Source organism: Galleria mellonella, unplaced genomic scaffold (genome assembly GCF_026898425.1).
Source record: "Galleria mellonella isolate WM207_F2 unplaced genomic scaffold, CSIRO_AGI_GalMel_v1 utg424, whole genome shotgun sequence".
In the NCBI taxonomy this organism is placed as follows: Eukaryota; Metazoa; Arthropoda; class Insecta; order Lepidoptera; family Pyralidae; genus Galleria; species Galleria mellonella.
In genome coordinates, this window is record NW_026442097.1 from 3,121,688 (window position 1) to 3,177,228 (window position 55,541).

The 55,541-nt window shown below is 35.4% G+C and overlaps 1 protein-coding gene across 3 annotated transcripts; it reads left to right on the plus strand.

The window, feature by feature from the left end:
* The first annotated feature begins 19,033 nt into the window (after window positions 1-19,033).
* Window positions 19,034-38,706, plus strand: LOC113515941 (uncharacterized). 3 transcript variants are annotated; one of them, XM_052898375.1, is made up of 17 exons: window positions 19,034-19,374; window positions 20,253-20,475; window positions 21,307-21,452; window positions 22,383-22,521; window positions 23,592-23,743; window positions 25,822-25,960; window positions 26,771-26,952; window positions 27,555-27,690; window positions 28,538-28,702; window positions 29,610-29,704; window positions 30,650-31,216; window positions 32,755-32,871; window positions 33,833-33,899; window positions 34,087-34,187; window positions 35,196-35,369; window positions 35,971-36,118; window positions 36,636-38,706. In XM_052898375.1, the coding sequence occupies exons 1-17, from the start codon at window positions 19,071-19,073 to the stop codon at window positions 37,825-37,827; spliced, it is 4,047 nt and encodes a 1,348-aa protein (XP_052754335.1). In that variant the 5' UTR covers window positions 19,034-19,070; the 3' UTR covers window positions 37,828-38,706. The 3 variants fall into 3 exon arrangements, with proteins under 3 accessions (XP_052754335.1, XP_052754336.1, XP_052754337.1); XM_052898376.1 differs by having other exon boundaries at window positions 28,538-28,696; XM_052898377.1 differs by lacking the exon at window positions 35,196-35,369.
* Window positions 38,707-55,541: the final 16,835 nt, after the last annotated feature.

Sequence of the window (55,541 nt, forward strand, 5' to 3'; positions counted from 1 at the left end):
TTACCTCTGCCATATTTTTATGTATTACTAGCAGCCCGTCCCGGCTCCGCACGGGTGGACATTTGTACATTTTCAAAAGTGATTATTGTGACATAACGATAATAGTTGGACGTATAGTATCGCGAAGTTTTTTGTACATAGTTATTGACCATTAAGGCTGCACACGCGACGGAAGCTTAAAAATGTAGTAACTTCTCCCGTTTTCCCAACATTTCCTTTCACTGCTCTGCTCCTATTGATCGTAGCGTGATGAAAAGTATACTATAACCTGCCCAGGAGTATGAAGAATAATTGTACCAAGTTTCGTTAAAATCCGTCGGTATTATCGGCGGTAGATGTTATTCGCTGAGCAAAAGGCACTTGTAAACGCGATTCCACGTTCTAAATTCAACATAATATGCGCGAAACATCTCGTCATTTAAGGTGTTTTATTACTATTAAAGTTGCTGTTTTTTGGAAGCGAAATATATATTTTGTAACACCCGCTATCTCTCGTAACTTGCACCATACAACTAGATAGCGATCTGATATCAAGAATCTTAGGAATCGTTTGTGAATAAAACTTATTGTTGGTTATATCATACAACTCTGTGTATGGCCTTCACTATTGTTCATTATTTAAGACTAGCGGCCCGTCCCGGCGTCGCACGGGTGGACATTTTTACATTTTAAAAAGTGGCCATTAAGGCTGCACACGCAACGGAAGCTTAAAAATGGAGTAACTTCTTCCGTTTTCCTAACATTTCCCTTCACTGCTCTGCTCCTATTGATCGTAGCGTGATGAAAAGTATACTATAACCTGGCCAGGAGTATGAAGAATAATTGTACCAAGTTTCGTTAAAATCCGTCGAGTAGTTTTTGTTTCTATAACGAACATACAGACAGACAGATAAAAATTTTACTGATTGCATTTTTGGCATTAGTATCGATCACTAATCACCCCCTGATAGTTATTTTGTAAATATATTTCATGTACAGAATTGACCTCTCTACAGATTTATTATAAGTATAGATAGTGTTGGAGGGCTCACAATTAAACTTGTATGTATATAATATGCGAACAACTGTTTCCATATTCAACCCACTTAATAGGAGGAGTTTCTCGATTCAACTCATTTTACCAGAAGAAGACTTTGTGTACAAAGCCTCTGCTTTAAAAGTGTACCTCTGCTCTACTGCTGTCTCTGTCGTGAAGCAGTTATGCTTGCATGGTTATGTTTTGGCTGAGACGGTAGGATCATCGTCATCGTCATCTCAGCCATTATTATCTGTCCACTACTGAAAATAGACCTGAGTCTACACGAATGGCAACGCATGGGGGGTATCATGGGCGAAACAGGTGGGCCGTCATTGTTGTCATTGTTTCCCATTCTAAGTTGTATAAAAAAAAAAACAAAAAAAGTTACCGCGCTTGACAGGCGGGTTGGCAACCGCAGTTTGGCTTTTGGTGATATTTTAAGACGCTGCTGCGCATCCCTCCACTATATGGTAAGCTCCTTTTGTTGCCACTTACGACACTCATGGGAAAGGAAGGGGTGTCCTATTCTATGCTGGGACCTAAGCCTCCCCTATAAACTGCCGCAAGGAATGGTCCTGAGTCACCTGAAACCTGCATTTTTTTATACAACTTAGAATGGCAAACAATCTGACGGCCCACCTGATGTAAAGTGGTAACCGTCGCCTATAGACATGAGCAGTACCATGGACATAACAGAGTATACAGTTTCGCCCATGACACCCCCCATGCGTTGCCATTCCTGAGGACTCAGGTGTTATTCCTCTGTACCCAGTAAATTCACGCACGTAAATGCATGGATGGTAGTATATGGCAGTGAAATTACACTACATGGAGGCGTAATATCTTAGTCCTGAGGAATGGCAGCCAATGAGGGTTACCATTGGAATAGTGTTATTTGTATTGTTCATTTGTTGTTCATGATTATAGGCGACGGTTACCACTTACCATCAACAGTTTTTTTTAGATACTGTAAATAGTAAAATTCAGTAAAAAAAATATTAGGCTTTTGTTTTATAATTTTGAGTTGATTTTGATGATTATTTTTTTGATATAGCCGACTACAAAAATAAGGAAGTTCTCATTTCGCTTGTTATCTTTTTTTATGTTTGTTATTTTATAACTCCGTTAGTTGTAAATCGATTTGGAAAATACTTTATCTAAAAGCATATACTCTCAGATTGGTCCCATAGAACTTATTATATCAAAGTCAAAAAGCAGCGGGTCTACCATGAAATGAAATTCCGAAATTTCGGACGTTTTCGTGTTTTTGTTTATACCAAAATCGGACCAATAAATGGAGTTTAACATTTCGCTCGTCATACATCCTATCGTAAAAGTAAAAAATTTTTAATATTTCCAAACGGCATGTATTATGTAATTTTAACATCAAATTTCTGTTTCGTTTGGCTCCGAAATTTCGGAAAACTTTTCATGGTATGCCCTCTGTTTTTTTTTTTGTGGTACACGATCTTTAATTATTTTAAGCCTTGTGTTTTTTTTTTTATCTAATTAGTATCCCTGTATCTATAGGGTTTTTGTGTCCTAAATGGTCTAAAATTGTCCTGCCCTTATAGTTGACTAGTTATTTCCTGGAGATGATTACCCCAACACGGATGCGGCAAGGTTGAATCGGTTACAGCGCAAAGCCATTGAGTTTTGTGTTTTACGCTAAAAAATGTTTAAGACTTTTTGCATGATTATGTACCTAGACAGTAAGGTTCTGTATTTATTTATTTGAAAACAGATTGACTATTTCTTTATTTTATATATATATATATATACGGTATGTATGAGAATAGGTCAACTTCCAGCAGCGGTATTTCCGAACCGATACGACATTGTAACCTTCAAGAAAAGAGCATATTCCTTTTTAAAAGGCCGTCAGTACACCTGCAATGCCTCTGGTGTTGCGGGTGATCATGGGCGGCGGTAGTCACTTACCATCAGGTGAGCCGCATGCTCGTTTGCATCCTGTGTTATAAAAAATGTCATATAATATTTCTTACTGCTAGGTGATTAGGGTGTCCTGTATGGCAGAAAAACGTTTGTTGGGTCAATTAGTATGTATGTATATATATATATATATATATATATAAAGAATGTTCTAAGGAATTATATGTCCTGATACCATAATCACCCTTTCACTATCATACCTCGCGCCCTTAGATTATGTAGATAGAGTGTCTCTATAGAAATATTTTTCAATTACCGTTTTCAAATCTCACCCTTATTTGCGGAACCCTAAAACACAATTTTGATTTTAATCACATCACGCCTCAGCATTTCGGTACCGGAAAATAGCAATTCCAAACGCGGAAGAGCTTTGTAACCTATAAATAATTGGGAAATATGGCTTCTTAGATAAATTATGCAAATCATTGCTAAAGGAACATCGTTATTTATGTTTTTGCTCCGCAAAAAATCATCAACTTCAATCGGGGCAAAAGTATGGAATATAAATTGAATACCGACTTCAACTGTGACAAAAGCAGTTATTTTGATTTTAAAATTAAGCTAATGGACCGATTTTGATGAAACCAATAATTTTGATAGAACCAATCTATAAGAGAAAAAAGAATCTACCAAATCGGTATAGAACTGACGGAGTAATGAGAATATTTAAAATAGAACAAAAACTATATTAATACAATCAGCATTTATATCACCACCATATCAGCCTTTAAGTGCTCCTCCTTGGAAGGTCTTACCAGTAGTTGCCACGCTTGGCAAGCATTGGCAACCGTATTAGACTTTGAAGATGTCTTAAAAAAGATCCTGCTGCTCGTTCCTCGCCTTAGTCGCCTCTTCCCACCCATGGGAAAGTAAAAGGTGGCCTATTCTATGCCGGGACCACACTGCATTTATAGATAGATAGATAGATACTCTTTATTGTTTCCTCCAAAAGATTATAATAGTAAACTTATTATAAATATAAATAATTACAAGATATACATACAATTACTTGGAGGGAAAGGGATTGTTAGTAATGAGTTTAAACAGCCTCATTGCTAGCAATACTCTCTATCAGGTCTGCTTCCACGCGGATCCCCCTAGAAACCATAGTGGTTAATTCTTGTTCAATTGGTCACTATGGGCCAACTGACCTGCCATCATCCTCACCTTTCACTGGTGCCCCGACAGCATATATCGATAGCGCAGGCGGGGTAACCATTCCATCTTCACCCATAAACATACAATTACTTCATGAAGTCGATTGAAAAACATGTTTCAACATTTTATTACGTTTCAAGTGCATATTTTTTGTTTGCCCAATATTAAATTGATAGGTAAAAAATAGCAATAAATGATGTTTAACACTGAGTCATCATGACATCACGAACATGGTTCAGTTATAAATCTCTTTGATCGGTCAAAACAATAGAGCACTACCTTGGTTCGGACACAACAATGTTCGGAAGATATCCTTACGTTCTATAATTACAATTCTAAATTTATTTATTCTTCATGTACATTTTGTTCCTTAAAAAAACCGTGGATTCAGTAATATCAAAATATACTGATTAACAAAAAACCGCGACTTTAAAAGTGACAAAATATACCGATGAACAAAATAATTGCAACTTCAATAGTGACAACACACGCCGACAAACAAAAAAACCGCTACTTCATTAATGACAACAAATACCGATAAACAAAAAACCGCTACTTCATTAATGACAACATATACTGATAAACAAAAAACCGCTACTTCATTAATGACAAAATATACCGATGAACAAAAAACCGCTACTTCATTAATGACAAAATATACCGATGAACAAAAAACCGTTACTTCATTAATGAAAAAATATATCGATTAACAAAAAACCGCTACTTGATTAGTGACAAAACACACCGATAATAAAAAAATAGCGACTACAGTAGTGACAAAACACACCGATGAACAAAAAAAGCGCACTTTCAATAGTGACAAAATATACCGAGGAACAGAAAAACCGCGACTTAAATAGTGACAAAACTCTAACTCCTTCCCGCCCTTATCCCAACTATTTTTTTTTATACAACTTAGAATGGCAAACAAGCTGACGGCCCACCTGATGCAAAGCGGTAACCGTCGCCTATAGACATGAGCAGTACCATGTACATAACAGAGTATACTGTTTCGCCCATGATACCCCCCATGCGTTGCCATTCCTGAGGACTCAGGTGTTATTCCTCTGTTTTTATTCACATTACATAAGGTTTGGCTTTTTGGTTTTACGCCTGGTCGCCTGTCTGACGTCCACCTCCCTTGGGGATGTATTTGTTGATGGTATCCGCTACCTACAGTACAGAATAAAAGATTGAGAAATTAGAAGAGGGACATTGGGAGTGAGTAAAGGAAAAAGGAAGAAGTTGGTTAAAAAATGAAGGACTTATGGAGAAAAGAGAAAGGGGGAAACTGCAGTTGTGGAGAGAAGACTTGTTAGAAACTGCAGTGGCTCAGGACGCCGGGATTACGAGGGACGCGTGTACCCTTACTCTAGGATCGGATAGATCACTAGGAGAATACCCCTGGCACAACATTCCCGTGTGGTCTCGGCATAGGATAGGCCATCCCTTCTTTTCCCATGAGTGTCGTAAGAGGTAACTAAAGAAGAGCGAGAGATGGGCAGCAGCATTCCTCTTAAAACGTCTCCAAAGCCTAACTGCGATAGCTAATTCACCTGCCAAGCATGGCAACTACTGGCCAAACCCCCTATGGGGAGGCTTATGTTCAGTAATAGACAGTTAAAGGCTGATACGATCATGGTGATGCTAAAATGACAAAACGTATGATAGATGTTTCGTAGACACATTAGATTGAAAATATTTGGATTTAAAATATACAGGCTTAATTTTTTATTTATGCAGATTTTTTGTGCTAAAAACTCTCGAAGGTGTACTCAAAACATGTCAAAGTTTCATCACAATCTGATCAATGGTTTAGGAATGCGTAGGGGACATACATACAAACATTCTTTATTTGTTTTTTATTCTGCACGAGTACATAGATCCACTTGCCTAATGAATACGAATTCTCAAAGCGCTACAATGGTAGGATATATTGGGTTTTTGCTTCGAATAATATCTTTTTGGTGAGACAATAGGCTCGGAGGCGAAGTTATCTTTCGGAATCTAAACAATGTTAGATTTGTATGGATACGAATTGAATAGAAAAAAATATTTAATTTCCTTTTTTTTTAAATACTTTGAATGGCAAACAAGCTGGCGGCTCACATGATGGAAAGTGGCAACCGTCGCCTACAAATATGAATAGTGGGCATCACAGAGTATGCTGTGACACAGTATACTCTATACTAGGTGTCAACCTATGACAATTTTCACGCGTTTTTTTATGCTACTTTGAATGGCAAACAAACTAACGGTTCACCTGATGGAAAGTGGTAACCGTTTATATACCTATAGACATGAGAAGTACCATGGACATAATAAAGTATACAGGTTCGCCCATGATATATGCCCCCATAACCCGTAACGCATGGATATGTACGCATATAGTTATATGCATAGGATGCATTTTTTTTAAATAATGTCATGACATTGAGTTCAATTGACTTTGGGTCTTTTAAAAATAATAATAATAAATAATAAAAATAAATAAATACATAATAACGAAATTAAAATTAAAGCAATTGTTAATTGATAAATAAAAAACCCTATAGTTTATTAACACGATGTAAGGCTTCTTCTGTTTTTAAGAACGTGCTCTTAGTAAATATACTATCATGTCCATACAATTATTTCCATGGTTTTCCATTCACATATAAGCTTATGTCAGACAATGCTACTGTTCAGTCGTACTATGTTACGCGCGGTGACCCCACTGACCCACATACAAACACACACATACAATAATTAAATAAATTTAAACATATAAATATATAGCAGTATATGAAATTGTCTCACTCCGAGATGCTTTAATCGATACGAAAAAAAAATCGAAATAATGAATGTCAAAATTTGATTTTAGAATTTTATATTTTTAAATCAATCTATGCTCAATATTATTTTTAATTTTTAAATATTCAAATTTAGAATGTCATACCAAAAAGTTTGTAATATAGAAATATAGTGGTAACATACATAATGATTATTGTGAGCAGTGATGTTGACTGATTCAGTGAATGATGTTAATGATAAAGTGCAGTGAAAATGAGAGTGTACACAACATTGTTAGTTTGTCTGTTTGTGCATATTGTTATTGGATCGAGAGTGATACTTGTGGAGAATGCGCCCAGTATGTATTATTATGAGTTATACCATTAAGAAGGATTTTTTTATACAACTTAGAATGGCAAACAAGCTGACGGCCCATCTGATGGAAAATGGTAACCGTCGCCTTTAGACATGAGCAGTACCATGGACATAACAGAGTATACTGTTTCGCCCATGATACTCCCCATGCGTTGACATTCCTGAGAACTCAGATGTTATTCCTCTGTACCCTGTAAATTCACGCCATATCCCACCCTTCAAACCGAAACACAGCCATGCAAACACAACTGCTTCACGGTTGAAACACGAATGGGACAGAGGTGAGTGCCTTGAATTTACTGCAAGAATATTTATTTAATTTATAACAATATATGGCTTAATCGAGGAAATAAATTTAAATAAAACTCTGATTTCATCACCTGGAATTATAATTAATTAATTAATGAATAAACTAATATTTTCGTTAATTAATATATTTAATTGATGCGTTAACAGTATTGTATAATGCGTTAACTGTCCACTGCTGAACATAGCCTCCCCCATAAAAGTTGCCACACTTGGCAAGCGGGTTGGCAATCTATGACACACTACCGCCCATCCCTCAATTAAGTTCCTTTAGTCGCCTTTTACGATACCTATGGGAAAGCAAGGGAACCTGGAATTAGAATTAATTAATTAATGAATAAATTAATATTTTCATTAAGAAATATATATATTCAATTAATGCATTAATGGATAATAATAGTATAAGTTTTTCATTGTTTCATTATTTCATTTAATTAATTAAGACCTATGTTCATCTATGACAATCCTTCGGTAGGAATGATGATGATGATGACATTTTATTTCTATTACTAGTAATCCGGCCCGGCTTTGCACGGGTAGATAGAACTTTCGAGAATAATATATAGCCTATGTTACTCGGTGATAACGTAGCTTTGTATCGGTGAAAGAATTATTAAAGTGGGTTATTTAATTTTTAAGTTTATTAATTAGGACAAACAAACAAACAATTTAATATTTCTTGTTTATAATATTAGTATTTCTATACTTTTGTATGCCTCTAAATAATGTTAAGACATTTTAAATTTAGATTCTTTATTATTTATTGATGTATATAAAAAAATAATTTCTTAAAGTAAATAAATTAAATTGTAATTTATCTCGTCAATTAAATTTTAATAATTTAATTAAGTTTATTTGTTGTGATTTTGTGTATAAAACATTAGATCTTATAAATTAAAAGTACCTTTCAATATCTACTTAGGTCAAGCGTGCAAATATTTAAAACAAATGTCACAATTAAAATTTAAATTTTTAGTAGCTTTATTTAATAATAAACATTACAACATTACATAATAATAAAATAATAATAATAAATTAAATAATAATATATTAAAGAATATAATTTAAGTTATTCAGTCAGTTTAAGTAGTCGAAGTAAGTAATACAAGAATTGAATGTCAAATGGTCAACAATAAAAATTAAATATACTTATAAAAAAATAAAAAATCAATAAATAAGATAACATAATTAATCTAATATATAAAATTCTCGTGTCGCGGTGTTTGTTACCAAACTCCTCCGAAACGGCTTCACCGATTTTCATGAAATTTTGTGTACATATTCGGTAGGTCTGAGAATCGGCCAACATCTATTTTTTATACCCCTCAATGATAAGGGTGACCCACGCTTAAAAATTTTTTTTTATTTTTTTGACAATTTTTTTTTCATTTTTATTTAAATATGATTTAACATTGAAAAATACATACATCTTCAAATTTTCACCCTTTTACGATCAACCTCTGTTTTTTAAGCGCGATTTTTATATTTCGCAATAAGTGGTAAAACAACGTTTACGGGGTCAGCTAGTAATATGTACAAATCTCCGTCATTTTAATCTAATATAAAATGCTTAATAGAGTAAAAACATGATTTAATATTATTAATTATTATTTAACTAGTAAATTAAAATAAATTTATCGATTCCATTAAATAAGCTGATATAATTGTTAGTTTCCTTTCAAAATAAGTATTTATATTTTAATTTTAACATCACATAAATACAACTTGATAATTATTCATATCATAAATTGATACTTAATCGTCGATTATTCGATTTAATATTCGATTATAAAAAAATCATCACATTCATAATAATACAGTATGTAGCAAATAAAAAATTTAATAAAAAAAACTAAACATATGTACAGACAATGTTAAAATCTTTATTAGTTTTTTTTATACCACAACGGTGGCACAAGCATATAGACTGTCTGATGGTAAACGGTCACTGTAGCCTATGGACGCCTGCAACACTAGGGGTGTCACGTGTGCGTTGCCCACCTTGAAGAAACCTTGATTATTTTATTTTATGTAACTTAGAATGGCAAACAAGCTGACGGCCCACCTGATGGAAAGTGGTAATCGTCGCCTATAGACATGAGCAGTACCATGGACATAACAGAGTATACTGTTTCGCCCATGATACCCCCATGCGTTGTCATTCCTGAGGACTCAGGTGATATTCCTCTGTACCCAGTAAATTCACGCCATATTCCACCCTTCAAATCGAAACACAGCCATGCAAACGTTTATAGGCTACTATAATGGCATATACGATATAGCATACAACAAGACATGACAAACAAGCATACGGCCCGCCTGATGGTAAGTCATCAGATGGGCCGTATGCTTGTTTGCCACCTCAGTGGTGTAAAAAAGGCCATTAAATATTTATCTGTCCATTATCTTTAACGGATCTCACTAAATTACCTGTTACGTCAAGGTTATTTTTTGTTTGTCCGTTTGTTGAATTGATTCATGTGTTACTAAGTCACTTCTAAAAGGAGGACGTTCTGAATTCGTCTTCTATTCTTTTTCTGCGGCTATGTTACGTACGTATGTTAATTCTGTGCCGAACCGATTCTAATGATTCTTTTTATAATCGATAGTGTTCACTCGCGTGTTGAATTCATATTAATTTTGTGACGACTGGAGTTGTGAAGCAGAGAATTTTTTTTATAAACTAAAATATTAGAGTTTTTTTTTATACAACTTAAATCGCACGATCACTGGCCAAGCTGTACCAGTTCTTAGAACAGGTCTAGATTTTCGTTTTATTCCTCGTAAATGTGATAGTTTACAATATGAGAAAATATAATATAATGCAAAATACAACTTTAAACACACATTTTTACACTTTAAAAATACGACGTTTTATTTTTAACCGATATTTTTTTTAATTTTGTAACAATTAAAAAGATATCGTCATATGACTTTTTTCATCGAATACAGCAATGAATCATTCAGATTGAATCATTCTTAATATTATATTATATCTCAAAGGATATTTTAATAATAATATTTTTTATTAGAATCACTAAGATCCAGTTTTTTTAAATAAAAAAAACAATTGCAAAAAATTAAATCGGTTTTATGTTAGTAGATCTAAATCATCAACATCTATGGTAGACTTTGTACAATAAATAGATAAATAAATAACCAAAGATTTTGTCCCAATATATATATATATATATATATATATATATATATATATATATATATATATATATATATATATATTTTAAACTGGGTCGAACACAAAACAGTTGCCTTTTTTAGGTTAAAATATATATGTTTAGTTACTAAAACAATCGGCCATAATGGCAACCCACTTCTGGACTTCTCATGGGCGAAACAGTATACTTTGTTATGTCCATTGTACTACTCATGCCTTTATCACGGGGTTACCGTTTCATCAGGAATTGGGATTGATACTTGTTTTCCATTCTAAGTTGTATAAAAAAATAATTTTGCCCAATCTCTAAATCGAGACTATACCATATATAAATACTTAATATATAGGTATTATCATATAAGCCTTACCTATCAACGCCTGCAACACTAGGGGTGTTACGGGCGCGTTGCCGACTCTGAAGGAACCTTAAACCCTTTTTGAATATTATATCTTAAATTGCGGTGTGGTCCCAGCATAGAATGGACCATCCTTCCTTTCCTCGTGGGTGTTGTGTTGATTAAAAAAAGGGCAAGAGCTGGGCAAGCTGTACCAGTTCTTAGAACAGGTCTAGATTTTCGTTTTATTCCTCGTAAATGTGATAGTTTACAATATGAGAAATATAATATATATATATATATATATATATATATATATATATATATATATATATATATATATATATATATATATATATATATATATATATATATATATAACATATCGTCATAGTGATTTCTTTTCCGATGGTTACAAAATGAATCATTCGGGAATAAATCATAATAATTATATTTATAATATATCCGAGATATAATAAAAATCTCGACCTGGCTCACGAGGTGACCGAAATGTTTTTGTGACGTAACAAATCATTCCAATCGTTATGTCGGTGAACGGTCTTATCCCAACCAGTCTGGAACAACATCTCGATTGCTTTGGGATTCCCATTCGTGTTTCGCACCCGGAAAGTTGTGAAAACGGTGTGTTTAGATTCTGAACCGCATTGTGCGTGAATTTACTCTCCCTGGAGGCCCTGAACCCGAATGGCCGACTGTGCTTCTGGGGGGTTGTTATGTCCATCTCCTCTCCTATAAGGGAAGATGTGAATTTTGTAAAAATATTTATAATAATGTTTTCCCGCCAACCCCGCAAAATGTTTCCGCCACTATTCTCTAAATCGGCGCGCCCTCCGTATATTTCGTGAATATAGGTGATCAATAAGCGACTCAAGGCCTGCAACACTAGGGGTGTTACGGGCGCCACCGAAGGAAGGTTCCCTTTGTGATATTATATCAACTGTGGTAAGATATCATCACCATCGCCATCGTCATCATCATCACACATAATCCTTTACGTAGTAACGGAAATGCTGTAACAATATATATATATATATATATATATATATATATATATATATATATATATATATATATATAGTTTACAGTTTTTCCGATGGTTCGAAAACATAAATACCTACATTTAGTTAATAAAGTATAATAATTATATTAACAATTATAATAAAAAATAAGAAATTTATTATAATTAAGGATTAATTTACCAATAAAGAGTTAAATAAATCATTAAAATCGTTATATTGCAATGTCTTTCCGAGTCTGGAACAACATCTCAGACGGTTTTCCATGGGTGTCGTAAAAGGCGAAAGACTCAGACAAACGGGTTTTTTTAATTAATAATAATGGAATGGTTACCCCGCCTGCGCTAACGGTATACACTGTGCACCAGTGAGGGATGATCTCCTTGAGAATGAAAAGGATGTCATTTAGCCCATAAAAATCAATACATCATGTTTTCAGCACGAAGGTTTCCGCCGGGAGACCACGTGGCGCGCCCTCGAGTTTCGTGAGGAAGGTGATCATTGCTAGCCATGGAGGACTAATAGTCCGCATTACTGCAATCCCTTTCCTACAGATCGAGAGATATCATCACCATTACCATCTTAAATCATCATCACACAAATCCTAATTGCGGTTGCCATCTTGCTTACTTTTTAAAGGCACATTTGAATATTAGGAAAAATATAATCTATACAGTTTTTAATAAATCTGAAAAGAGGTTAATTCTGTACATGAAATATATTTCCAAAATAACTATCAGGGGGTTACAGGGGGTAATGCCAAAAATGCAATCATTAAAATTTTTGTCTGTCTGTCTGTATGTTCGTTATACAAACAAAAACTACTCGAAGGATTTTAACGAAACTTGGTACAATTATTGTTTATACTCCTGGGAGTTATAGTATACTTTTCATCACGCTACGATCAATAGGAGCAGAGCAGTAAAAACATGTTGAGAAAACGGGAGACGTTACTCCATTTTTAAGCTTCCGTCGCGTGTGCAATTAATGGCCACTTTTTAAAATGTAAAAATGTCCACCCGTGCGAAGCCGGGCGGACCGCTAGTATAATAATAATATATATATATTTTTTATTTAATTATTTTTTATTTAATTATTTTTTTAATTTTCCATTTCCGTTAATATAAAAACAATCATCATCTTCATATTAGTTGTTAACTGCCCACTGTTGAACGTAGGTCTTCTCCATAAGGGGAGTTTTGCCAGTAGTTGCCACGCTTGGCGGGCGGATTGGCAACCGCAGTTAGGTTTTTGGGGATGTTTCAAGAGGAATGCTGTTGCTCATCCCTCGACAATTAGGAAGGAGTGGCCGAGGGATTCTTGGCCGGCCTAGGATTTAAGGAAGGCCGATTTTATGCCGAGACCACACTGCAATATCGACTTTTATTTATTTATTCATTTATTTAACTCTTTATTGCATAAAAAAAAACATAAAAATAAACAACTTTTGTAGTACTTATGTAGTACTCATAATAACTTTGTGTTGGAAACAAAACAATAACGTAAATGAAGTGCCTCCGTGAGACGGCACCACCTTTATTATATTATTATATATATATATATCTACCGAATTCCATTTTTGTTACTATTGCATAGTATAGTGATAAATTGTGAATTAAAAATACAATCGCCAACAAAAGCGTTAACTATTGTTTTCTATATTTATTATATTGTTCTATTTTGTCAAACACAAAGTCAAGTCAAATCATATTTTCTTTCACTGTAGTTACTCTTTTCCATTCCTTTGTAATTTTTGGACTAGATTTGTCATATTTCCTTGTGTGTACTATGTATGTATTTATATGTGTATGTATGTGTGTATATGTATGTGTGTGTATATATGTGTATATGAATATATGTATATGTGTATGTATGTGTATATATGTATATATATTGTTATAGTAAGTAGTTTAATAAATTATATGTATTTGATATTTTTGTGCATTATAGGTTTTTGTATTTTATGCACGAAATTTATTAATTCACTCTTGCGCCACCTGCCAATTTCTATCTGTTCTACTTTAACCAAAGGTTGTCTGTAAGTGATTGCCCTAGCGATAAGACCGCCTTTTGCACCTTTATATGTATATTTCAATCTGTATTTATGTTACTGTATTTCAATTGAATTATTCACTTGTCATTGTATATTTTTATTCATGGTGCAATAAAGAGTTAAATAAATAAAAATAAATAAATACTACTATACTACTGCTCATGTCTATAGGCGACTGGAAGTTATCTCTTTTATCAGATATGGGCCTTTCTAACATTGTTATTAAGTTATTCTACTGTTCTTTTATTAAAAAATATATATATATATATATATATATATATATATATATATATATATATATATATATTTACTGTTTTTTTTTTGTAATGAAATTTTTTAGCTGTTGATTTTTCTTTAATAAAAATAAAAAAATAAATTAGGATATTGTTAATCAACCGATTTTGAAAAAGGACGTTCTCAATACGGCTGTATTTTGTTTTTGTTTTAATGTTTGTTACTTCATAACTCTGTCATTAGCTGCTAATATTTTAACCTCGAATATTTTGTTCTCTTAATCGCCTCTTACCCGTGGAAAAAGAAGTGGTGGCCCATTCTATGCCAAGAATAGACAGTAAAATTTATTATACTTATTATTTTTATAAATAGCGCATTAAAATGTAAAATAAATAAAACAACAACCAGAGAGAGACTTTGTACAAAAGTCATTTGCTTGAGCACTTCTATCCCATTCGTGTTTCTATCGTGAAGCAGTTATGTTTGCATGGCTGTGTTTCGGTTTGAAGGGTGGGATATGGCAGTGAATTTACACTGTACAGAGGAATAACATCTGAGTACTCAGAAATGGCAATGCATCTGCAGTATCACGGGCGAAATAGTAAACTCTGTTATGTCCATAGTACTGTTCATGTCTTTAGGCGACGGTTACCACTTTCCATCAGGTGGGCCATCAGCTTGTTTGCCATTCTAAGTTGCTTATATAAAAAAAAAAACAAATCTACTTGTGTAATCATCTGTACTAAGAAGCACGGTACTACGAATGTGTTTTGATTTATAGAATTAACTCTCCCACGAAGTTTTCGCACTATTGTAACCGTTTCCCTGATACGAGACTGTGGCCTTAATTCGCCTAAAATGTTCATAACTGACCATGTTAGAACATTGTTTTTTTAATTAAGTACACTTGTTCGCGTAATTCACAGCGGACATCGAAAACGAGAAGTACTCGATTTGATTGCAGTTTTTATGTTTGTCACCTAATAACTACGTCAGTTGTAAAGCGATTTGGAACATTCTTTTTTTTTATCTGAAAGGATGTATTTATAGATTGGTTTCATAGATATTTTATCAAAATTGGTTCGATAGTTTAGTTTTTAAATCCAAATAAATAGGTTTGTCATAATTAATGTTGTATTTTTTTGTGAAACAAATTCTAAATTATAACATCTTGTAAAACACCTTTATCTTATAGTTTGAGAAGACCAAAAAGGAGGTATCACAAAAACTATGCCTACGCAGATCTTACCTTGACATGTCATATCTTCATATTCATATTGTGTTATAAAAAAAAAATTCTAGCTGACTGTACATTCGTATATATACATTGTCAAAATCCTTCCTTTCTGAGGGAGATCTATGTTCAACAGTAGACAGTCTGATATGACGATAGGCTACAGTAACCGCTTACCACCAGTTGAGACTTACGCTTGTTTACCACCTTTGTGTTATAAAAAAAATAAAATAAAAAAAAAATTGTAGCTGACTGTACATTCGTATATATACATTACTGTACAATAAATGATGAAGTACATGTAACTAGCAATCTTATAGTAACAAGTAGTTTCTGTGACTTGATGTTAAACCCTTCTCTGTATGCACTGTGAACATCTAGGTTAGCTTAAACTATGATAATTTTAAAACCATAGATAGACTCATTATAGAGGACTATAGTCTATTTGAACAATACTTAATGAAAATGTAACTAAATTTCATTAAAATTGTCACAAAATACCATATCAGCCTTTAACTGTCCACTGCTGAACCTTCCCTTCTAAGCCTTCCCTAAAAAGGAAGTCTTGCCAGTAGTTGCCACGCTCGGCAGGCGGATTGGCAACCGCAGTTAGAATTTGAAGATGTTTTAAGAGGGACGCTGCTACCCATCCCTCGGCTTCCCTTAGTCGATTCTTACCACACCTACGAGAAAAGAAGGGATGGGAAAGGAAGGGATCTACGAACATTCACAACAATAAGTTCGGCAAGATTAAAGTTACGAGTTTTTTTTTTATACAACTTAGAATGGCAAACAAGCTGACGGCCCACCTGATGGAAAGTAGTAACCGTCGCCTATACACATGAGCAGTATCATGGACATAACAGAGTATACTGTTTCGCCCATGATACCCCCCATGCGTTGCCATTCCTGAGGACTCAAATGTTATACCTCTGTACCCTGTAAATTCATTGCCATATCCCACCATTCAAACCGAAACACAGCCATGCAAACACAACTGTTTCACGGTTGAAACAAGAATGGGACAGAGGTACCCAAGCAATCCACTTTAGTACAAAGTCTCCCTCTGGTGAATAAGTATAAAACTGTCAAATATACAAACAAAAATTACATACGAGGCTTAGTTCAAGCAAATCAATATAGCACAAACAAAATAGGCTGTGCACACACTACAACCTCGAGTGGTGGCAATCGACGCGAACCATCAGCATTGTGTAGCCTACGATCACCTTGCGTACGCGCCGATAGCACAGGGACGGACTACGCGGAAGGTTTTACAATTAAATAATTACATAGTCACAATATAATTAATTTGTGTTGATGTGCATTGGATTTTCTATTGTCTCTCTGTTCACTAGAAGCGGTGAAGGTTATGTTTTTATTGGGGGAAATTGCGAAATGACGATGTTAATGGGAAATACTAAGCGCCTATAGATATGAACATTACCACTGAACGGGTTTTCTTTTCAACTGGCTTCAAAAAGAAGGAGGTACTCAAAGCGATTGTGTTTTTCTATGTTTGTTACCTTCTAACTCCGTCAGTTATGAACCGATTAGGTTAATTCTTTTTTTTTATTTGAAAAGATATATTTATTTATTTATTTATTTTATTCTTTATTGAACACATTACAAAAAAAATGTCTGGTACAAAAGGCGGGCTTAATACTATATAGCATTCTCTCACAGTCAACGTTTGGCGAAACTGAAATTTTATTATGCGGTGAAAAAAATTACAACACATACAATGGAGAACTACGGCACATTATGGTTATATAAATATACATACATGAATACATTAAACAAATATTCCATAAATATACAAATATGTAATAAAAACATACATACAAATATAAATATACATATATAAATATACCTACATACTTATAGATTATATACGATAACACAAACAACGATAGAGATCAAAAGTGATGATGATGAAGATGATGAATGCTTTCACAGCTTTTTCAAAAGATTTTCGTAGACTTTTCTCTTAAAAATAAATTTGTTAGACATTTGTCTTATGTCCATGGGTAGCGCATTCCAGAGTCGTACTTACAGATTGATCTCAAATAAATTTTATTAAAATTAATTCAACAGTTTAGTTTTTAATCAAAGCAACTGGTTTTTGTCTTGATTGAAGTTGGCTTTTTTAACCGACTTCAAAAAAAGAGGTTCCTATTTATATTATATATTTTTTTAAAATTTTGTTTGTTACTTTATGACTCCGTCAATTATGAATCGATTTAGATATTTCTTATCTATCTTAAAGGATATCCTTATTTATTGGTCCAATAAAAATTTTATAAAAATCGGTTTAGTAGTTTAGTTTCTAGATTAAAATAACTGATTTTGATAAATTTAAAGTCGATTTTCATTATCTTTATTTTTGGTGATAGAACAGAAGTATGTTCTACAATATTGAAGAAAATATCAATAACTACAAAAAACTTCGCGACACAATATGTCCAACTATTATCGTTATGTCACAATAATCACTTTTTAAAATGTTGTAAAAATGTCCACCCGTGCGAAGCCGGGACGGGCCGCTAGTCAACATATAAAGAAGGAGGTCCTAAATTGGTTTTTTTTTTTTATTATATCATAACTTCATTATAGTCGGATTTAAAAAAATATATTTTTATCAGATTGGTCCTATAGAAATTTCATCAAAATCGGTTCAGTACTTTAATTTTTAAATCAAATTTACTGGTTTTTAATTGAGGTCGATTTTTTCCTGTAAATTCAATTTTATTTTATATTAAATAACAACCGTAGTACTGAGTCCATCTCTGTACAAGTACAAACTGTACAATTTGCATAAAAAGATGATGGGAATCATGCGCTATGCAATAATGGTCGACCCAAATATCAACATATGAGATAATTGGTACAAATCCAAAGGTCGTTGTGGCTGACACGTGATTGAGGAACTATTGTAATTGTTGTTTTTTTTTTTTAACCGACTACGAACGGCTATGATTTTGAAACTGTTGAAATGGGAGATTCTTATTGATGATTGTAATAAATTGAAAGATATTGTTTTTCTTTATCGTAGACTTTTTTTTTATACAACTTAGAATGGCAAACGAGCTGACGGCCCACCTGATGGAAAGTGGTAACCGTCGCCTATAGACATGAGCAGTACCATGGACATAACATAACTGTCCCTTAAAAAACGCCGAGGCCTGGGCACTATATATATATATATATATATATATATATATATATATATATATATATATATATATATATATATATATATATATATATATATATATATATATATATATATATATATATATAATATATATATATATATATATATAGGTATGAACTATTCTAAATTGTATAAAAAAATTAACTTATTAACTTTGTTCCAGATTGGACCCGTCCTTCCGCGGGAAAGGCCTCTGTGAGTTAATGACGAAGCCAATCGAAGCTTTCGACATACAAAGGGACTTCGTGGACGACAAAGATTACGACTTTTACGAAGTGGACCGCAACAGCTTGGAGCCACACTGCCTCGACACACTCCGAGGGCCAGGCCTGTTACATTCGGGGTTTCTATCCTCAAAACCCAGTCGGATGCCAGATTTCCAATGGGATAGGAGGGACTGGTACGAGAACAGGTATAATTATGACAGGTATAATGAAGACAGAAGAGGTTTAAGGCATAATGGACGGAGGGGATATGACGACAGATTTTTCGTTCCCTATCAAATTGGTATGTTTAATTTTCTTATAATATTTATTTGTAATATATTTTTTTTTATTATAAATTTATGAAAGTAGAACGGTTTTCCCGCTATTGTTATTTTTTTTTTAATATTAGCCCTTAATTTTCCACTGCTGAATATAGGCTTCTCCCATAAGAAGGGTTTCTTAATGGGTGATAATGGAATGGGAACCCCGCCAACATATACCGATAGGCACCAGCGAGGGATGATAGGTGACAAATAAAGCAGGTCAGTTAGCCCATCGTGGCGAATTCTACTAGAATTAAGCACGATGGTTTCCAGGGGGAACCGCGTGGAGGTCGGCCTGACAGGGTGTATTGCTAGCAATAAGTCAGCCTCATTACCAACAATCGCTTTCCCCCCATAAGAAGGGTTTTGCCAGTAGTTACATTAGCAGGCGAGTTAGCAACCATAGTTAGATTTTTAGTGAATTTTTAAAAGGAATGCTGCTTCCCATCCCTTGACCAATAAGTTCCCTTGGTCGCCTCTTACGACACCCACGGGAAAGGAAGGGGTGGCCTATTCTATGCTGAATGGGCGGTAAAATCAAAAAATGACTATTCAAAAATGCTTTGTAATTAAATTGAATAAAAAATATACTTACATTTTACATTTTTGTTTTTAATAAATGATAATGGAAATGTTACCCCGCCTGAGCTATCGGTATACACTGGCGGGGCACCAGTGAGGGATGATAGGTGAGGATGAAAGCAGGTCTAGGTATTAGTCACAATAGTTTCCAGGGGGAACCGCGTGGAAGTCGACCTGACAGGTCTTACTAGTAATGGTTCCATTAGTCCCCATTACTAACAATCCTTTCCCCCTCCCCATTTTACATATTATGTCTTATGTGACTTGTTTCCAGGTATGGGCAGGAGCAATGATGATCAAGAAAACTGGGGGCAATATGGTGGTTATTATGGGGGTTACGATACTTACTACAAAGATAGGAATGACTATTACAAGTCTATAAACCACTGGCGACTGGCAGACGACATAGGTCGATCGTCCTATGGTGTCAAACCATATCACAACACGAATTTCGATTACCACAATTTGGGGAAGAATCGTTTATGGGAGAGTCACAGGTATGGCATATTTTTAAGTCACCATTTTTTACACTTTCATTTACAGTTTGTTTGCTTAGAATTTTTTACGTACGTAGAAGTAAATAAACAAGATATTTTAGAAAAGCTACTTCTGTCGTGACAAAATTATATATGGGATTATCATGGGAATATACTCTATCGATTGCAAAGACAATTATTAAAATCTCTTCAAAATTGGTAAATTAAAAAAAAAAGTAGTGTTCAGTCTCACTCGTGTTTTTACAGTGAAGTATGTTTGTGATAGCTGAGTTTCGGTACGAAGGGTGGGATATGGCACTGAAATTACAGGACACGGGGGCATAACACCATAATCCTTAGGAATGGCAATGTACAGTGTCTTGGGTATCATATGGTGTTAGAATAGTAACATAGAATGGTAACACCGCCTGCGCTATCGGGATACGCTGGCGGGGCACCAGTGAGGAATGACAGGTGAAGATGACAAGGCCGATCAGTTAGCCCATTGTGACGAATTCCACTAGAATTAACCACGACGGTTTCCAGGGGCAACCGCGTGGAGGTCGATCTGATATTGTCACACCCTGTATTGCTATCACTGGGTCAAATAGGGGTCTATTTGACCCAGTGATAGCAATACAGGGTATAGGGTATAGCCCCCCCCTTATAGGGTATTTTATGATATCAATGGTGCAGTTTATGTGTATAGGCGACTGTTACGTCAAGTAGTCTTTCAGCTTGGTTGCCATTGTAACTTAAAAAAGTAATTGTTACTTAAAAAAATAGACAAATCGAGAAACTCCTCCCTTCAAAAGTTACTTGAAAATAAATATTCCGTTCAATTATTTACAGATATGGTTATGGATCTTGGAAGAGAGGCCGCTGGAATAGTTCTGGAGTCAGTAGCTGGAATAATCTGGACTATGGGGAGTCCAATTACCTTGACAAGCCAAAACATCATTATTATGATGACAGGAACGAAGATCCGAGCGGTAAAGGTAATTTTTAAATCATTAACATCATCAGAGAAAAACCTTGTGCAAACGTCATACCTACAGATTATCGTACCATATTTTACTGGTGTTACTAGTATCTTCGCCAAACCATTATGTTTGCTTGGTAATATTTTTTTATGCGATCTAAAAAGATGGTAACCCCGTCTGCGCTATCGATACACGCTGGTAAACCATTTCAATAGGGACTTCAGCCTAAATGGTTACGTACAGTGCGGTTTCAAAGGGATTTTCTCCTGCGAACGCTCAGGCTGTAGAATAAGCTCCCTACCGAAGTTTTCTCTAGAGACTACTAGAGAGTATTGGTATGGGGGGTATCATGGGCGAAACAGTACACTCTGTTATGTCCATGGTACTGCTCATTTCTATAGGCGACGGTTACCACTTTCCATCAGGTGGGCCGTCAGCTTGTTTGCCATTCTAAGTTGTATAAAAAAAAAATGGGATACTTTAAAAAGGTTAAATAAGGTTTCTTCAGGGTCGGCAACGCGCTCGTGACACTCCTAGTGTTGCAGGCGTCCATAGGCTACAGTGATCGTTTACCATCAAACGAGCTGTTTGCCATGTTTGTTTGCCATCTTAACAGTATAAAAAAGACTTTGTACTTTTTACCATTTCAATTTAAGGTTTTTTTTTACAACACAAGGTGCAAACGAGCATGCGGCTTACCTGGTGGTAAGTGACTACCGTCACCCATGATCACCCACAGCACCAACAGCATTGTATATGTGCTGCCGGCCTTTTAAAAAGGAATATGCTCTTTTCTTAAAGATTATGGTTATGTTAGGTTCGTGTTTCCTGAATTCTGATAGTGCTCTTCATATCTACCGATGTTGGTTATCAGTTTCTTTCTAATGAATCTAGCCTTTTTGAATTAAGGTTCGTATCGTTCTTAGATTTCGAACATTTTTCTAGATTGTTCCTCCCGTCGAAGACCAGGCATGTCCTTAGGATCGGGTGCTATAAGACGGTCGCTTATAGCCCACAACGTGGTCGAGTGTGAGGCTGCCTGCTTTGGTGAGAGGGAGTTTAAATGCGTCTCCTACAGTTATAGGTAAGTCGAAGTAAAAGACCGATTAAAAGATCTTCAAAAGGGGGCTAAAGTGGTTTCTTCAGGGTCGGCAACGCGCCCGTAATACCTCTGGTATTGCAGGCGTTCATAGGCTACGGTAACCGCTTACCATCAAGTGGGCCGTATGCTTGTTTGCCACTTCAGTGGTATAAAAAAAACTTGTAATGCCTTATTTATATGTATAAGATATATTAGGTAATTTAAATTTCGAATTCGTTTTTTCATTCATGTATATTTTATAAATTCAATGTGCCTGTTACTTCATACACGTGGATTTCAAAAGTGAAAAACCTAATTAATAAGTGGTGTATCAAGATAAAATGTGCCTAATAGGAAAAATCAATTGTGATATTCTCAAAATGGCCGTCGCCACAACATGGTGGATGGTGTATATTTTGTAAAACATGTTAATAAAACTTTCAAATGAAGGTACTTGAAGAGTAGGTAATAACAGTACATTACTGCAGCGGCCAGCAACTGAGGCACTGATGGACGAACGTGCAAATGTAGGCCGAGACGTAGCCGAGGCACGCATACAACAATGCGCGGAAATCAAAAACATAATTTTACTTTTTAAGTTCAATGACAAATAACGAACAATAATAACTTTTCACGTGCCATAATGTTCCTTTGTTTTTTTTTTCAATAAACAGCTTTCTATTTGCAAGCCAGTTCGAAATTTAAATAAAACCTTTTATTAGTAATCTCCTTGATACCAATGTTTCGAAGTAAAAGGTCATTCCATTTTTTAATTACAGGACAGATATGAGTTTACATAGTAATTTATCTGGCCGCAAAACACGACAGATATGGATTTATCTGGCCAGTACGGCAATTTTGGTTTATCTCGAAGAAGATTATCAAAGTAATGCTCATATTTCCAAGCATGTTTGAGAAAAATACATTTATTTTATCAATACCTACTCATTCTCTTTCTCATATTCATACATATTCGAAGATGTTATTAGATATTTTTGAAATTTGGATTACTTTTATAATATAAAAGTTTATTTTAAAAATGTTTCTAACAAACTTGTTATTTTTTAATCCAGATATTCGAGTTCTCGAGGCACCGACAATTGTTTCCTAAGTGAGAGACCGTACAGAGGGCTGGAGTTGTCAGCAGATAGCGGTTCAGATGTGTACGCTATGCCACAGGATCAGGGGTGCTCCACCATCAGTCATAAACCTTGGGTCGAAAGCGGTAAGGATCAATCTTTTAGACTAACCTAATGCCTATAATGAGGTGGGGGAAGGGATTGTTAGTAATGGGGACTGAGAATCCCATTGCTAGCAATATACCCAACCAGGTAGAACTCCTCGCGGTTCCCCCTGGAAACTATCATGATTAATTCCAGATGAATTCATCATGATGGGCTAACTGGCCTGTTTTCATTCTCATCGATCACACTTCACTGGTGCCCCGCCAGCGTATTCCGTTAGAGCAGGCGGGGTTACTATTCCATTTTCATCCACTAAAAAAAAAATACCTATAATAGGAATAATCTAAATCAATGTTTGTCTAAATCGTCATTATCATCAAATCAGCTGTTTACTGTCCACTGCCTCCCCCAGAAAAAAAATTATATATATTATTATTTACACTAATATTATAAAGAGGAAAGATTTGTATTTTGTGTGTATGTATGTTTGTAATGAATGAACTCAAAAACTAATTTGCCGATTTCAAAAATTCTTTCACCATTAGAAAGTTACATTCACCCTGAGTAATCTAGGCTATATTTATTGCTAGAAAAGGTTAGGGATCCTTACTAAAATTTTAGTAACGTAACTCAAGGTGTAAAAAATGCTAGAAAATATCGTTCGTCACGTGCGCTGCGGAAGCTATTGATGATAGAAAAAAAGTATGTTTTGAAATATTGAAGAAAATATCAATAACTACATAAACTCCACGATACTATATGTCCAACTATTATCGTTATGTCACAATAATCACTTTTTAAAATGTTGTAAAAATATCCACCCGTGCGAAGCCGGGACAGACTGCTAGTATAGTATAACTGTCACGTACATTTTAGTATTTTCAAAATCAACAAATGAACAAGATGACAGTATACAAAAAATATACAAAATTAGACGGTACAATAAAAGGGAAGCGCCTACTTGAATAGGCTAGGCATACAGTTGCAAATTTGACATTAACAAAAACAAATCTCAGAAGGCCCATTTACAATAAGCTATTTAAACAACAAGCACGCAGTCAAAGATTTTTTAACAACTTAAAATTGAAAGCAAACAGATGGCATTCCTGATAGAATATCACAACGCCATTTATAGTGTAATAGACATCACAAAATGCACTGTGATATCTATAGCTTTGCTTATGACTCGCTATTTCGGAGGACTACGATGTATTGCCTCCGTGTCTTGCAATTTCAGCGGTCATTCTTGAAGATATAGTAGTTTGTGTGTGTAGTTGTGTGTGCGTGCGTGCGTGCGTGTGTGCGTGCGTGCGTGCGTGCGTGCGTGCGTGCTTGCGTGCGTGCGTGCGTGCGTGTGTATGTGTGTGTGTGCGTGCGTGTGTGTGTGTGTGTGTGTTTGTGTGCGCGTGTGCGTGTGCATTCATTACTTAACAGTTGTGGTCTTGCTGGTGATATACTTTACATAAATATATCTTTATAAGAAGAAACTTTATTAGTTTTATGAATAATCTTAATGTTAAAGGAAAAAAAAGAACAGAAAAACTAATATATCTACATTAATATTATAAAGAGGAAAGATTTTTTTGAAGAGATGTAAAGGTATTTTTGTGTGTATGTTTGTAAGGAATAAACTCAAAAACTACTTTGCCAATTTCAAAAATTCTTTTACCATTACAAAGCTACATTCACTCTGAGTAACATATTTATTGCTTAAAAAAGATTAGGGATCCTTACTAAAACTTTAGTAACGTAACTCAAGGTATAAAACAATGCTATAAAATATATTTCGTCGCATGCACTGCGGAAACTATGGGTGATAAAACAACAGTATGTTCTACAATATTGAAGAAAATAGCAATAACTACAAAAACCTTCGCGATAATATATGTACAACTATTATCGTTATGTCACAATAACCACTTTTTAAAATGTTGTAAAAATGTCCACCCGTGCGAAGCCGGGACGGGCCGCTAGTATTGTATAATGAAAACAAAAATACCCAAATATTAGTGCCCCCAATTTCTCTGGTATAAACGAAAAATTGTGCACTTTCTAGGATCTATTCATTGATTATTCTCTTCAATCTTTAATATTCATATCTAAATCTATTCCATTCTAGAATGTTTCTGGCATGTGCGTTCCGGCGCTGCGGTCAGTGGTGCCGCTGTTAGAGGAGCGATCACAGTGGCCGGACTCGGTGCGTGCGAGGCAGAATGTATTCGCGCTCACGGATTCTTCTGTAGAGGATTTAGTTTCAGGTGATTTATTTATTAGTTTCATGAATATACGTTCAATTTTAACAGTAAATTTTAACCAAATTGGATAACGTGTATTTTTATTACAATACTCTACTAGTTTTGGAACCATTCGGGACCTAGAATGATGAGAGTCTACGAGGCGACGGCAAATCTGACTGCGTTCAACACATTGATAGGCCAATAGCAGTTATACTTACATTAATATGAAATCATTATGGAAAAAATCCTATAAACTGCAAAAAAAAAAATTATGAAAATGGGACAAAATTGGTAATCTAACATAACTACAAATAAACATACAGTTGAATTGAAAAGCTCCCCTTTTTAGTCCCCATCCCCAAGTGAATTTTAAAAGTACTATAGTTGTTTCCAAAATGTTTTAATTTTTTTTATGATACTTGGTACATGATGCATAAACAAATGTGTATTTATCATGGTAAACAAGCTGACGGTCCACTTATGGAAAGTTATAACCATTTTTTTTATGCAACTTAGAATGGCAAACAAGCTGACGGCCCACCTGATGGAAAGTGGTAATTGTCGCTTATAAACATGAGCAGTACCATGGTCATAACAGAGTATACTATTTTGCCTATGATACCCCCATGCGTTGCCATTCCTGAAGACTCAAGTGTTATTCCTCTGTACCCAGTAAATTCACGCCATATCCCACCCCTTCAAACCGAAACACAGTTATGCAAACACAGCTGCTTCAAGTTTGAAACACGAATGGGACAGTTGCTTCGGATAGGACGAAAGTCCTCATGCAGATAGCTTCAGTACAATGTCTGTCTTTAATAAAATTTCTAGATTCGACGCACCAACGATAGGCGATGACTTGGAGAACTGCATTCTGACGTCTTCTCCACCAACCTCGTTGGAGACCAACAGAGGACTCCGGCCCACGGCTGGACATGAGTTGTACTCGAGAGGAAACTATGGGAGGGGCTGTGAACCAGCTCTGTATGATGATACACAGCACAGAGAGACGGGTAAGCATTTATTAGGTTGAATCAATATGATTGATAATTTCAGTTCTGCTTGTGATATTGGTTTGCGCTGCTATATATATAATAAAATATTACATAAATACATACACTATAAATATATATAATACCTACCTACTTATCGACGACTTATGTAGATCGACCTGATAGATTATATTGCAAGCAATGGCTGCAAACACTCTCTTTACCAACAATCTCTTGTCTCAAGTATTGGATATGAAAGCAGAGGGAGGAAACCATTACAAAATTATATAGTTTCGAAAAGGCAGAATATCATGAGATTTTAGTATGAAACATGCACCTTTATTATCCTGAAGTTTCATTATTTATTACCATACAAGATGTCATGTATAGTATGTAACTATGTATAAAGACATCTGTAGCATAGAGATTTGCACATTGCTTTGCGTAATATAGTCCCGGATTCAAATCTCGGTCGGGCCAATATAGAAAACTTCTCTGTAGTTCTGAATTGTGCTTACAGATTGCCTTATTCCTCACAACACAGGATATCCTAGCATGAGGATGTCTCATCCTATTATGTAAAAAAGAGTGTTATCTCTTTAACTTTATTTTGCTTTTTACAGAATGCTACCTCCAATATGACAGTGCGGCGCGATTGAAAAGCTCAGCAGTTCGAGGTTCAGCAAGGGTTCGGACCGAAGAGGCGTGTGGAGTCGCGTGTACTGATGCTCCCTTCAGATGTCTCTCCTTCTCTTTTAAGTATGTATTTCAAAAAAATATAATGTACACATAGAAGTTATTATCTTGATTGGTCTTTTACCATGAGAAGTCCAAAAGACCTTGTTGTTCCTGGGAATAGTTTTAGTGTATCACATTAAAAATATATCTATAAAGAATACACTGGAATGAAAAATTCATCCTCACGCGGTAGAACCTAAATGGTCGCGTACAGTGCAGTTTCAAAGAAGTTTTCTCCCGCAAACGCTCTGGCTGTGGAATAAGCTCTTTGTCGAGGCTTTCTCTAGAGACTACAGTATGAAGTTCTTCAAAATGGATTTATTAAGGTTTCTTCAGGGTCGGAAACGCGTACGCGATGTCTATAGGCTACAGTGACCGTTTACCATCAGAATTTTTAGTTGTATAAAAAAGAACCATGACGGGTATCGTGGGCGGAGCAATATACTCTGTTATGTCCATGGTAGTGCTCATGTCTGTAGGCATACAATATGTTACCACTTTCCATATTTTTTTTATACAACTTAGAATGGTAAACAAGCTGACAGCCCACCTGATGGAAAGTGTTAACCGTCGCCTATAGACATGAGCAATACCATGGACATAACAGAGTATACTGTTTCGTCCATGATACCCCTCATGCGTTGCCATTCTTGAGGACTCAGGTGTTATTCCTCTGTACCCAGTAAATTCTCGCCATATCCCACCCTTCAAACCGAAACACAGCCATGCAAACACAACTGCTTCACGGTTGAAACACGAATGGGACAGAGGTACCCAAGCAATCGACTTTTGTACAAAGTCTCAGGTGGACCGTCAGGTTGTTTCCCATTCTAAGTTTCAAAAAAACAAACCATATTTCTCCTTTCAGTAACAAGGCCCCGCCAGACATAGACAACTGTCTTCTATCGGAGATCAGGCTCTTCGACTTGCAGCGAGGAGTCGACTATGAACATTCGGTCGACGACTGGCTCTTCGCCTTTGATCTTTTCAACGGCCAGTGCTGGAGGAAAGTGCATGGGAAGAGCGAGTATGAGTTAGTTGATGTTGTATGAGTTTTAAAATCATTATTATATTACATACATACATACATACATATCTGTCACGCCTGTCTCCCATTAGGGTAGGCAGAAACAATGGAACTACTATTATATTATTTTTTTACTATAAAAGAATTAATGTAAGTATGTGTTATAAGTAAGTATTAATTATAAAGGTAATTAGTAATTTATAGGATCTTCCTTTCTTTTTTCCTACAAAAATATCTCATATTATTAAAAATAAATATGTAAAAAAAAATTGTATGTGTACACTACACAGTGTATGTAATACATACATTATCATTATTATTATATTTTTTTTAAGCAAACAAATTAAAATTCTACTAACGAATACTGAAACTAATTTTTAGTTGACTTCAAAAACAACGAAGTTTTCAATTCGATTGTATTTTGTTTTACGTTTGTTACCTCATAACTCAGTCAGTTGTAAACCGATTTGGAACATTTTTTTATATGAGAGGGATACTTACGTACTAATCCCATAGACATTTTATCAAAATCGGTTCAGTAAAATAGTTTTTAAATCAAAATAACTGATTTTGCCAAAATGAAAGACGGTTTATTTTTCGAAACTTAATTTAATTATGTATAAGAAATAGATTTTGTTAATTAACATATTGTAAAAAAAAACAAGTGTACCTATTCAACTATGAACACACATACTAACACACACACACACACACACACACACACACACACACACACACACACACACACACACACACACACACACACACACACACACACACACACACACACACACACACACACAAAAGTTTTTTTTTTAAAAAAGGATATTTTTTGGCGTTCGTTAAACAAAATAGTATAAAGTGATACATTTATAACTTGTCTCATATAAATCTTACTATAAATTACTTCCAGTGATCCGTCACATGAACTGCCGCGTCCTTTGTCCCCAACCTTCGAAGACCATCCCACAGGCCCTGGCAGGCCAGGATATTTGCCCTCGGGTGGAGGTAAGTGTTCTTACATTTATTACAAGGTACAACAGAGTAGGTACGTACGGGGGAAAAATGAGTACATACAGGGATGTGTGACAGTTGCACCAGTAATGGAGAAGTTGCAAAGTAATAGAATGTCTTGGTATGTATACCGTAGACGGATCTCTTACAGTTAACCTTTGAGAAGCTGAAAGAAAACTATAGAAATTTCAAAGACAAAGGATATAGATCTAAAAATAAAATAATACCTAGTCAAAACAATAAATATACTATTCCATAACTATATTACAATAATAAATAATTGTATATAAAATTTAAATAATAATAATAATAAATAGTTTAAATAAACAAATTGAAATCTGCAATGAGTTGATGCAAGCATTTTTATTAGTACTGCGTTTAAATTTTTCTTTAGTATCCCTCCCCTTTCTTTCTTTTTATTTAGTTTCATTATTTTTCTATAATTATATCAGGTGCAATTGTAATTATTCCTCTTCATGCTAAGGTTGCCTGGAAGAATTTTGCTATTTAGGAATAAGGCCGACCATCGTTACCTCTTCGCCTTACTTCTTGTAATTAAGATTTTTTTGGGTACCTACATATTGTTAACTTCTGTAATCTGTAATATGCTTTATAGGAAATAATAAACTGATTTTTATTCGCCCATGCATTTATTTATTCATTCATTCTTGTGTTATTTTCTACCGATATATTTTACACCAAGAAGGTACCAAAAAAAAAAATACCGGGAAGCATAAAGCTCATCTGATGGTTAATGGTTACTGTAGCATAAGGATACCTGAAATATTACTGCCGTTGTCGTGGAAGGCGCGTTGCCTACTGAAGTAACCTTTATACACCCTTTTTGATCCTTAATCCCGTACTGTAGTCTCTAGGAAGAAGCTCCACCAGTCATTTTGAAGCATATTTAAAAAACGGTACAAAAATATTTACTTGCAGATTTGCCGTACGCACCTACTGGTCCACCAAGTGGGCCTGGATACAAACCCGGATATGTTGAACCTGAACCACCATCGAAACCAGGGTATCTTGAGCCATCCGGTCCAAATTACAAACCTGGATATCCGGAGCCTAGCGGGCCAGGTTTTAAGCCTCCATATCCTGAACCAAGTGGACCAAGTTATCTACCTGAACCAAGACCCGGTTATCCAGTACCTAGTGGACCAGGTTATAAACCCGGTTATCTACCGGAACACAATCATAAACCTGATTACAGGCCTTCTGGACCTGATTATCCAGAACCAGGCTACAAGCCTGGTTTTCGACCGGAGCCGAGCGGACCAAGTTATCTACCGGAACCCGGATATAAGCCAGGATTCAGACCGGAGCCTTCTGGGCCCGGTTTTAAACCTGGATACCCGCCAGATTCTGGTTTCAGACCGGGATATCCGCCTTCTGAGCCGGATTACAAGCCCGGCTATTTACCACATGAGCCCAGACCAGAGTATGGGCCGCCAAAGCGACCTCACAAACCAGTTTATCCGAATGATAGAGAAGACGGACTTAGTAAGTGTCTATTTATTTAACTATAATTTTGAAATTAAAGTACATCTATTATCATTAAGAGAGTCCAACATTTAAGTTCAAGATAAGAAAACGTCGAAATAAAATTTTGCATGAAACCACTTAGCTAGCATGGATCAGCTAGCATTTAGGATCTCTCCCTAAGAAGTTGATACTAGTGCTATCGATATATTAGAGAGAGATCTTAACTCAGTCAATAGTGTATTATGAATTAATTGATCTAATAGAAAGAACTTAAAACAAAATTTTGAAAAGAGCAAAATATGTTTTAACAGTAAAGAAGATATGATGCGTAGATCAAAACTAAAGTATTGCATCTTTTGTCAGTCTTTGTAAATCTGTTACAACTGATCTATCATGAGTAACTAGTTTTAAAAAAAATTATCTAGACGATGTCTGTATATAGAAATATATTTAAGAAACCATGGTAATAGTGATCTATAAGAACAAGAGAAGATCAAACTATAATTTTTAAAATTTTTGTATATATATTTGTCTGTTTGTATGTATTGTATTTAAAACTTCTGTACTACATAGATTAATGTTCTTTTCACAGTTATATGTTACAGAATATATGTATGTTAAATAATGCTGTTTGTTTTACAGGGAAACAAGATTAGTTCGAATTGTAAATAAATAATTTGACGACAATGACTAATGTTTGGACAGTTAACGGCTGATATGATGATTAACCTATGATGTCCCACTACATTTTTCATTTTCAATGTACTTGTTAAATAACGCATGTCAGGGAAACAAGATTAGTTCGAATTGTAAATAAATAATTTGACGACAATGACTAATTTCACATTTTTCACTCATGTAGTTAAATAGCATCTAAGTCTACACTCCATGTAGTTAAACTATACTTAAAATTTACACTTCATGTAGTTAAACTAGACTTAAAATTTACACTTCATGTAGTTAAACTATTTTTTAAATCTACACCTCAGGTAGTTCATACATTTCGTAGATCCAGTTGTAGATTTGATTTTCTATTAACTAACTAACATTTCACTAAGCAAAACGAACTTAAAATTGTTTAGTTGAAAATAATAAAATCTAGTTCTCATTAATCCTGTCCGTTAACTGATGTAACACGACAATGTTAAAAAAAGAAACGCGTTTTGTTTTGTGATATTTTTAACATTTTTATATCATTAAGTACCATCACCATCATTACATTACAGTAACTTCATTAATTAACAGTTTTTTATTGTCTTTTATATTTGTTTTATAAGATATTTGATAATATTGTTCAGTTTTAATTTTTGATTTTTAAAATTAATTAAATTCTTTTAAAGAATGTTTAAATTTTTTAAAGACAATATATTAATTAATATATTAATGACATCCAAATACATATCAATATGTTTTATAATTAAATTGATTTGAAAACAGTGTAGAATAAAATGTGACAAATCACGACAGCTTACAATAGAGTCTAATTACAATAAAAAAAAAAAAAACAGTTCTCTCCTCTTCACTGTAAAAGTGTTAAGTATTTTTTTTTATTACAGTTGCGGTATCTTGGAGACATTATACAGTATCTGGATTCCCTTGCCGGTCTGGCACTTCATGCGCCCAGAACCAGGTAGCTGGTCATTGGGCTTGTGAACCTGAGGGCGGTGAAGTTGGTAAGTCTTCATTTAAAGTGTTTGATGAAGATAATATCAGCCGTTAACTATCCACTGCTGAACATAGGGCTTCCCCATAAAAGGATATTTGCCAGTATTTGGCACGCTTGGCAGACGGTTTTTTTTTTATTTCAATTCATGGAATTCCATACTGTTTTTACTAACGGATTACAAAAACAGCCTGGAACTGAGTTCTATGGAGTGGTAGCCCTGAACGGTTTGGCAACCGCAGTAAGGTATTGGTTTTGAGACGTTGCGCATCCCTCGACCATTAGTTTCCCTTAGTCGCCTCCTACGATACCCATGAGAGAGAAAGAAATGATCATTCTATGCCAGGACTACACGGCCGCTTTAAAGTGGTTAATTTATCCGAAGTATAATTGCTCAAAGAAATTTAGCTATTTTTACTATGATAGTAACTGTATTCCATGACTGTATTACACATATCTGTGTGAATTAGTACATAAAGTATCTTATATGCTATATATGTTACGATATAATCTAATAATGCAGCAAATTTCTTTGAAATCCGTTCAATAGTTTATGCGTGAAAGAGTAACAAATATCCATCTATCGTTACAAACTTTCGCATTTACATATTGTAAAATTGTAAAATGTTATAAATTAAATAATTATTATACTTAATTAATATAATATATAATTATTATGAAACTTCCCATTTGCAGAATAGTCCACCCCTTCCTTTTCTGTGGGTGTCGTAAGAGGCTAATAAGGGAGAGTGAGGGATGGCTATCCATCTCTCGCCCTCCCTTATTAACCTCTTCTTTAAACATATCCAAAGCCCAACTACGGTTGCCAATCCGCCTGCCAAGCCTGGTAACTACTGGTAAAACCCCCCAAGGGGAAGATATATGTTCAGCAGTGGACAGTTAAAGTTTGTAATTGATGATGATTATCCCATTTTCATTATTACATTATGCATAAATATTTTCTTACACAGGATCATGGGATTATTGTTGTGCACCGACACATCGATGCGGCTATAGTGAAGGATTCCATAAACCTTGGTAATATAAAATTGTATTAAATACTCACTATTAAATTTACAAATTTTTAAACAAAGTATAAAAAAAATAAATAAAATATTAAGCAATAATAAAGGAACGATTTTTTCCACTTCGAGGTGTGAATAAATGGTAAGTATTGAGTAATAACTACGTATAATATTATTAATGGAAAAATAACAAATTTCAGGTGCTATGTAGGCCCAACAGAAGATCAATGGAGGCCATGTAGCGAAAAGTACTACCCATACCATCAACACAACACCCCTCATCCTTCTCAAGGACATAGAGGTTAGTTAGAGATTTAAGTTAGACTCTAGCTATGCATATTATCAAATACGATATCCGATATATATTACTATTTTAATATGTTTTATGATTCAAAGTTAATGAAAGTAGTTATAAGAAGATACTTTTTGGGTTTATTATTACTTTGATATTAAAAAAATATGTAGAAATGACTAAAATTCTAATTGTAATATATGTGCCATGTTTAATAATGTAGACGATATTTTCTCTGTTAACGACTGACAGATAAATGGAATCCAGTTCTGAATTTTATAGTTTTATACATCTAAAATGTGTAACATTAATACATAAATAACATAAGATTGTGGAATTCTCTTCCCATATCTATCCGTGAGAGTGAATCCCTAAATATTTTTAAGAGTAAACTTAAAGAGCATCTTCTATCTCTATGAACATATATTTATTTATCTATATATGTAGGTATATTGTATGTATATGTGTATGTATGTATAAGTATGTGCAGAGGAATAGGTATATATTTATGTATATGTATATGTCTATTTGTACGATAAAATATAATGTAATTAATTTAATTTTGGCTGTTTAAAAATTGTACACTGCTGTGTCCGCTGACATTGATGCTCCTTTCCACTTTGGTTTGCTGGAAGAAAACTCTATCAGAGTTAAGCTCGCCTTTGTACTTTTGTTTACCTCTGTTATATTTTTATAACTAATGTGTACAATAAAGTATTAAATAAATAAATAAATAAGATCTCCATATCTATTTTTGATTAAAATTTTGAAATAAAAACCTTTATTGTTTTAATAAAAGGTATATCTACTAATATTTTAAAGAGCACACTAAAAATTCCATTATGTATAATCAACTTCTTCGGATAGTGTTACTTGATTTTTTAATAAACCTCTTTTTCTCTTACTATTAGAATAAAATAATTTAAGTTACATTAAAGTAATGAGAATTTACTTCACTTTGTGCAAAAAAATAGATTTTGAATGAATCGAAAATAGTGTCATACAATTAAATTGCAGAAGATCAGCCCCGTCCGTACCCGAGCAGACCTTGGAGAGGAAAACCCCCAACTGATGACAGAGATGGGCCATTCCTCGGACCATACTTGTCAGAGAATGATCGAAAGTATTGGGATAGCCTGTACAAAAATGGGCCACAAGCTTACTACGATAAGTATGGAAATCCACTGCCAGGTACGAAGGGGCTGTTTTGAGAAATACTATTAGTTATTCTCTTTCAAAATTACTGATGACATCTTTATTATTCGTTATAATTCTAAGATTAAGATTGTTGAATCTTTTTTTATTTTATACGTGATCCTAGCGTTCCTTTAATTCTAAATTAAACTTTAAATAAATAATAATAACAGCCACTAATGTTTTTGACATTGTTGTATTATTTAAAAAAAAAATATTACCGAAATAAGAGTCGAAATATTACAAAAAAAAATTTAACCTTTGAACCTAACACGACACGTCTAGCAATAACGTTAGTGCAGGAACATGATTTAGTTTTTATCTTCGAAAAATAGCTTTGTTTGTAAACATCTCAAAATAATTACTCGACTTCAACTGTGTAGGTATATAATCCAGTAATTGCAATTAGAATATCAAATTTATAAATGTTATTACACTGGATTATGTTGACAACATATTTCATTTATCTATCTTTACTTCAAGTCCAATAGGTACGTCAATAAATAAATCAATTTATCTAGGGGCTCTAGGTCATACTACGTTTCATAATTTATCACAACTTTTAGTTATGCTTTAATATATAGTTTAACTCTTTCAGGATATACTCGAGTGCCGACAGCCAGCCGTCCACATATCAAATACCGACACAGTTACCCACGCCCACCATCAGGATATTGGGTGCCTGTATCACCTCATGACCCTCAAGAGTTAGATCCTCCGCTGCCTGGAGGACTTGGTGTGCCTAGGTAACGTTTCATTTTAGTCTTTTTTTTTCTATTTCTATTATAGTTATTTTTTTTTTGTAAGTTATAGTTTGTAAAAAGCTTTATGACTAATAAAGCTTTTTCATTGTTTCTATCATTATTTATCTCACTTAAACTATTACGAATACAAAATTATACACGGTGGAATTGTAAAGAGACTTGTTTATAAGCAAAATCGAACATTAAAAAAAAGACACCTTTAATTTTGAGTCTTCTGTACCAATACAGCGCATTTATATTTCATGTTAATACGACTCTAAATTATTAGATATTTTTGGATCCATGTTTCTTGGTAAAAATGTTCAATTTTAAAGAACACTTCGTTAAATATACGCTACTGATTTTGTTTGAATCGAAGCATTTGGCGTTCCATTGTTTCTGCCTACCCTAATGGGAGACAGGCGTGACAGATTTGTATGTATGTATGTATGATTTGGATTATATACTGTATAAATAAATTCGCAATTTCCACATAAGTAACATGTAACATCAATTTCAGATACTGGCCCGTAGCATACCTTCATAAAGGTCCCCCGCCAAACATTACATACTTCAGGTACAACGAAACAACTACAACTGAACGGTATGAACCGTTACCGCCTCGAAACCCTCCTAGAGACAACCCGCCTTCAAGAGATCCCGTTAAAGAACCTCCACCAGCTAGCGTACCCTCTAAAGAACCTCCCCCATCTTCAGTTACAAATAAAGCTACAGAGAATCCCAATATTGGAGTAGAGGGTAGAAGTCATAGAGATGAAAAAACTAGAAACTTGCAAAATGATACAAACGACGATATATTTCGTATAGATATTGATAAATTGACAACTACAACCACTACTACTACAACTACTGTTAAACCTAATATAATATTAAAAGATCCAATCATTCCTGAAAATAAAGAAGAAGATGTAATCAAAACCAACAATTCTATTGTAGAAATGATTACGCCTGAAAATGTAAAAGAAGATAAAGTAAATGATAATATAAAAGGAATTGACGACAAATTAAATGACTTCTCATCAATAGAAGTATTCGATATTGAGGATGCTAAAAAGGGAGATAAGCTATCTGACTTGAAAACTTTAGAGGCAGAAGAAAGACAAATAGAGGCTATAGGAAGATTGTTGGCTTCAAGACGTGGCTCGAAACTAGTTTTAGAGAAACGTTCACAGAAAGACTTGGAAGCTAAGAATATTGCTATTGATAAAGACTTAGTGGATTTCAACTTTGGAAATAAATTCCCCACTCCGGAAAGGAGAGGTGTCATTCAAAGGGTAACAAAAGATGAAATAGAAAGAGAAAAATATAACGATAAAAGTTTAGAAGTGAGCGAGACAACGTTCGTCAGACCTCCGCGGATATTAAGCACAACCGAAAACATACGTAAAGCTATTGTAAACGGAAAAGTATTTTACGACGCAACTATAAGAGAACAAAGAGATATATTTGCAAATAATACACGAAAAGCGAAATCTTTTAAATTTTTAGAAGATTCGAGAGCTCCATCGATCCTTAATAACACCAGTTTTGGTAAAAAGAAGATTATTATGGCTAGAAATGTGAATCCTGTTAGAAGAGTGAGAAGGGTTTACAGAAAGAGATATAATCCAGGTGAAGTGAGGCGGAGATTGTTGGAAAGAGAGAAGACTACGAAGGCGGATGTCATTTTAGAAACGGGTAGGAAAATATGAAATCTCAACAAATAACAAACATTGTTATTTTCGTCTCTTTTACACATATAAGAGTAGATAAGGTTAGATGCTTCATGCAATAAAAATCAAAATTGGTGATATTATTATGCGCTAAGTTTATTAATTTAAATGGAAACGTTCAATATATAATTGTTCTATCATAATTTATATTTACGAAAAGAAATATTAAATTGCTAAATATGAAAATGAGTAAATACAAATTAATAAAAGAAAAAATAATAGATTATATAAATTACACATTTAATAATTAAGTATAGTTTACATATAAATTGGCTCGGTGCATTTTACGTATTGTCAGTTTGACCACAAAATTACATACATTTTGGGTTGAAATGACGATCCCTGCTTTATGTTTATAACAATTATAATTGTTATATTTGGCATAAATCTAAATGATATAATTTAAAAAAAATTCCAGAGAAAAATGTATTTTTTTTTTATTTTTTCTTAAATGTTTTATTTATTGAAAGTCTTTTTTTTATTTAATGTATTGTACGTTTTATTTGTAACATTTTTACTTTGTGTCATTTTGGTATATTGTTATATTTCAGTATTCTATCTTTTAGATTTAACGGCACATGTTAACAATTATTTTTAAGCTATTTATTTAGATAAGAATAAAATTTGAAATAAATAAAAAAATATATTAATTTGTCCGCGGTGCGGTTTTTTTTAATCATACTGTTTAAAAATCTCGAAGTCTTTGAACACGCCGACATACATGTATTAAATACTTAAATGTGATGTTAAAAGTTACCACAAATTAAGCAAAAACATACAATTAACATACATAATATTATATTGTATTTATCTATAAGATATACATAATGTAAGATTGTATGGAATTCTATATAATTAAACGACATTTTTAATATATGTTTTTTTTCATTATTATGATAGCAGACTGCATCCTAATTATCGACAGTTGGGTATAAGTCTCCTTCTTCCTCTCTCTCCCCCCTCTCTCTCTTTCTCTCTCCCCCTCTCTCTTCTCTCTCTCTCTCTCTCTCTCCCCCTCTCTCTCTTCTCTCTCTCTCTCTCTCTCTCTCTCTCTCTCTCTCTCTCTCTCTCTCTCACTCTTCCCTCTCTTCCTTCCTCAAAGTTTTATTTTCAACCGACCTCAAAAAATTTCTCCATTTCATTGTATTTTTTATGATTGTTATCTCAGCTAAAATAAAAAAATAATAAGGAGGATGCTGGGCCTCCTTATTTTTTTGTATTAGAGAGCGGTGAACTGTGATGGGTTGATAATAGTAAAGACACAGATTTTAGGAGAGAGAATACAAAAATGCGAAAACAGCGACCAAACGAGGAAGAAACAGACGTTGTCAAAAAATACAAAATCGAAATTACAATTTAAAACAATCTAAAAGTAAATCCCTATAAAAAAAAGTATGTAATCAAATGTAAGGGGCCTTTTTTTTTTACTGGTGAAAATGGTATGGTAACCCCGCCTGCGCTAACGGGATACGCTGGCGGAGCACCAGTGAAGGGTGATCGATGAGAATGAAAACAGGCCAGTGAGCCCATCATGATGAATTCATCAGGAATTAACCATGATAGTTTCCAGGGGGAACCGCGAGGAGGTCCACCTGGTTGGGTATATTGCTAGCAATGGGATTCTCAGTCTCCATTACTAACAATCCCTTCCCCCCAAATGTAAGGGGTTGGTATCGGCCGATCACCAAAAATGCCGTTTTTGAATTTTGCCCCAAAATATTTTATTCCATACGCATCGTTATTTTTTTTAATGGATGATAATGAAATGGTAACCCCGCCTGCGTTATCGGTATACACTGGTGGGACATCAGTGAGGGATTTTTTTTATACAACTTGAATGGCAAACAAGTTGACGGCCCGCCTGATGGAAAATGGTAACCGTCGCCTATAGACATGAGCAGTGCCATGGACATAACAGAGTATACTGTTTCGCCCATGATACCCCTCATGTGTTGCCATTCCTGAGGACTCAGGTATTATTCCTCTGTACCTAGTAAATTCACGCCATATCCCACCCTTCAAACCGAAACACAGCCATGCAAACACAACTGCTTCACGGTAGAAACACGAATAGGACAGATGTACCCAAGCAATCGAATTTTGTACAAAGTCTCCCTCTGGTGGTAGGGATGATAGGTGAGGATGTAAAGACAGGTCAGTTGGCCCATCGTAATGATTACTCCTGGAATTCGGCACGGTGGTTTCCTGAGGTCGACCTGGTAGAGTATATTGCTAGTAATCGGATGCAGTCCGCATTACTAACCATCCCTTTCGCCCCTACTTTTTACGTTTAATGACGTGCAAGATTTCAATTTCATTCTATGCAACTGCGAACCTCTACTTAACAGGATTTCACTAATGAAAGTGCCTTAGTGGCATTAGTCTCTCGGGGAATAAGTAAAGTAAAAGTTATACTCTACATGCTTTCTAAATAATAAATGGGTAAATATTGAAGGTGATCTTTTGATGTTTACCGACAATATGCATTTTGAACTACTTTTATGACTAGACGTTTCTACAGCCACGATTAATGCTATTTTGGTTTTCTTAACTTCACTTAATTTTTTACTTTCTTAACTTAATAAAACTAGCGACCCGCCCCGGCTTCGCACGGGTGCAATGCTGTTACTAAATAGCGTCGCCGACCTCCTATTACAAAACATTAGAAATCTCTAAAAGGATCAGTGTTTCTCTACTGTATTATGCATGTATTATACATATAAACCTTCCTCTTGAATCACTTCATCTAGTTAAAAAAAAATCATCAAAATCCGTTGCGCAGTTTTGAAGATCTAAGAATACATAGGGACAGACAGACGGGAATCCACTTTGTTTTATACTATGTAGTGACTAGCGACCTGTCCCGGCTTCGCACGTGTGCAATGCCGCACTGCTATGTCCCTGCATTTTAATTCTGTAATATCTTCGGAAATAATCATATAAATTACATGCTGTAAAGAGTAATTGATCTATATTAAGTGGACAATGTAATTGTCTCTCTTCCTCTTGAATCACTCTATCTATTAAAAAACCGCTTCAAAATCCGTTGCGTAGTTTTAAAGACTTAAGGGACGAACAGACAGCGACATCGACTTTGTTTTATACTATGTAGTGATTACTAAAGGATGTCCGTACAATGCGAGAAATAGACGGCTACTTACAACTTAGAATGGCAAACAAGCTGACGGCCCACCTGATGGAAAGTGGTAACCGTCGCCTATACACATGAGCAGTACCACGGACATAAAAGAGTATACTGTTTCGCCCATGATAATCCCCATGCGTTGCCATTCCTGAGGACTTATGTCTTATTCCCCTGTACCCAGTAAATTCACGCCATATCCCACCCTTCAAACCGAAACACGGCCATGCAAACACAACTGCTTCACGGTTGAAACACGAATGGAACAGAAGTACCCAAGCAATCGACTTTTGTACAGTCTCCCTCTGGTAAACCTCTCAGGTCGACTTGATAGCGTACATTGATAGCCATGGGGGTTAACCTCCCCATTACTAATTGTTAGTAATGGGTAGGTGGGGGAGCCCACATAGATTAGATAGCTATACAGCAGTCACTAATCGAATTGTATCACGCAAAGTGATTTTGCAAAACGAACCATTATATTTATTACTTGAGGTTGATGCATTCACAGCAATCTTAGTAACAGATTCAATTGCTCTCTAAAAGCATGAAATATGACGTAACGGGTAAGACGTATTGCAATAGCATGAGAAAGTAACTTTTCCTTGTTAGTGTCCGACCGCAGAAATTAACGCATAAATATCTATCTGTCTGTACATTGCAGTTGGGTTTATTTTATTCAAACAACTCTATCGACCAAAATAATATATGGTAAAAAAGGTGGACTTAATGCTAGTAGCATTGTCTACCAGTCAACATTTTTTGTTATGTAACTTAGAATGGCAAACAAGCTGATGGCCCACCTAATGGCAAACAAGCTGATGGCCCACCTAATGGCAAGTGGTAACAGTCGCATATAGACATGAGGAGTACCATGGACATAACGGAGTATACTGTTTCGCTCATGATACCCCCCATGCGTTGCTACTTCTAAGGACTCAGGTGTTTTTTTTTGATAGGTGAAAATGGTATGGTAACCCCGCCTGCGCTAACGGGATACGCTGGCGGAGCACCAGTGAAGGGTGATAGATGAGAATGAAAACAGGCCAGTTAGCCCATCGTGATGAATTCATCAGGAATTAACCATGATAGTTTCCAGGGAGAACCGCGAGGAATTCGACCTCGTTGGGTATATTGCTAGCAATGGGATTCTCAGTCTCCATTACTAACAATCCCTTTCCCCCCAGGACTCAGGTGTTATTCCTTTGTACCCTGTAAATTTACTGCCATATCCCACACTTCAAACCGAAACATAGTCATGCAAAATAGGAATGAGACAGAGGTGCCCAAGCAAACGACTTTTGTACAAAGTCTCCCACTGGTAATGACCGAATGAATAAACAATAAGGAGTATCTATCTATCTATCTATCTATTCAACCGATTTTAATAAAATTACTATAGGACTAATGTATAAGTATATACTTTTAGATTAAAAAAAAAAAAGAATTTTTCAAATCGATTTACAACTGTCAGGGTTATGAGGTAACAAGCATAAATAAAAAAAAAACACAACCGAATTGAGAACCTATATGTTTTCGAAATCGATAGAAAATATTATTGCAATGGCGCAATGAAACCACCATACTTTTCAAACACACGCAGCAGAAGTCACGGGCATTGGCTTGTCTATTAACAGTGCTCTAATCGTAAACAATGGTACAGTATCAATAACCGCAGTGTACCGCGAAGTTGATTGACTAACCTGAGCTAAGCTAACGGAGCGTTTGGTTTCATCGCTTGTAATATCATCATGAAGTTCAAATATCACTTTTACTCGGCTGGTAACAGTGAAAGTGCTGCTTTCCCTCGTTGTACCGGGGATAAATATGAATTTCATGTCTCATACAGCCTTTTCGAGCGATTTAAGAATTACTGTAATGGGATTTTTTGCGCAGTATTTAAGAAATAATTTAGACACCCATTTGTTAATAAAAGGTTAGAGACAACTCTAACTATTGACAGGGTTAAATCAATAGAAATCCCTGATTAAGGGGTTTTCAGAAAATACTATAAAAAATCTATTGGTTTTGATTAAAAAATAATATGTGTGTATTAATAAGGGTTCTAATTGATCATTGCAAAGTAAACAAAAACAGGGCCCGATTAGGATTATGCCAAAAGTGTTTGCAGATTTTGTCACAGTGAGGAAGAAACGCGGCAGCACTGAATGCGTCGCTGTAGCCCTCTCATACATAAACGATATATCTCCTTTGGAAAACACACGCTATACCTTGAGGTGATAAAAAACATCGCTACAAAGAACATCTTAAAATTCCTATCAGCGATAGGAATTAGAAGCAAACTTTAAAAAAAAGGGCGAGCACGATAGATCATGGAAAGATCACAGTGTCAGATGTTTTTCTGCCTGAAAAAGAACGTCTCTCATCTGATGATGAGATCTGAACATCATTTCAGCCATTATTCGTCCACTGCTGGATATAAGCCTCCCCCATAGACTGCCATAAAGAACGGTCCTCAGCCACCTGCATCCATTGACTCCCTACAACGCATTTCAGGTCGTCACTCCATCTAGCGGGGGGTCGTCCTACACTGCGTTTCGTCTCTCAATAATAGTAAAATCTTCAAGTTCAAATATCACTTTTACTTAGCTGGTAACAGTGAAAGTGCTGCTTTCCCTCGTTGTACCGGGGATAAATATGAATTTCATGTCTCATAAAGCTTTTTCGAGTAATTTAAAAATCGCTGTAATCAAGCTTTTTTGCGCGGTATTTCAAAAATAATTTAGACACCCATTACCATTGTAAAGATGAATGGTGACTACGGTCACCATTTATATTAGTCATAATATTGTGAATAATTTAAGATTTTGACCCGTAACGTATAGTGATTGCGACGCGTCCAGACCTCACTCGGTTTATTTTGAAAATATTAAAATATTTTTTTTTTACCAAAAGGAGACTTTGTACAAAAGTCGTTTGCTTGGCCACCTCTGTTCCAGTCGTGTTTCTACCGTGTTGCAGTTGTGTTTGCATGGCTGTGTTTCGGTTTGAAGGGTGGGATATGGCGGTGAATTTACAGGGTACAGAGGAATAACATCCCAATCCTCAGGAATGACAACGTATGGGGGCGAAACAGTATACTCTGTTATCTCAATGGTACTGCTCATGTCTTTAGGCGACCGTTACTACTTTCCATCAGGTGGACCCTCAGCTTGTTTGCCACTTTAAGTTGTATAAAAAAAAAATACAGCCCGCTAAATATGAATATCGCACGCTGATAATGTAGCTTTCTATGAATAAAAATTTTTTTAATGAGTAATATTTGTTTAATTTGTTTAATGTATTCATGTAAGCCAAACGCAGTGTAGGACGACCCCCCACTAGATGGAGTGACAACCTGAAATGCGTTGCAGGGAGTCAGTGGATGCAGGTGGCTCAGGACCGTTCTTTATACCAGTCTATGGGGGAGGCTTATGTCCAACAGTGGACGGATAATGGCTGAAATGATAGATGATTCTTTATTGTTTCCTCCAAAAGATTACAGTAGTAAACTTGTTACAGATATAAACAATTACAAGATTATTGACAATATATTATCCCTTGGAAAATGGGGAAATGCTTGGTGTGGGATGCGACGTGTGTAGACACGTTAGCTCCGAACCATTTATCTAGATCGTCCTCTTGTTCGGGTGCTGCGGCAGTGACAGCGGAAACAATAAAGAGGCGTCTCACATCTGGAGGGGTCTTATTGTTTTCTGCCATTTGTTGTAGAGACTATGGGCCCGTGGGGCCCAGATGCAAAGAATTTATCGGACGATCGCAGCGCGCCTTATCGAGGTTACTGGTGACCCAAGAGCTGGTAACTACTTTGCCCAAAAGATAAGTTTGGTATTCCAAAGAGGTAATGCTGCCAGTATCTTGGGTACGCTTCCTCGGTGTGGTGCGTTGGGGGATTAGGTACTTATAATTAGTATTAGTATTTAAGGAATTGTATATTAACTTTAATTTATTATCTCTATATGTATTCCAGACAGTTTTACCAGAGGGAGACTTTGTACAAAAGTCGATTGCTTGGGTACCTCTGTCCCATTCGTGTTTCAACCGTGAAGCAGTTGTGTTTGCATGGCTGTGTTTCGGTTTGAAGAGTGGGATATGGCGTGAATTTACTGGGTACAGAGGAATAACACCTGAGTCCTCAGGAATGGCAACGCATGGGGGGTATCAGGGGCGAAACAGTATACTCTGTTATGTCCATGGTACCGCTCATGTCTATAGGCGACGGTTACCACTTTCCATCAGGTGGGCCGTCAGCTTGTTTGTCATTCTAAGTTGTATAAAAAAAAATGTATTTAAAACAATAAAATTTTCATCGTGCCTCCGATAAAAGTGTTTATAACTACTCCTCTCCCTCCAAAGGTTGCCTGGAAGAGATTACTTTTAGCGATAAGGCCTCTAGCTTAAAATATAATAGATAATGTAACTTTCTATAAGTGAAAGATTTTTTGAAATTTTTTACGTATTTTTTGAGTTTATCCATTAGCAAGCAAAAATTAAATCATTTCTGTTTATCATTATAGTTTAAATAACTGCTTAGATTACATAGATTTTTTTTTTTATGCAACTTAGAATGGCAAACAAGCTGACGGCAAACCTGATGGAAAGTGGTAGCCGTCACCTATAGACATGAGCAGTACCATGGGCATAACAGAGTATGCTGTTTCGCCTATGATACCCCCATGCATTGCCATTCCTGAGGACTCGGGTATTATTCCTCTGTACCCTGTAAATTCACTGCCATATCCCACCCTTCAAACCGAAACACAGCCATGCAAACATAATTGCTTCATAAATGGAGTCTCGTAACTCAAAAAGGGGTCAACTTTTTGTCAGCTAATTGTCAAATTAGCTGACTCGTTTTTTATCAGTGTTCTATATACTTACGCATAAAATGTATCTTGACGTGTTATTAAATAAATAAAATGAGTGTTTACGCATTAAAAAAACGCAAAAATTATAAAACAAAATAAATATAGAAGTTATAAAGGAATCACTCATAACTATTTATCAAAATTGTATGAAAAAGTTGACCCGTTTTCCTCGAAGCATTTGTATAGAGACACTCTGTCTGTGTATTTTTTTCTACTAATATAGTTATCTGTAATAAAGAAAATATTATATGTTATTATTATATACTAGCCGCCCGTTCCGGCGTCGCTCGGGTGGACATTTTTACGTTTTAAAAAGTGGCCATCAAGGCTACACACACGACGGAAGCTTAACTTGTCCCGTTTTCCCAATATTTCCCTTCACTGCTCTGCTCCTATTGATTGTAGAGTGATGAAAAGTATACTATAACCTGCCCAGGAGTATGAAGAATAAATGTACCAAGTTTCGTTAAAATCCGTCGAGTAGTTTTTGTTTCTATAACGAACATACAGACAGATAGACAAAAATTTTACTGATTGCATTTTTGGCATCAATATCGATCACTAATCACTCCCTGATAGTTGTTTCGGAAATATATTTCATGTACAGAATTGACCTCTCTACAGATTTATTATAAATATAGAAGATAGATTAATGATGAAACCTAATGATGGCTGTAACCCGTTCCTATCTGTTAATTTTTCTAAAAACCAAGCCAGTTGTTGACTGATGAAGTCATTCTCAGCCTCGATACATGATCAAACAGGGTTAACATGTCGTGAACGGAAGTTTTCACCACGACAATGGTATATAAAGTATCCTAAATACATTAGTTGAATATGTATGCGTGTACCAACACATGAATTGTAATCAAGTACATTTTCAATCGGCTCCCGAAAGTAGGAAGTTTTCGATTCGTCTGAATTTTGTTTTTCGAATATGTTACGAGATGGCGTCGTTAATTTTGAATCGATTTTTATAGTTCCTTTACTGATCTAAAACAAACACACACACACACACACACACACACACACGCACGCACGCACACACGCACATACGAACACACGCATATACGCACACACGCACATACGCACACACGCGCACGCGCACGCACACGCACACGCACACGTACACGCACACGCACATGCACACGCACACGCACACTCACACACACTCACACACACACACACACATCATTATATCATCCTTTAAATGTCCACTGCTGAACATGCCTCTCCCTTGAAGGTTTTTTTTAATTAATGATAATGGAAAGGTAACTCATGCGGTTGCCAATCCGCCTGTGAAACGTGGGTTACCACGTACTACTACTGGCAGAACCCCTTAAGGGGGAGGTTTATGTTCAGCAGTAAACAGTTAAATTCAAATTCAAATTCAAATTCAAAAATCATTTATTCATGTAGGACATTTTAGCCGCTTATGAACGTCAAATTTTTACATTATAATTTTATATTTACCCTACCGTCCAGTTCGGTATATAGATCCAATTGAGAAGAACTGGCAAGAAACTCAATTGAATTACTTTTTTTTTTAAAGCCAGTTTATTTACAATGTATATTTATATAGGTGTCTATGTCTAACATTAAATGAAAATTCAGTGCATGAACAACTATTGCCATGCACACTCGTCATTCAAGTAATCGTTTAGTGAGTAATAGGCTTTGCTCAGTAAATATGATTTAACAGATGTTTTGAATTTATTTAAGGGTAATTCCAACATATCCTTTGGTATCTTATTGTAAATTTTTATACCTATTCCCATAAAAGACCTATTAACTTTTTCTAAACGATACTTGGGGACAGCAAGTTTGTCTTTAAATCTAGTATTAATATTATGAATATTGCTGTTTTTTGGAAATAAGTCAAGATTTTTATGAACATATAGAATATTTGAATATATAAATTGAGAAGCAACGGTGAGAATATTTGCCTCTTTGAATTTCTCTCTTAATGAGTCACGACTCTTCATACAGTAGATCGCTCGAACGGCACGTTTTTGTAATATGAATATATTCTTAATATCTGCCGCTTTTCCCCATAGTAATATTCCATAAGAGAGTAAACTATGAAAATAACTAAAATAGACTAATCTAGCAGTATCAGTATCAGTGTACTGTCTAACTTTACGCACGGCAAAAGCTGCTGAACTTAGTTTCGCTGCAAGGCTTTGAATTTGTGCACCCCATTGTGTTTTATTATCTAGTGTGATTCCTAGAAAGACAGTAGATTCTATAAATTCGAGAGATTCGTCATTTAATTTAATATTGCAATTAGTATTAAAACTTTTAGATAGAGAGAAATTAACACATTTTGTTTTTTTAGCGTTTAAAGGCTGATATTATATGATGATGATGAATTAAGAAACTGTTCACTAGATATGAAGAAGACAAAATTAGGGCGACCACATACTTAATTAGTTGTACATTCTCGAGGAAAGCTTAGAATATACAATGCAATGATAATGGAGTTATGTTTACATATATAGACATAGTTTGTGTCCAGCGATGGACATAAAATAGCTGATTATGATCAGTGGACAACTTAATTCTTATTATAAAGGTAGAGCTACATGAAAGAGTTTTCAATCGACTTCAAAAAAGGAGCTCCTCGATTCGGTTGTATTTTTTTAAGTTTGTTTCTTTAAAACTCCGTTACTTACAAATTGATTTTGATTATTTTTTTATCTAAAATTATTTACTTTATATACTTTGATTAGATCATCTATCATTAGAAATTGCATCAAAATCGGCTGAGTATTTCGATTTTCAAATTAAAATTACTAAGTAAGCCACAATTGAATTGAAGTTTTTGAAGTTTATTTTTATCTGTACATGCTTTTGGCTGCAGGTAGCTTTTACAACTTGAATGTAGATGGCGATCCAAGCCAACGAGAAAAAAGCAACAAAGTTCCGACTCTCACCGACGGGTTCCGGCCCGCCCGAGGGTCGGTTGACTTCGAGGGAAGAAGCGTGGGCGAATTGCGGTCAGGACCTCTAGACAAGTGGCAAGCGAATTCGTCGATGGAATTGACATCGCTAGCAAGTCCGTGATTTGAAATGAGCCACCCGGTGTTGCAATCTATTCCATCGACGAATTCGCTTGCCACTTGTCTTGAAGGCCAGGTGTACCCTTATTAGGCGTGAACGACAGGAAGTCTTCGTCCCCTCCAGTGGGGATGGTGTACACTGTGCGAGTGTCTGCGAGTGTGACAAAGATTTACCCTTTATTTGCCAAGGTAAGTGGATTATTGGGGTCCAAGTGCACTTGACTCGGGCGTTGTTTGGGGGTGACATTTCTTGGGGGTATAGGTGACCGCTTTTACGCGCGGATTCGGGTGGGACTTTGCTGCAGCGAATTAGTGCTTCCTACATAGTTTACGAAGGAAACGTCTTGACGCTTTATCCAGTTAAGCGAAACACAATCGTTTGTTTAATACTTTTTCAATTTCATGTCCATACAATTTCAAAACTATCTCATGCGCACTTTTAACGTACACTAATGCAACCATTTTCTTGTCACGTTATTGTGATTGCATTACATTATACTAGGTCTTATCATCAAGGTATCAGCCATTAACTGTCCACTGCTGAACATAGGACTCCCCGTATTGAAAGGTTTTGTCAGTATTTTTTTTATGCTACTTAGAATGGCAAACAAGCTGACGGCCCACCTGATGGACAGTGGTAACCGTCGCCTATAGACATAAGCAGTACCATGGACATAAGTATACTGTTTCGCCCATGATACCTCCCATGCGCTGCCATTCCTGAGGACTCAGATGTTATTCCTCTGTACCCTGTAAATTCACGCCATATCCCACCCTTCGAACCGAAACACAGCCATGCAAACACAATTGCCCCGCTTGGCTCAGTCACGACGGAATAGCAACATCAGTTACGCTTTGGTGATATTTTAAGAAGGACGCTGTTTCCCATCTCTCGATCATTAAGTTCCCTTAGACGCTTCTTACAACACCCACGGGACAGGGAAGGGTGGCCCATTCTATGCTGGGAATTTAGAAATTTTCTCCCGCGAACGCTCAAGCTGTAAAATTAGCTCCCTACTGAAGTTTTCCCTAGAGACTATAGTATGGGTTCTTCAAAAAGGGCATATTAAGGTGTCTTCAGGGTCAGCAACGCGCACGTGACACCCCTAGTGTTGCAGGCGTCCATAGGCTACAGTGACCGTTTACCGTCAAAAGGACAATATGTTTGTTTGCCACCTTTATGGGAAAAAAAAGCGGTAATAGTACATTACTGCAGCGGCCAGCAACTGAGGCATTGATGGACGAACGTGCAAATGTGAGGCCGAGGTGTAGCCGAGGCACACGTACGTGAGTCCATCAATGCCTAGTTGTGGCCAAGGCTTGTATAGTACTTTTCTCAAACAATGCGCGGAAATCAAAAACATAATTTTACTTTTTAAGTTCAATGACGAATAACGAACAATAATAATTTTTCACACGCCATAATGTTCCTTTGTTTTTTTTTTCAATAAACAGCTTTCTACTTGCAAGCCAGTTCGAAATTTAAATAAAACCTTTTATTAGTTACCTCCTTGGTAGCCATGTTTCGAAGTAAAAGGTCATTCCATTTTTTAATTACTGGACAGATATGAGTTTACATAGTAATTGATCTGGCCGCAAAACACGACAGATATGGATTTTCATACAACTTTTGCTGGCCGCTGCCCGTCATTGTCAAAAAATTGCTCACATTTCCAAGCATGTTCGAGAAAAAATACTTTTCCTTTTCAAATTAAATGAAGAAATAAAGAATTTTTTTTTTAACTTAGATTCAAGCTTTTTGAATAGTCATTTTTTTTCTCATTACCGCCCATTCGGAACGCAATTTCAGTCAAGAAGAACGGGCAAGAAACACTTTTATTTCATGTACGAACCGGATGTAAGTTATAAAATTATTTTCCACGGATAATAAAGTGCATTAACTTATTACTGTTTTGCAAATCAATGCCTTTTAAGATGCATATAAAAAAAATACAATAACATTTTTTTTTGCGCGTGTCGAGTGTATTCTAAGCTTTAATATACAGATGCGCATGACCTCGACACCGGTGTATGACTGTTGATGTCAATGTACGGTTGGCAAAAAAATATACGTATCTTTTTTTTCCTGTCAAAAAAATATATAATGTCATTTTTATATACCACTAAGGTGGCAAAACCGTGGTAACCGTTTACCATCAAATGGGCCGTATACTTGATACGGCCTATTTGATGGTAAGCGGTTACCGTAGCCTTTGAGCGCCTGCAATACCAGTGGTATTACGCGCGTTGGCAATTCTGAAGAAACCTCTTTACTCCCCATTTGAAGAACCCAATGCTGCTTTCAGGGTTCACGTACGTATGTGAGCTATAACATCTAAATGCCTAAACAAGTTTGTACTTATGGGGATATCGCTATAAGCCATGTAAGGCTATATTTCTAGTGATATTTGAATTATTTATTTTTTAGAAAAGCTCAATATGTCCAATGTATTTTTTACATTTTTAATCAACCGACTTCAAAAAGAAGGAGGTTCTCAATTCGGTTGTATGTTTTTTTTTAAGTTTGAAAACGTTTATCTTATCGTTTACAATTGTTTAACATATTCCATGAAATAAAACAGAGATCAAATATTACTCTCTCTTGACTAAAGCAGTTACTATTTTGCAGTCAAAATTAGATCAAAAAGTCGGAGAATCACGTAGTCGAAAAATGCTGTTATTCTCCAACATTCAATTGTAGAACTTCTGGCAGTAATAGTGATGGTCGATCTTCGAGTGTTGCCAGTCGCACACATACCAATGGTGGCGGAATTAAACAAAATAATTCTAATCAAATAACAAGTAATAATAAACATCCGCAAGGTAACAACTAGTTCAATAAAATATTTTTAATAAAAAATTAAATCTTACACAAAAAATAAAATTCTGTTAAATAAATGTAGAGATTTTTTGTGAACGGTCCGCCAGGTGCAAGGTGAGTACAAATAAACTTTCTATTGTGCCGCGCCGTGTCGAATACTTTATCGATAATGGCTCGTGGGAAGCTAGTGATGTAGCTATTCAATATATCGATATTTATAAATCACCGACTAACGATAGAAATGTTGAAAGCCTTTTTGTTTGATAATATTTGTATAATAAAAAAATTCTATCTAATGATAGTTATGAGAACATTACTATAATTATACTTATAAATATTACCAGAAGGAGACTGTACAAAAGTCGATTGCTTGGGTACCTCTGTCCCATTCGTGTTTCTACCGTGAAGCAGTTGTGTTTGCATGGCTGTGTTTCGGTTTGAAGAGTGGCGTGAATTTACAGAGTACAGAGGAATAACATCTGAGTCCTCAGAAATGGCAACGCATGGGAGGTATCATGGGCGAAACAGTATACTCTGTTATGTCCATGATACTGCTCATGTCTATAGGCGACGGTTACCACTTTCCATCAGGTGGGCCGTCAGTTTGTTTGCCATTCTAAGTTGTATAAAATAATCATATTATGTGTAAAAAATGTTTTTGCCGTATAGGTCCCGGCATAGAATAGGCCACCCCTTCCTTTCCCGTGGATGTCGCAAAAAGTGACTAAGGGAACTCGGGAAAATAGTCGAAAGATGGGTAGCAGAGTCCATCTTAATTTACCAAAGCTTAACTATAGTTGACAATACGCCTGCCAAACGTGGTAACTACTGGTAAAACTCCTCTCATGGAGAAGGTTTAAGTTCAGCAGTGGACAGTTAATGGCGGAAAAAATCTTGAACGCCAAACTATTTGAATATGAAACTTATGAATATACATATATTAATTGCAAATAAATTTAATTCAATTTATTGTATAAAGAAATGGTAATATAAAATTAAAAATATAATAATTTATTAATATATAAGTGTTTTATGTTAACAACGCATTTAATTTTTTTACCCTACTTTCCATTTTAGTAAGCAAATTAAATTGAGAAAAACTGATAAGAAACTAAACTATTTTTGTTTTATTTGTAATAAGTATATATTTCTTTACTTTCAATAAAATATTGGCCGATAGCAACTAAATACTTTCTCGATATCTATTTACGAAACAAAAATAAGTCTATTATTTTATATAGTATTTTAACATACACTGAATCTATTAAAGGTATGTAATAAAGTATGGATGAATATTGGATATATATAATCTTGTTATTTAATAATAATCATATACGAATTAAGAGTACCTATTCGAAAATGGAACGTCTTATTCTTTAAACTGGTCATTTTCGTCTCATTGAATTTTATCGACATTTTAAAGTATCGATATAACATCCATCACTACCATGACTTCCAAGCGAAAGTCCAGCCTCTCCCAAGTGTAAGGTAAGTTAAGCTAAGTTAAGTTAAGCGTTTGTAAGTGTCGTGGGAGGTTACTGACCTCTAGCACAGTGAGAAATTGAAAGTAACACGTTGGCATAGTTCTCAATGGGGAATTGTTGGGGGAGATTTATCTATAAAGCTTTCGCCGGCTTTTCTCGAGAAACTCAGGATTTTCTTGCTTATTTACGACTTATTTTTAAACCTCTTCCAAGAAATGAGAAGAAAGTTGTTGTCGATTCATTTGTTTCTTTTATTTATTTATTTTTTGCAAATAAGCAAGCGGTCTGTAAGACTGATAGTGGTAACCGAAGGTTTATTTAAGGGAGGGGTGAAGAAGGATTTGGGGGGGCGTCTATACCCCAGAATTATGTGGCACTCACTCCAGGATACGGGTGGAGCTTAGCAAAAGCATGCCTGAGAATAGATTATTTTTGTTACAACACAGGGGCAAACGAGCATGCGGTTCACCTGATGGTAAGTGACTACCGCCGCCCATGATCACCCATAACACTAACAGTATTGCAGGTGTGCTGCCGACCTTTTAAAAAGGAATATACTCTTTTCTTGAAGGTTACGATATCGTATCGGTTCGGGAATACTGCTGCTGGAAGTAGATTCCAAAGAATGGTTGTGCGTTAATGAATGATAATAGAATGGTAACCCCACCCGCGCTATCGGTATACGCTGGCGGGGCACCAGTGAGGGATGATAGGTGAGGATGAAAAGGCAGGTCAGTTAGCCATCGTGATAAATACATTTGAAATTCATTACGATGGTTTCCAGGGGGGACCACGGGGAGGTCGACCTGTTAGGGTATATTGTTAGCAATGGGACTGATAATCTGCATTACTAACAATCCCTTCCCCCCCAAGCAGATCAGTTGGCCCATCGTGATGAATGCAACAGAATGACGGTTTCCAGGAGGAACCTGGTAGGGTATTTTGCTAGCAATGGAACTTTTAGTCCTTATCACCAACAATCCCTTTCCCCCCAGTATTTATGGAGTTAATGAACTATGTACAATAACACCATGAAGGTTATTAGGTTATCCATGCATGGTCAAACCAATTTAGATAGCGAACTTTTCTGAATTGGCCCGTATCTGGTTGTTCAGGGTTGTGCTTCCAGATGTATATTGTCAGGTTCCTCATACCACAGGATATCCTAGAGGAACAGAAGATTACTGTGATCATGTGGGTACCTATTTTAATTATTAAAGTTTTCCTTAGGCAATTGTTTACATATATGCATACATATCAGTCATTGACTGTCCACTGCTGATTATGATCAGCCTATGGGCCTCCCCCTTTTGGGGGTTTTGCCAGTAGTTGCCACGTTTGGCAGGCGCAGTTACGCTTTTGATGATGTTTTACGAGAAACGCTGCTGCCCATTCCTCAGCCACTAAATTCCCTTAGTTGCCTTTTACGACACTTGCCGGAAAGGAAGGGGTGGCCCATTCTACGTTAAAGATAACAAATAGACTATTAGTACGTGACAACATATGTACAGTCTGTTTAAAAGTGGGTCCTAAACCTTTAAAAGAGAAAGTGAAAATTAAAAAAAAAGACGGAAATCGATTCAAAAACTCGATAATTAATTTACCGTTCTCACAACATTAGTTTAATTAGCAGCCTATCGATATTCACACACGGCCCGCGCGAACGCAACCTACTTTGAAGTTGTAACGTTAAAAATATCTCTGTCACTTTTTCTCTTGTTGAAACCACATTAGACGCCAGAAAGGGACGCAATAGGTCAATGAATGAACTAAAAAAATAAAAGGAATTCGAATAAAATTATGTCATTCTTGTCGTTATTAGGAAAAAGTGAGATGGATGCTCCCGTTACTACGCATAATCTTGTAATGTTGACCACGAAAACTAACGATATAAACCATTTGTAAAGATATTAATTGAGTAGTATAAAAAGATTTATTTTTAATATCAAAAATGTTTTTTTTTTATACAACTTAGAATGGCAAACAAGCTGACGGCCCACCTGATGGAAAGTGGTAACCGTCGCCTATAAACATGAGTACTACAGACATAATAGAGTATACTGTTTCGCCCATGATACCCCCCATGCGTTGCCATTCCTGAGGACTCAGGTGTTATTCCTCTGTACTCTGTAAATTTACGCCATATCCCACCCTTCAAACCGAAACACAGCCATACAAACACAACTGCTTCACGGTAGAAACATGAATGGAAATGAATATACATTCATTTAATTGGATTCAATGAGGTCCTTATTAGAATAAAATAAATATTCGAACAGTTACTCTCTAAAATAT

Excerpts from the sequence above, each read along its gene's own strand:
- LOC113515941 (XM_052898375.1), top strand. The coding sequence starts at position 19,071 with ATGACGAAGCCAATCGAAGCTTTCGACATACAAAGGGACTTCGTGGAC. Across the intron at positions 35,370-35,970 it reads GTATGGAAATCCACTGCCAG|GATATACTCGAGTGCCGACA; the intron begins GTACGAAGGGGC and ends TAACTCTTTCAG. Across the intron at positions 36,119-36,635 it reads GGAGGACTTGGTGTGCCTAG|ATACTGGCCCGTAGCATACC; the intron begins GTAACGTTTCAT and ends CATCAATTTCAG.